The 60,605-nt window shown below is 48.2% G+C and overlaps 11 protein-coding genes across 11 annotated transcripts; 5 read left to right on the top strand and 6 right to left on the bottom strand.

Annotated features, from left to right (window-relative positions):
* Positions 1-4,494: 4,494 nt before the first annotated feature.
* DFJ58DRAFT_610958 (uncharacterized protein) lies at positions 4,495-4,677 on the bottom strand (the record flags this gene model as incomplete). The annotated part of the gene is made up of 1 exon (XM_041380882.1): positions 4,495-4,677. A coding segment is annotated over one exon (183 nt), but the record flags the coding sequence as incomplete, so codon positions are not given.
* A 261-nt stretch (positions 4,678-4,938) lies between these two features.
* Positions 4,939-5,145, bottom strand: DFJ58DRAFT_660131 (uncharacterized protein; the record flags this gene model as incomplete). Its single annotated transcript, XM_041382130.1, has 1 exon — positions 4,939-5,145. The coding sequence occupies one exon, from the start codon at positions 5,143-5,145 to the stop codon at positions 4,939-4,941; it is 207 nt and encodes a 68-aa protein (XP_041244133.1).
* An 875-nt stretch (positions 5,146-6,020) lies between these two features.
* On the top strand, positions 6,021-6,727 carry DFJ58DRAFT_371957 (uncharacterized protein). Its single transcript, XM_041380088.1, has 3 exons — positions 6,021-6,256; positions 6,306-6,488; positions 6,538-6,727. The coding sequence occupies exons 1-3, from the start codon at positions 6,179-6,181 to the stop codon at positions 6,643-6,645; spliced, it is 369 nt and encodes a 122-aa protein (XP_041244132.1). The 5' UTR covers positions 6,021-6,178; the 3' UTR covers positions 6,646-6,727.
* An 11,527-nt stretch (positions 6,728-18,254) lies between these two features.
* Positions 18,255-19,167, bottom strand: DFJ58DRAFT_371881 (uncharacterized protein). The gene has a single exon (XM_041380087.1). It carries the CDS (start codon positions 19,109-19,111, stop codon positions 18,629-18,631), a length of 483 nt encoding a protein of 160 aa, XP_041244131.1. The 5' UTR covers positions 19,112-19,167; the 3' UTR covers positions 18,255-18,628.
* A 100-nt stretch (positions 19,168-19,267) lies between these two features.
* Positions 19,268-19,758, bottom strand: DFJ58DRAFT_841242 (uncharacterized protein; the record flags this gene model as incomplete). The annotated part of the gene is made up of 2 exons (XM_041392690.1): positions 19,268-19,433; positions 19,484-19,758. The coding sequence occupies 2 exons, from the start codon at positions 19,756-19,758 to the stop codon at positions 19,268-19,270; spliced, it is 441 nt and encodes a 146-aa protein (XP_041244130.1).
* Positions 19,759-28,129: 8,371 nt separating this feature from the next.
* Positions 28,130-29,306, top strand: DFJ58DRAFT_786851 (uncharacterized protein). The gene is made up of 5 exons (XM_041390094.1): positions 28,130-28,327; positions 28,376-28,455; positions 28,510-28,635; positions 28,694-28,777; positions 28,827-29,306. Exons 2-5 carry the CDS (start codon positions 28,436-28,438, stop codon positions 29,107-29,109), a joined length of 513 nt encoding a protein of 170 aa, XP_041244129.1. The 5' UTR covers positions 28,130-28,327; positions 28,376-28,435; the 3' UTR covers positions 29,110-29,306.
* Positions 29,307-33,052: 3,746 nt separating this feature from the next.
* On the top strand, positions 33,053-33,551 carry DFJ58DRAFT_618190 (uncharacterized protein; the record flags this gene model as incomplete). Its single annotated transcript, XM_041380994.1, has 2 exons — positions 33,053-33,355; positions 33,408-33,551. Coding segments are annotated over 2 exons (447 nt in total), but the record flags the coding sequence as incomplete, so codon positions are not given.
* Positions 33,552-33,681: 130 nt separating this feature from the next.
* On the top strand, positions 33,682-34,591 carry DFJ58DRAFT_660105 (uncharacterized protein; the record flags this gene model as incomplete). Its single annotated transcript, XM_041382127.1, has 2 exons — positions 33,682-34,031; positions 34,090-34,591. Coding segments are annotated over 2 exons (852 nt in total), but the record flags the coding sequence as incomplete, so codon positions are not given.
* Positions 34,592-36,411: 1,820 nt separating this feature from the next.
* On the bottom strand, positions 36,412-37,321 carry DFJ58DRAFT_660132 (uncharacterized protein; the record flags this gene model as incomplete). Its single annotated transcript, XM_041382131.1, has 2 exons — positions 36,412-36,913; positions 36,972-37,321. Coding segments are annotated over 2 exons (852 nt in total), but the record flags the coding sequence as incomplete, so codon positions are not given.
* A 130-nt stretch (positions 37,322-37,451) lies between these two features.
* On the bottom strand, positions 37,452-37,950 carry DFJ58DRAFT_619179 (uncharacterized protein; the record flags this gene model as incomplete). The annotated part of the gene is made up of 2 exons (XM_041381014.1): positions 37,452-37,595; positions 37,648-37,950. Coding segments are annotated over 2 exons (447 nt in total), but the record flags the coding sequence as incomplete, so codon positions are not given.
* A 7,210-nt stretch (positions 37,951-45,160) lies between these two features.
* DFJ58DRAFT_882072 (uncharacterized protein) lies at positions 45,161-51,964 on the top strand (the record flags this gene model as incomplete). The annotated part of the gene is made up of 23 exons (XM_041394566.1): positions 45,161-45,299; positions 45,365-45,430; positions 45,485-45,610; positions 45,669-45,785; positions 45,946-46,175; positions 46,307-46,915; positions 46,965-47,276; positions 47,351-47,461; positions 47,515-47,699; positions 47,745-48,828; positions 49,012-49,059; positions 49,109-49,475; positions 49,591-49,780; positions 49,859-49,928; positions 49,963-50,040; positions 50,204-50,257; positions 50,289-50,321; positions 50,380-50,545; positions 50,593-50,722; positions 50,862-51,147; positions 51,282-51,639; positions 51,817-51,846; positions 51,933-51,964. 23 exons carry the CDS (start codon positions 45,161-45,163, stop codon positions 51,962-51,964), a joined length of 4,821 nt encoding a protein of 1,606 aa, XP_041244124.1.
* Positions 51,965-60,605: the final 8,641 nt, after the last annotated feature.

Below are 60,605 nucleotides of genomic sequence, written 5' to 3'. Positions count from 1 at the left end.
GAAGATAATGGAGGGGCATCGCAACGCAGTATACAGAGTTGCAGTATCAAGAGACGCGCAATTCATAGCAAGCGGTGATAAGGGCGGAGAGCTCATCGCCTGGAACAGAGACGGCGAATCTCTCACCCAGCCCATCAAAGTCCACTCCAACTATATCTACTCGCTCGATTTTTCCCCAGACAGCACAGTGTTGGCGAGCGGCTCATTTGACACCACAACGGTTCTCTGGAATACAAAAACACGGCGGGTGCACGGAGATCCAATCAATTGTGGGCCTGGCGCGGAAATCAAATGCATTCGGTATTCACCGTCTGGTGAACATCTTGCCATCGCAACAAAGACAAATATCCAAATATGGAATCCAGGCAGGAGGGAATGCATCGCAAAGTTCCAGGGTCACTCTGCGTTCAATGGAGCATGGAATTTTACACTCGCGTGGACGCCCGATGGTAAACAGCTTATCTCGACTGGCACCAAGAGTGATCCCACCATACGGATCTGGGATTCATCGACCTGGATGCAGCACGGTGAACCCTGCCAGTGGAAGGGCCATACTGACTCGGACACTCCCTTCATCATGATGATCGCCTTGAACCCTACTGGCACCCTTCTCACGTTCGCATCATGCCACCAGGTTGCCCTTTTGCGGCTTTCAGATCGACGAACCATCGCCATATTCAAGCACCCCAGTGAGGTGTATTGTGCCACCTTCTCCACGGATGGCAAGCACATCCTGAGTGGAGGTAGGGATAAAATGATTTCAAAGTGGGCAGTGCCTTTGTCGGAGGACATTCGCGAGGAAAAGGCATCAGATGCAAGCTTCTGTTCATTTTCCTTCCCTGATTCATCTCATTTTCTTCAAGGATGTGTTACGGGAGGATACCCCAAAGGAACAAGTGGCAGATGACGTAAGTTCCCATTATTTGCCCGTCATCTTGCAAATTGATCCTCAATCTTAATGGCAAGGTTCAACAGTCTGATTGCGAGGCATGTTTATAGCCTTCACTTCTACCATGTAATCTGACCATGCATGATGCAGATCCTTACCATCAACACGACAGCCCGCGATGCATGCATAAGCGGGGACTTGCTCAGTGCTGACAGGTCGTTATCACAAGATATCGGCGCAGATGGCAACGACTACAACTCTTATGCGAATCGCTCGTTTGTCAAGTCAAGAAATTCAGATTGGGACTGCGCACTTGATGACGCGCTCAAAGTGAGATGCACCGTTCCGTCGTGACCGTTTTAACACAGACAAACTTATATGGTGCTCTAGAGCATCAGTATTCAGCCATCCTTGATGGGTTGTATCTCCATGGGCATCGCCCACTGTGGAAAACGACAGTTTCAAGACGCGATGAAAGCATTTGACCTCGCGTTCATGCACGTGGACGCAGACTTGAATAAAACTCGTCTTCTACTCTTGATTAAGGTACGTCAATAGTGTCTCATGTACTCACTACTTACACGACAGCTGTCAGGCCATCGCCCTTTTCAATGCAGATCAACATGACGAGGCAATTCTGCGCGTGCAAGAGCTTGCTACCACTCGTCCCAATCCGAATTCTCTTGCATGTGGTATTGTAGAAGTGAGTGCCCCTGACACAGTAAACTCCATATTCATGCGTCGATCCTGATTTTGCGAACCTTGCACTTCAGGCTTATCTACACGTCCAAGTGGGAATGAATGCATTAGACGACGGACGTCACAACGAAGCTGTCGACCACCTCGCTTCCGCTGTCAACACTATCGGTTTCCCGTCTATGTCTGCCATCCATTCTAAATATGATGTCTTCGTCGTGGTAGGTTGATTACAATGCAACTAGAAATCATTTTTTCACGCCCGATTGTGCTTTTTCTAGTTATTCGGGTGGGACCTCAAGTCGTTGTGGCGAACTGCACACCGGAATTGGTGCCATGCGCTCCTTCGGGCCGGTAGACTTCCAGAAGCCATCAAAGTATACCAATGCATAATGGATAGGGCTGATGAGGCTACGCAAGCACGCTGCCTTGATTGGTCCGCTGGCAAGTCTTCGTGATGTCAACCGTGTATAATTCTCAACCTCATCTCACTTAGCCTTCAAGCATGATTGCAGCGTGCTCTATGCTGTGGGCGGAGATGACGCCCTCGCTGCAGGTATTTACGACAGAGCCATCGAGCTTTACTCTGCAGCGATCGACCTCGATTTGGCAACCGATACCATCTTTGCGAACCGCAGTAAGGCGAGGTTGGAAAAAATGCTATGGGACGATGCACTCCTTGACGCAGAAAGGGTGCGATGACAGTTACCGTTTGGTATCCGACGCTCATTTTAGTGATACGCAGGTCATCGAACTCAACATCTCGTCTTACTTTGGATATCAGTTGAAGTATGCGGTGCTTCATGGCGCACGCCGATATGATGAAGCCATCGAGGCGTTCAAAATCATGCTCTCGAAGTTGGAAAATGCTCCCGACACGGAAACAACAAGTAAGCCCCAAATAGCACATCCCTCAACATTGTTGACTCTTTGTCCAGACTTGCGACAACAGTATGTTAGTCCATCCGAAGTAGAAGGAGCTATTCAAGAGACCATCAATGCTCAACTAGACGACATCCCGCGTCATCTGATCAACACCTCCACTGGGCGCTTATGCAGTCGCGAGGTACAGACCAATGCCTTCAGAATGAGCGTAGAGTACAAAGAACTTTTGTCATCCACCACGAAACATGCAGACCTTCAAATGGAGCGCATCAAAGACGTGGTGGCGATGTACTTCCGTTATGCCATGCTATCGCATAGGTGGGAAGGGATGGAGCCGTTGCTGCAAGACATCCAGGGCAGGGTGGTATACGACTTGGATCCAGTCGGCGGCATCCCGAAGCTGCGGTCGTTCTGTGAAACCGCTCGTGATAAAGGGTATCGCTGGGCATGGATCGATACTTGTTGCATCGACCAGACTAACAATGTTGAGGTCCAACAATCGGTCAACTCCATGTTTATCTGGTATCTCCACTCAGCGCTTACCATCATCTACCTGTCGGATGTTCCATCTTCATCGCAGCCTGGGGCACTCGCAAGCAGCGCTTGGAACACGCGAGGATGGACCGTACCGGAATTCCTTGCCCCAAAAGCCATCTGCTTCTATCAAAGTGACTGGACCCCGTATCTCGACGATCGCTCTCTCAACCACAAGCAGTCTGTTGCGATCATGCAAGAGCTGGAGGATGCGACGGGGATAGATGCACAAACTCTTGTTGCCTTCCGTCCTGGAATGATCAATGCCCGCGAGAAACTGCAGTGGGCGTCACCACGTGCCACCACAGTGGAGGAAGACATCGCGTACTCATTATTTGGAATCTTTGGTGTTCAGCTCCCTATCATGTATGGTGAGAAAAAGCAAAAGGCGCTTGGGCGGCTCTTGCAGGAGATTGTCGCTGAGTCTGGGGACATTACTGCCCTGGACTGGGTCGGAACATCATCCGAATTCAACAGCTGTCTGCCTGCCGACATCACGTCATATGAAGCCCCACCGTACACGCCGCCGTCTATATCTGAAGACGAGATGCAGAGATCGGTCTCGTCGCTGACAGGCACTGCGGTTGTCGAGTTAGCATTGAAATTGTACAGCTCGCTCGACCGCCTTAGCGCTCCACTTTTTGCTCACCGCCGGCTGCATCTGCCATGCATCGCATTCCCTGTCACAGAAATCAGACGGAGACCCATTGAACACGAGGAGACCTACTTCACGTATGAAGTCAAGGCAGACGGGCTTCATGACCTGATGATCACCACGGAAGACGTGTTGCCTCAGTTCTCACGAGAAAGTCCCACTCGACGGTCATTCTTACTTGTCTGTCCCTGGGATCGTCGCCTCCTTGAGCTGCCTGACTATACAGATGACACAGACAGCGTGGATGGCGATGACTCCGCTCTGCCTGAGTTGCCCGGAGAACAAACCCCGGTTGATTCAGAGTCGAGCGAGCGTGCAATACGATTGATTATTCGCCTCAGACAGCCGTTCAGTGCATTCCTGCTAGTGCAGCAACGCGGCAGAGAATACAAGAGAATCGCATCAGATCATAATATCATTACACAAGTCAAAGACGTTGATTCTGTTCACGCCATGATGGACGTCAGGACGCTAGATATATTGTAGCTATGTGCTAATTTGTTTTGGAAGAAATAGATCTCTTAGCAGTTTTCATTCTCGATACTTCCTTCTTTACATATGTATGTTACCCAATCATTTACTTATGGTGTCTCTTCCCCGACTCATTTTGCATTGCTACATACAAGGTCGGTGATCAAATGTGCCAGTCTCATCATTTCATGGTAGCAGTAGTAGGTACTACCGACTTTACCTTTGGTTAATCACTTGTCAAAAGCTGTTGTCAAGTTCGAATCACTTTCGCCGGTGTCACGCCGACACGTGTAGTTCGATGACTCGAATGGATCCTAGGCTATGTTGTCATGATTGGCGCAGGTATGACAGTATTCGGCTCACGGATCCTGTATGCATCTTCAACCCGGAAATATGAGATGTTGTCCAAACGCGTGACAGGCTTAAACTTTGTGAGGTGTCTGAACACGCCTTTGCGGACGTGGATGTACTTGACGGGTGCAAGAATGAGCGTGCTGTTGTACTCACTTGTAACTGAGTGGGTGATATCTATGGATTTGTAGAGCTCTTGGGAAGCGGCATCGTTAACGAGCGAGCGGACTCGGCAGTAAATGAAATTGCCTCGCACTCCATGCTAAAAGTGCTTTCCTTGACGCGGGAAGCTTTTATTTTCACTTGAACACCCTGTTGTTGGCGCATATATCATATCACAAAGGTGTACGCGTACGCATTTTCCTTTGTCAAACCGCTGATAGCCCACTCGTCGAAGCCGGGAGGTGCATATAAGCCAGGTAAGCGTGCAGAGCGCGTTAGATAACGGAGGTGCGTCTTACCTGAATGGTGCCAGATTCTCTACGCCCTCCTCGCTGATTGTGGACACGAATGCGATGGGGTATAGTACAATGCCTGAAATAAAAAGCTTGTATATATCGCTGTCGATCACGATCAGATTGCGGCTGGACAACAGGTCGAGAGGTACGTACGTCTGGTCTGTTTCTGTTGTTATAGACTTTCCACGCTGCAGATTCGCGTTCATGACTAGCACAAAGACCACCCATTAGAGGAGTATAATCAGAAGATGGTGCACATCAATTGCTGCAATCACGTAGAAGCTAAGCCATTTAAAAGTCTGGCAATAGACCAGTCAAGTCATGATGAGACACTGTGGGACAGACAGTTTCTTCTCGAAAACCTCCGCAAAATAAATAGAGCCTTCGAAATAGGAGGGGAATCCAGCAGGGAATGGCGAGATCGTGAGACTGGTCTGTTCTCGAGTATAGAAACACCAATGTTAGTGAATGTAATGCGCGGCCCCGGTTGCGTGATAGATGTGCGGTTAGGACCATTGCTATGATGGAATGAACTACGATGAGCTAAATGCATGCTACATGAGATAATAATGTAAGTAGGGGTCCAGGCCTTTGATCAGGAAACAACGTATCAACACAAAAAGTTGCTTCACTGATTTGTTGACAAATGCAGGCTTAAATTATGTAAGCGCTGGATCGTGATAGCCAATGAAAATCGTTTGAGCGTTTACCTTCTGGCGCTCGGTTTTCGATTTTTGTTGATAGTCACCCAACCAGGATCCTTTAAGTTCAAGTTCTCTCTCTATGATACACCAGCGTATTTTGGTTTTGTCTCGTTTTGTTTTGTTTTCTACGGCCCTCGAGGCTCGATCACAACACGCTCTTGCAAGTGTCTGTTCCATCTGTCCGGTTCTTTCAAAAAACCTTCAGTTTTCAACCTCTAAAATCCGGACTTAAAGCGTTCCTCCCAGACCATGCAGTCTGGCAGAGCCAGACCCTGCCCACCATTATGAATTCTTCGCTTTCGTTGTCGCTAACCAATCTTTCTACTTCACTCAAATTATTCTCGTTGCCTGTGCTCCACCAATCAATGCGCGAAAAACTGCTCAAATAATCCCATTAAACAAATCTTATCAATCTTTAATCTCAGACGAGTGGAAACGATGTTTGTTCGTTCAATGGTCTGTTACGATGGCCCTGATACTTTAATAGGCTACAAATGCAGCAGGAGTCAGAACCACCGACAAGACGCGTCTCATCATGGACAAAGTCAACGGCATATCTGCTAGCGATAGGGGTGATGTTTGCGCTCTTAACGCCTTGATGAAGATGACAAAGGCATGTTTTGATCTGTCCACTCGACCAAATATCTTACTGTGTTATTCAGATCCCTATCATCTGTATCGCTAATGATAGAGGCGCTCAGAAGCTGAAGCCACTCATCGCAAATACTTTTGGCATGTCATTTCGACAATATGTTGAACTCAATTTCAGGAGTAACACGACCTCACTGGAGCAACAGGCCCGAAGCTCAAGTTGTCCGATGACGCATAATGACGATCGCGTACAAGTAAGTTGTCTTTCAATTATATTGACATCATGCTGATGTCGTCGACTAGGGAGAGAATGAAGATCCCTGCCAACGCCATCGATCAGCTTATCACTGCCTCTCAGTCAGATATTTGACAAGCTTTGAATATGTTATTGATGTGGCAACTATCCAATAGCATCATGAACTTTAACGAGGTAAATAATCTGTACGTGAAAAAAAATTGCTTGTACCTATTCAATGATCTTCGCACGTCCTATGTCCCAAAAAAATGACCCAAAAGTACATAACTTGCATGTGTTATCTAGTGTCCCATTACTTTGCAAATCAAACACAATCACATGAGCGTAGCATGCCTAGCAAGAGTTATACGACTTCGAGCTGCCATGGAACAAATCTATGGTGGTCCACGGGCCCAATGGATATGGAGTACCTCCAGAACGAAGGAATTGAGATACGTGGACATTGGATGTACATTAGATTCTGCAAAGAAGCAAGACGGAATCACTGACTCGTCCGGTTGCAAATAAATATCATACGACTCATCAACGAAATCCCGAATTGTGTCATTGAATGCGCTAGTACAATCTGTACACTGCAATTCAGCTGCATCCACTAGTGACACTGCTGATGCCTTGATAAACATTTTCGTTAGCGCTAAATTGCAAATCATGAAGCTTCTTCGTCGTCCAAGGCACTGCCAGGCGTCTGTACTACTAAAGTCCTTTTGAAATCCTGATAATCTTCGAAACCCAGTGGCAGGAATGTAAACATCCAGTCTGAAAGTTCTATTTGTGCGCTGCCATAAAGTTTCTGGCCAAATAACGAGTGCATGAGCAAGAACTCGGACGTTAGAAATTCGATGCCACAGAACAATATTTTGAGAGTTGACTGTCGTGCAGCAAGACTCCTTCCGAAAATATGACTGTATCGCAGTCATTGACTATTCCCTGCGAGATATGGAAGGAGACCGGGATAGACCCCAGTCTATTCAGAGCAACATAGAGTAATCGATGATTTGAAGCCACGACAATGACGACAAGTTTTGCGGATCTCCTGGTGCGAACTCAAATTCGAGTACGAGAGATCAATAGTTCTAGATTTCAGATGAATAAATAATTACAAAAATGTCCGTCCCAGAAGGAAGAGCGAACGAAAGCCGCCGACCTCAGCTGTGCAGAGATGCGTCTGACCCACCCACATGATGTGCTCAACTTCATTACGAAGCCTCGCAGCCAGCGAGGCTAGACCAACTTCATATTTCATGAATGCAACACGCCCCCACTGCGAAAGCTCAAAGGAGGGCCTTGACTTTGTTGGGTTGGATTTGACACTGTCGAGGTTTCCGAATGTCGTTAGATATGATCGCGCACCAGAATTAGTGAAGAGGGAATCAGGTAGCTTGAAGCGTCAAATTGACTTCAGACACGTGTGAGGCAAGCTGCGACACTGGTAAGTTGGAAGACTAGAAGTATACTTGCTGACTAAGCTATCTCACGGCTATCCCGAGTTTCAAATTGAAACCCTCGCGTCCTCCAGGTTGGGCAGTGGGCTTCTAATGATACATGAAGCAGTTCGAGGCTGTGAAGAAGCACAAAAGCACGCACTTCTGAATTCTGGATCAAGACGCCCACAAGCTCTCCAGCAAGTTGTGCTCAACACCATCCATCTCCAGCAAAATGATTGAAGTAGAACAGCCCGCCATTCGAATCACCACGGCTAGTCGAACATTTAAAGGCCATAAAGATAGTATCTTTGCAGCCGCAGTCTTCCCTGATAGACGCCGTATGGTGACAGCCTCGTATGACAAGACGCTTCGTCTGTGGGACTTAGAAACCGGCGTTGTGTTGAAAAAAATGGAGGGGCATCACTTCGGCGTACGAATACTTGCAGTGTCAAGAGACGGGCGATTCATAGCAAGCGGTGATGATGGTGGAGAGCTCATCGCCTGGAACAGAGACGGCGAATCTCTCACCCAACCCATCAAAGTCCACTCCAAACATATATGGTCGCTCGATTTTTCCCCAGACAGCACATTGCTGGCGAGCGGCTCATGGGACACCACAGCGGAGCTCTGGAACACAAAAACATGGCAGGTACAAGGAGATCCAATCAATTGTGGTGCTGAAATCCGCTGCGTTCGGTATTCGCCGTCTGGCGAACATCTTGCCATCGCAACAGACAAAGATATCCAAATATGGAATGCAGGCAAAAGGGAGTGCACCGCAAAGTTCCAGGGTCACACTGCGTTCAATGGAGCATGGAATACTTCACTTGTGTGGATGCCTGATGGCAAACAGCTTGTCTCGGCTGGTAGTAATTCTGATCCCACCATACGGATATGGGATTCATCGACCTGGATGCAGGTCGGTGAACCCTGGAAGGGCCATACTGTGGCTGTCTGCATGATTGCCTTGAACCCTACTGGCACTCTTCTCGCATCCGCATCTGTAGACCGCCAGGTTCGCCTTTGGCGGCTTTCGGATCGAGTCGATCGACAAACCATCACCATATTCAAGCACATCGATGAGGTGTATTGTGTCACCTTCTCCAAGGATGGCAAGCACATTCTCAGCGGAGGTAGAGATCAAATAATCTCAAAGTGGACAATACCTTTGCTGGAGGACATTCTGAAGAGCCAGGTATCAGATGTAAGATCCTGTTTATTTTCCGTCCTTTCCTCATCTCATTTTCTCCAAGGACGTGTTACGGGAAGACACTTTGAAGGAACATGTGGCAAATAATGTGAGTTCATATTCATTGTCATTAGATTCATCTTCTTGCATATTGATCTGCGATTTTAATTCCTAGGATCAACAATCTGATTGCGAGGCTTGTTTCCAGCCCTCATTCTTACAACACAATCTGACCATGTGTGATGCAGATCTTCGCCATCAACACGACAGCCCGCAATGCATGCATAACCGGGGACTTGCCCACTACTCACAGATTGCTTACTCAATATATTAACGCTGATAGCAACGACTACAACTCTTACGCGAATCGCTCGTTTGTTATGGCAAGACAAGCCGACTGGGACCGCGCACTCGATGACGCACTCAAGGTGAGATGCACTGTCCCATCGCGACCTTTCAACACAGGCTAACTGATATGGCGATGCAGAGCATCAGCATTCAGCCATCCTTGATGGGCTGTATCTCCAAGGGAATCGCCCTCTGCGGTAAAAGGCAATTCGAGGACGCGATGAAAGCATTTGACCTCGCTTTCATGTTCGTAGACGCAAATGTCAATAAAACACATCTCCTGCTGTTGATTAAGGTGCTTTATTTTTTGTCTCGTACAGTCGCTACTTACATGGCGTCTGTCAGGCCATCGCCCTTTTCAACGCAAATCAACACGATGAAGCAATTCTACGCGTCCAAGACCTAGCCACCACTTGCCCCAATGTCGATGCTCTTGCCTGTCAAATCGTGGAAGTGAGTCTCTTGACACAGTCAAGTCCAGATCCACACGTTGGCACTGATTTTTGCGAACCTCGTACTTCAGGCTTATCTACACGTCCAAGTGGGAATGAATGCATCAGACGGCGCACGTCACAACGAAGCTGTTGGTCACTTCACTTCCGCTGTCAACACTATCAGTTTCTCGTCTATGTCGGCCATCCACTCTAAATATGATGTCTTCGTGGTGGTATGTTGATTGCAGTGCAACTCAATCATTTTTTCACTACCCACTTTACATTTTCTAGTTGTTCGGGTGGGACCTCATGTCGTTATGGCAAACTGCACACCAGAATTGGTGTCATGCGTTCCTTCGAGCAGGCAGACTTCCAGAAGCCATCAAAGCATACCAATATATGATGGATACGGCTGATGAGGCCACGAAAGCACGCTGCCTCCATTGGTCCACTGGCAAGTCTTCGTGATGTCAACTGGTTATAATTCTAAACTCAATTTCACTTAGCTTTCAAGCGAGATTGCACCGTACTCTATGCTGCTGCCGGAGAGACTAACCTCGCAGCGAGCGCAGATACTGCCCTCGCTTCAGGTGATTACGACAGAGCTGTCGAGCTTTACTCTGTGGCGATCGACCTCGATTTTGCGACCGATAACACATTTGCGAACCGCAGTAAGGCGAGGTTGGCCAAAATGCTGTGGGAAGATGCACTCCTTGACGCTGAAAAGGTTCGATGACAGTTACCGTTTCCTATTCGACGCTCATTTTGATGATACGCAGGTCATCGAAATCAACCCCTCGTCTTACTTTGGATATAACTTGAAGCATGCGGCACTTCATGGCGCACATCGTTACGATGAAGCTCTCGAGGCGTTCAAAATCATGCTCTCCAAGTTGGAAAATGTTCCAGATACGGAAACAACAGGTAAGCGCAAAATAGCACATCCTTCAGTATTGTTGACTCTTTATTCAGACTTGCGCCAACAGTATGTTAGTCCATCCGAAGTAGCAGGAGCCATTCAAGAGATCATCAAGGCTCAACTCGACGACGTCCCGCATCGTCTAATTAACACCTCCACCGGGCGCTTATGCAATCGCGAGCTACAGATCAATGCCTTCAGAATGAGCGCAGAGTACAAAGAACTTTTGTCATCGATAACGAAGCATGCAGACCTTCAAATGGAGCGCATCAAACACATGGTGGCGATGTACTTTCGTTATGTCATGCTATCCCATAGGTGGGAAGGGACGGAGCCGTCGCTACATGACATCCAGGGCAAGGTGGTGTACGACTTGGATTCAGTCTGCGGCATCGCGAAGTTGCAGTCATTCTGTAAAACTGCTCGCGATATGGGGTATCACTGGACATGGATCGATACCTGTTGCATCGACCAGACTAACAACGTCGAAGTCCAACAATCGGTCAACTCTATGTTTATCTGGTATCGCCACTCAGCGCTGACCATCATCTACCTGTCGGATGTTCCACCTTCGTCGCAGCCTGGCGCACTCGCAAGTAGCGCTTGGAACACGCGAGGATGGACAGTTCAAGAATTCCTCGCCCCAAAATTTGTACTCTTTTATCAGAAGGATTGGTCCCTATATCTCGACGACCGCTCTCCCAACCATAAGGATTCCATTGCAATCATGCAGGAGATGGGAGATGCGACGGGCATAGATGCACAGGCACTCGTCGCCTTCCGTCCGGGGATGAGAGGCGCCCGGGAGAAACTTCAATGGGTGTCGGCGCGTGTCACCACGTGGCCTGAAGATATTGCATACTCATTGTTTGGTATCTTCGGCGTCAATCTGCCTGTCATTTATGGCGAGAAGAAGCAAAGGGCGCTTGGGAGACTCTTGCAGGAGGTCGTAGCTCAGTCGGGTGACATCAGTGCCCTGGACTGGGTGGGGCAATCATCCGAATTCAATAGCTGTCTGCCGGTCGACATCACTTCATACAGAGCTCCGCCATACACCGTGCCATCTCTGTCCCAAGATGACATTCAGACGTCGATCTCCTCGCTCCGACATGTCGTGGCTTTAGATTTGGTCCTGAAACTTTATGCCCTGCTTGACAACCTAAACGCGCCTCGTTTCGCGAACTGCAGACTGCATCTGCCTTGCATCGCATTTCGTGTTACAGCAGTCAAACGGAGTCGCGCTCAAGACCAGGAGTTATATGAAATCAAGGCTGACGGGCTTCATGACCTGCTGATCACTACGGAGGACAAGCTGATTCAATTCTCATCACCACGACCCACCATGCAGACATTCTTGCTTGTTCGTCCGTGGAATCGTTATCTCCTCGAGCTTCCTGACTTCTCGGAGCCGTCTGGTTTGGCAGAGCTATCTGACGTTGCTGACGACACGCAGAGCGATGAAGATTATTGGTCCGCGCCCGGGTCTCCATTACAGTATTCTTCTGGCGGGTTCCCTGAAGCACAGGAGTCGGTTGATTCGGAACTGAGCGATCGAGCGTTGCAATTGGCTGCTCGCCTTGAGCAGCCTTTTTGCGCATTTTTACTAGCACAGCAGCGCGGGGGAGAATACAAGAGAATCGCGCCAGATCATGGTATTATTGCACAAGTCAAAGACCTTTCTTCTATTCCGGACATGGTCAAGACGTTAGAGATATTGTAGTGGCATGCATTTTTGGTATCTATAATCGAAGAATATGAATCTGATGTATGAGACGAGCAATACCCACTGAATGTGATCGAAGCTGATCTACAAGCAATAACACAACTGGCCACTTCCATGCTCTCACAGGTGGCTAACGGTTGCGAATTGGATGGATGAGGAACATGATTTTCATCACCAGTCAAGTCATCGACACCATTGTTGTGCTACAAATGAATGTGTGAGACCTGGACTACAGCGAGAAAAATGAACGGGGCGTAGTACCGGTTGACTCGGGGCAAGATGAACATCCAAAATTGGGGCGGCAATGCACGAGCGATCCATAGGTAATGTAGGCGAACTTTGAAGGTTGTATAGTAGTAGCAGAATCCCGAAGGGGTGTCCTTGTTACCAATATGCTCGAAGTTTGTCACTGAAATACTAAAGGGTAGCAACCTTATACCTTTGGATATAGCTGTATTTTACTATGTCATATTGTACAAATCCTTGCCAGAACAATGCCTGTTGAAATGGTAAACAAGGTCCCTGCCGACGAAGTTCAGTCCCATTTCTACTAGTGGTACAAGGTTGCTGCCGGCGAAGCTCGGCCTTTATCTAGTGAAGTTGGTGTGCCGTTGTAAGGTCCGACTATGTCACAGTGTGAGCTATCCCAAAACACCCCACGTGACTATCTGCGTCTGATTGTAACACTCACTGGCAGGACAGTCAAGCAAGGAGCTTGCAGCATTGGATACCATGGACCATACCAACCAGTTCCAATTCCAGCCGCTGCCTCCATGTTACAATAATCTGTCACCTTCCCCCCTACGGAGGCCTTTGCCTCACCTAAGACTTTCCGGCATACATCTCAAGTCCTCTGGTAACCGTCATGTATAAGACATTTTGGTTTTGGGCACTGCAAATATGCTCTAATCCCCGTCTAACTACAGGCGCACACCCAGTCCACAGGTATCTCTAATTATAGGGCCTGACAGTGTGGGACAGTCACAGGTGGACATGATAAAAACGGTTCCTGATTGCAATTGTTTTACGAAATTTGTGACAGAAGGTTTCGTACATTCTCAAAGATGTTTGGCTAATTTTCACAGCCATTCAAACGATACACAAAGCAGGTTGAGGCTGTGAAGAAGCATAAAATGGCCCGGTACACGCGCCTCTGAAACTTGGATCAAGACACCCACAAGCTCTCCAGCAAGCTGTGCTCAACACGATCCACCTCCGCAGAATGATGGAAGCAGAAAAGCCCACCATTCAAATTACCACGCCCAGTCAAACATTTACAGGTCATGAACGTCTTGTTAGGGGAGTCGCAGTCTTCCCCGATAGACGCCGTGTGGTGACGGCCTCATACGACAAGACGCTTCGTCTATGGGACTTGGAGGACGGCATCGAGGTGAAGAAAATGGAGGGGCATCACTTCGATGTACAAAGAGTTGAAGTATCAAGAGACGGGCAATTCATAGTAAGCGGTGATGAAGGTGGAGAGCTCATCGCCTGGAACAGAGACGGCGAATCTCTCACCCAACCTATCAAAGTCCACTCCACACATATATGGTCGCTGGATTTTTCCTCAGACAGCACATTGCTGACGAGTGGCTCATATGACTCCACAATGGTGTTCTGGAACACAAAAACATGGCAGGTGCAAGGAGGTCCAATCGATTGTCGCGCTGAAGTCCGCTGTGTTCGGTATTCGCCGTCTGATGAACATCTTGCCATCGCAACACACCGTGATATCCAGATATGGAATCCAGGCAGGAGGGAATGCATCGCAACATTCCAAGGTCACTCTGCATTCCATGGAGCATGGAATCTTGCACTCGTGTGGACGCACGATGGCAAACAGCTTGTCTCGGCTGGTCATGTACAGGATCCCACCATACGGATCTGGGATTCATCGACCTGGAAGCAGGTCGGTGAACCCTTGAAGGGCCATGCTGGCCATGTCGAGATGATTGCCTTGAACCCTGCTGGCACCTTTCTCGCGTCCGCATCTGCGGACCACCAGGTTCGACTTTGGCGGCTTTCAGATCGACAAACCATCGCCACATTCCAGCATCCCAGTCGGGTGTTTTGTGTCACTTTCTCCACAGATGGCAAGGCCATCCTGAGCGGAGGAGATGATAGAATGATGTCAAAGTGGGCAGTACCTTTGCTGGAGGACATTCTCGAGGACCAGGCATGCAAGGCTTGTTTCCAGCCTTCTCTCTCACTACATAATCTGACCATGCGTGATGCAGATCCTCACCATCAACACGACAGCCCACGATGCATGCATAAGAGGGGACTTGCCCACTGCTGACAGGCTGTTAACACAAGAGATAAATGCTGATAGCGACGCCTACAACTCGTATGCGAATCGCTCGTTTGTCAAGGCAAGAAATTCAGACTGGGACTGTGCACTTGATGACGCGCTCAAAGTGAGATGCACCGTTTCTTCGCGATCTTTTTAATAGAGACCGGCGATATAGAGCATCAGCATTCAGCCATCCTTGATGGGCTGTATCTCCAAGGGCATCGCCCACTGTGGAAAACGACAGTTCCAGGATGCGACGAAAGCATTTGACCTCGCCTTCATGTACGTAGATGCAGACTTGAATAAAACTCGTCTTCTACTATTGATCAAGGTACGTCGACTGTGTCTCGTGTAGTCGCTATTTATACGACAGCTGTCAGGCAATCGCCCTTTTCAATGCAAATCAACATAATGAGGCAATTCTGCGCGTCCAAGAGCTAGCTACTACTCGTCCCAATCCGCATTCTCTTGCCTGTGGTACCGTAGAAGTGAGTGCTCCTGACACAGTCAACTCCACATTCATGCATCGATACTGATTTTGCGAACCTCGCACTGCAGGCTTATCTACATGTCCAAGTAGGAATGAATGCATTAGACGACGCACGCCACAACGAAGCTGCCAACCACTTCACTTCCGCTGTCAACACTATCGGTTTCTCATCTATGTCGGGCATCCATTCTAAATATGATATCTTCGTTGTGGTAGGTTGATTGCAGTTCAACTGATTATTTTTTTTACGCCCCACTGCTTTTTTAGTTATTCGGGTGGGACCTCAAGTCCTTGTGGCAAACTGCACACCAGAATTGGTGCCAAACACTCCTTCGGACAGGCAGACTTCCAGAAGCCATCAAAGCATACCGATATATAATGGATACGGCTGACGAGGCTACCAAAGCACGCTGCCTCAATTGGTCCATTGGCAAGTCTTCGTGATGTCAACCGGGTATAATTCTCAACCCCATCTCACTTAGCTTTCAAGCAAGAGTGCAGCGTGCTTTATGCTACCACCGGAGTGACCGACCTCGCTGCGAGCGGAGATACTGCCCTCATTGCGGGTAATTACGACAGGGCTATCGAGTTATACTCTGCAGCGATCGGCCTTGGTTTTGCGACCGATACCATCTTTGCGAACCGCAGTAAGGCGAGGTCAGGAATAATGCTATGGGACGACGCACTCCTTGACGCGGAAAAGGTGCGATGACAGCTACCGTTTTGTATTCGACGCTCATTTTGGTGATACGCAGGTCATCGAACTCAACCCCTCATCTTACTTTGGATATCATTTAAAGCATGCGGCACTTCATGGCGCACAGCGATATGATGAAGCCATCAAGGCCTTCAAAATCATGCTCTCCAAGTTGGAAAATGCTCCCGACACGGAAACAACAGGTATGCTCCAAATAGGACATCCTTCAACATTGTTGACTCTTTGTCCAGACTTGCGCCAACAGTATGTTGGTCCCTACGAAGCAGCAGAAGGAGCCATTCAAGAGACTATCAAGGCTCAACTCGACGACGCCCCACATCGTCTGCTTAATACCTTTACTGGGCGCTTGTGCGATCGAGAGGCACAGATCGATGCGTTCAAAACGAGCACAGAGTACAGGGAACTTTTGTCATCAGCATTGGCGCAGGTAGATCTCCGAAAGGAGGACATCAAAGATGTCGTGGCGACGTACTTCCGCTATGTCATGCTATCGCATAGGTGGGAAGGGAAGGAGCCGTTGCTGCATGACATCCAGGGCAAGGTGGTGTACGACTTGGATCGAGTGAGCGGCATCCCGAAGTTGCAGTCATTCTGTGCAACTGTTCGTGATATGGGGTATCGCTGGGCATGGGTCGACACCTGTTGCATCGACCAGACTAACAATGTCGAAGTCCAAAAATCGGTCAACTCCATGTTTATCTGGTATCGCCACTCCGCACTTACTATCATCTACCTATCGGATGTTCCATCTTCGTCGCAGCCTGGCGCACTCGCAAGTAGCGCTTGGAACACGCGAGGATGGACAGTTCAAGAATTCCTCGCCCCAAAATTTGTACTCTTTTATCAGCAAGATTGGTCCCTATATCTCAGCGATCGTTCTCCCAACCACAAAGATTCCCTTGCAATCATGCAGGAGATGGGTGATGCGACGGGCATAGATGCACAGGCCCTTGTCGCCTTCCGTCCGGGGATGAGAGACGCCCGAGAGAAACTTCAATGGGTGTCGGCGCGTATCACTACGTGGCAGGAAGATATTGCATACTCATTATTTGGTATCTTCGGCGTCAACCTGTCTGTCATTTATGGCGAGAAGAAGCAAAAGGCGCTTGGGAGACTCTTGCAGGAGGTCGTAGCTCAGTCGGGTGACATCAGTGCCCTCGATTGGGTGGGGCAATCATCCGAATTTAATAGCTGTCTGCCGGCCGACATTACTTTATACAAAGCTCCGCCTTCCGCCCTGCCATCTCTGTCCGAAGATGACATTCAGACACCAATCTCCTCGTTCCGACATGCCATGGCCATGAAGCTTTACGCTCTTCTTGACAACTTGAGCGCGCCTCGTTTCGCGAACTGCAGACTTCATCTGCCTTGCATCGCATTTCGTGTCACAGCAGTCAAACGGAGTCGCGCTCAAGACCAGGAGATATATGAAGTCAAGGCCGATGGGCTTCATGACCTGCTGATCACCACGGACGACAGGCTAACTCAGTTCTCATCACCGCGATCCACCATGCATACATTCTTGCTCGTTCGTCCGTGGAATCGTTATCTCCTCGATCTTCCTGACTTCGTGGAGCTACCTGACGTTGCTGATGACATGGAGAGTGAGGAAGGTTATTGGTCTGCTCCCACGTCTCCATATTCGCCTGGCGAGTTCCCTGAAGCACAAGAGTCACTGAGTGGTCGAGCGTTGCGATTGGCTGCTCACCTTGAACAGCCTTTTGGCGCATTTTTGCTAGCGCATCAGCGCGGTGGAGAATACAAGAGAATCGCGTCAGATCATAATATTATTGCACAAGTCAAAGACCTTTCTTCTATTCCGGACATGGTCAAGACGCTAGAGATATTGTAGCCGCATGCATTCTTAGTGTTATTTATATCTATAATCGAAGAATATGAATCTGATGTATGAGACGAGCAATACCCACAGAATATCCTCGAAGCTGATCTACAAGCAATAACACAACTGGCCACTTCCATGCTCTCCGGTCATGAGCTTCCCTGTGACAAACGGTTGCTAATTGGATGTATGAGGAACATAATCTTCATCACGAATCGTCAACGCCAGCATCGTTGTACTGCAAATGGATGCGTGAGACCTGGACTACAGCGAGAAAAATGAACCGGGGATACCAGTTGACCCGGGGCAAGACGAACATTGAAAATTGAGGGTAATAGTACACGAGCGGTCCATAGTTGGTGTAGGCGACGGGCTTTGAAGGTTGTAGGAGCAGTAGTAAATGATGAGTTGGTGGGTAGTCGAGGCTGAAAAAGATGTAAATTAGAAATATGATGGCGGCTGTTCACGTTCACGTTCTCGCATGTATCTGTACGAACGTCCGTGAGTGGTTGCCTGCGGCAAGGGACTCAGAGAGCAGGTAGGAGGTAGGGGAAGTGTAGCAGGAAACTGCAAGGAGAACGTCGAGTCAAGTGAGAAGGAAATAAGAGAAGAAATCCAAGGGATCGCAAACGTTACCATTCCGGAGAGGAGCTGTACGCTGTGAGCGTATTTTAAATGATTATATTTGCATCTGAGGCCTGAGGGGCGAAAGACCTGACAGGCGAGATCACTGGCTTACGGCACGGCAGGAGGTGTTGCATCAGACTGTAATAATGATATGCGACGAAGTGGTGTAGAAGGCAAGTTCTAGCTGTGCTTGTCTGCGAAAGAACGTTGGTGGATAACGGACAGATCTGCGTGCGTGGAATGCATATACTGGGTTCTCCATGTTGTACAAGCAAAATGATGTCGCATGGGGTGTCGCATATATGGACCTTGGTCGAGGCCACCTTGTAAACCAATTTGCGTGAGCCAGGCAAGAAGATAATGCAGCGAGGATGTTGGAGATAAAATGAGGCGAGGAGCTGGTAGTACTCGAAGGTCTAAAGCTTAATGGTGTTGTCGTAGGACGTGCTAGTGAGGGTCGCGCAAGGCAGGGACGCGTTCTGCGGTGGAGGGACCTGGGTTGACGTCGCCTGTGCAGATTTGCCTGTCTGAGGATGACCTGTTTACGCGTGACGTTGAGACCACGAATTCTGCTCGTTATTGGTATCCGGGATCTGGACGAGTCACCGATGGACATGATGAGGCCAGGTTCCTCTATTACGTACCATGGGATACCGGCCCGAAGATCCTCAATGAAAACTTAATTTGACATCCATCATAACCTGCATCCAAGTTGAATATTTATTGTCCGTTGGGGCGAAGCCCCATGATATACAAAACATACAGGTATATACTATGAAGTTCTATGTGATTCTATGGATCGTTCAGCAAAACCGATGCCCTCCAGCAAAACGTCACTGATCTTCCGGATGTTGCTACCATCGACGACTATGCGCGTGTGCTCATTACTATGTTTGGAGCTGCTATGCTCCGCGGCATGGGTTGGGTGGACGGCGGGGCTGTTACAGGCTCAGAAGGAGCGAAAAAGAATGTGCTGGTGGAGCCTTACCTACCGAAATCACGCCCTGCACTCTTGGTAATCGGAGAAGGTGGAATATGAGATGTTTTCCAAACGGGCAACAGCATTGTGAAATCGGTGACACCTTTGTCTTTGAGCACGTCTTTGAGCACGTGGATGTACTTGACGTGCGCGAGGATGAGCATGCCGTTGTGCTCGCCTGTGACCGGATGGGTGATATCTATGGATTTGTAAAGCTGTTGGGAGGAGGCGTGGTTAGCGAAGCGAGTGGGCTCGGCATGAAATGAAAGTACCTCGCACTCCATGCTAAAGGCGCTGTCCTTGGCGAGGGAGGCTTTTATTTGCACCTGAATACTTGGTCGTCAGCGCATATATCGTGTCATGAAGGTACACATACACATTTTTCCTTTGTCAGATTGCTGATAGTTCACTCGTCGAAGCCGGGAGCGTCCATTGCAATTGGATCTGCATTCTCAACAAATGGCTCGTTGGTGACGTTTAGTTCTTCAAGTTCGCAGTTGTGTCTTTAAGGCGGCCCGGAGCAGTATGGTTGCATGTAAATGAGATGATAGGTGGGTAGTTCGTGACCTATGGGAAAAGGTATGTTAAACCAGCTGGTGGATGCAAGCGTGTAGGGCGGCGCGTTACATGACGGAGGTCCGTCTTATCTGAATGGTTCCAGGTTCTCTATGCCCTCCTCACTGATCGTGGACACGAATGCGATGGACCGTGGTACAATGCCTAAAATAAAGAGCTGGTAGATATCGCTGTCGATCGCAGTCACGATTGCGGCCGAACAGCAGGTCGAGGAGTACGTACACCTTGTCTGTTTCTGCTGCGTCATAAACTTTCCACCCTGCAGATTCGCCTGCACAACCCAGTATTTTACGGCAAGAGCGTTGTCGGCTCTCTGACAGTACGTCCATGATGGAGTAGGCGGTGGAATCGAATGGAGGGACGGCAAAGGGACGGACAAGGTAGATTAGCTAGATGAAGAGAGCGAAGCTTGGTTGCAGATTACATAATATGATATAGGTGTAGCCTCGTGTCCTGGGCAGGCTGGGCACGAAGCATTTGAGGCTGTGAAGAGGCACCAAAAAGCCCGGTGCACGCACCTCTGAAACTTAGATTAAGACAACCACAAGCTATCCAGCAAGTTGTGCTCAATACCACCCATTCGAGGAGAATGACAGGAGCAGAACAGCCCGCCATTCAAATCGCCACGGCTAGTCGAACATTTAAAGGTCATGGAGATGAAGTTTTAGCAGCCGCAGTCTTCCCTGATGGACGCTGTATGGTGACGGCCTCGCACGACAAGACGCTTCGTCTGTGGAATTTAGAAGACGGTGTTGTATTGAAGATAATGGAGGGGCATCGCTTCGGTATAGGAAGAGTTGCAATATCAAAAGACGGGCAATTCATAGCAAGCGGTGATGACGGCGGAGAGCTCATCGCCTGGAACAAAGACGGCGAATCTCTCATACAGCCCATCAAAGTCCACTCCAGACCGATATGGTCGCTCGATTTTTCCCCAGACAGCACATTGCTGGCGAGTGGCTCACATGATGCCACAACAGTGCTCTGGAATACAAAAACACGGCAGGTGCAAGGAGATCCAATCAATTGTGGGCCTGGTGCTGAAGTGCGCTGTGTTCGGTATTCACCGGCTGGTGAACATCTTGCCATCGCAACAATAAAGGATATACAAATATGGAATCCCGGAGGCAAGAGAGAATGCATCGCAACATTCCAAGGTCACTCTGCATTCAATGGAGCATGGAATCTTGCACTCCTGTGGACGCAAGATGGAAAACAGCTTGTCTCGGCTGGTTATGTACACGATCCCACCATACGGATCTGGGATTCATCGACCTGGAAGCAGGTCGGTGAACCCTGGAAGGGCCATACTGACCATGTTGAGATGATTGCCTTGAACCCTACTGGCACCCTTCTCGCTTCCGCATCTGCGGACCACCAGGTTCGACTTTGGCGGCTTTCGGATCGACGAACCATCGCCACATTCAAGCACACCAGTAAGGTGAATTGTGTCACCTTCTCCACGGATGGCAAGGACATCCTAAGCGGAGGTTGCGATAACATGATATCAAAGTGGGCAGTACCTTTGCTGGAGAACATTCTCGAGGACCAGGCATGCAAGGCTTGTTTCCAGCCTTGTCTTTTACCACGTAATCTGACCATGCGTGATGCAGATCCTCACCATCAACACGACAGTCCACGATGCATGCATAAGCGGGGACTTGCCCACTGCTGACAGGCTGTTAACGCAAGAGATCAACGCTAATAGAAACGCCTACAACTCTTATGCGAATCGCTCGTTTGTCAAAGCAAGAAATTCGGACTGGGACTGCGCACTTGATGACGCGCTCAAAGTGAGATGCACCGTTCCGTCATGACGTTTTTAACACAGACTTACTTATATGGTGATGTAGAGCATCAGCATTCAGCCATCCTTGATGGGCTGTATCTCAAAGGGCATCGCCCACTGTGGAAAACGACAGTTCGAAGACGCGATGAAAGCATTTGACCTCGCGTTCATGTACGTGGACGCAGATTTGAATAAAACTCGTCTTCTACTCTTGATCAAGGTACGTTAATTGTGTCTCATGCACTCGCTATTTACACGACAGCTGTCAGGCCATCGCCCTTTTCAATGCAGATCGACATGACGAGGCAATTCTGCGCGCAAAAGAGCTAGCTACTACTCATCCCAATGCAATGTCTCTTGCCTGTGGTACCGTAGAAGTGAGTGCTCCTGACACAGTCAAGTCCAGAGTCATGCGTCAATGCTGATTTTGCGAACCTCATACTTCAGGCTTATCTACGTGTCCAAGTGGGAATAAATGCATTAGACGACGCACGTCACAACGAAGCCGCTGGCCACTTCACTGCCGCTGTCAAGGCTATCGGTTTCTCGTCTATGTCGGCCATCCATTCTAAATATGATGTCTTTGTGGTGGTAGGTTAATTGCAATGCAACCGGAAATCAAATTTTCACGCCCGATTGTGCTTTTTCTAGTTATTCGGGTGGGACCTCGAGTCCTTGTGGCGAACTGCACACCAGAATCTGTGCCATTCGCTCCTTCGGGCAGGTAGACTTCCGGAAGCCATCAAAGCATACCGACATATTTTGGATACAGCTGATGAGGCTACGAAAGCAGGCTGCCTTGATTGGTCCACTGGCAAGTCTTCGTGATGTCAACCGGGTATAATTCTCAATCCCATCTCACTTAGCTTTCAAGCAAGAGTGCAGCGTGCTTTATGCTGCCGCCGGAGTGACTGACCTCGCTGCGGGCGGAGATGCTGCCCTCGTTGCTGGTGATGACGACAGGGCTATCGAGCTTTATTCTGCCTCGATCGACCTCGATTTGGCGACTGATACCATCCTTGCAAACCGCAGTAAGGCGAGGTTGGGAAAAATGCTATGGGACGACGCGTTCCTCGATGCGGAAAAGGTGCGATGACAGCTACCATTTCTTATTCGACGCTCATTTTGGTGATATGCAGGTCATCGAACTCAACCCCTCATCCTACTCTGGATATCAGTTGAAGTATGAGGCACTGTATGGCGCACAGCGATATGATGAAGCCATCCAGGCCTTCAAAATTATGTTCTCCAAGTTGGAAAATGCTCCCGACACGGAAACAACAAGTATGCCCCAAATAGGACATCCTTCAACATTGTTGACACTTTGTCCAGGCTTGCGCCAACAGTATGTTAATCTATCCGACGCAGAAGCAACCATTCAAGAGACCATTAAGGCTCAACTCGACGACGCCCCGCATCGTCTGCTTAATACCTTTACTGGGCGCTTATGCGATCGAGAGGCACAGATCGATGCGTTCAAAGCGAGCACAGAGTACAAGAAGCTATTGGCATCGACATTGGTGCACGTAGGTCTCCGAAAGGAGGACATCATAGATGTCGTGGCGCCGTACTTCCATTATGTCATGCTATCGCATAGGTGGGAAGGGAAGGAACCGTTGCTGCATGACATCCAGGGCAAGGTGGTGTACGACTTGGATCCTGTTGGCGGCATCGCGAAGTTGCAGTCATTTTGTAAAACTGCTCGTGATAAAGGGTATCGCTGGGCATGGATCGACACCTGTTGCATCGACCAGACTAACAATGTTGAGGTCCAACAATCGGTCAACTCTATGTTTATCTGGTATCGCCACTCCACACTTACTATTATCTACCTATCGGATGTTTCACCTTCGTCGCAGCCTGGCGCACTCGCAGGTAGCGTTTGGAACACGCGAGGATGGACAGTTCAAGAATTCCTCGCGCCAGAATTTGTCCTATTTTATCAGAAAGACTGGTCCCTATATCTCGACGATCGCTCTCCCAACCACAAGGATTCCATTGCAATCATGCAGGAGATGGGATTTGCGACGGGCATAGATGCACAGGCCCTCGTCGCCTTCCGTCCGGGGATGAGAAACGCGCGGGAGAAACTCCAATGGGTGTCGGCGCGTGTCACCACGTGGCAGGAAGATATTGCATACTCATTGTTTGGTATGTTCGGCGTCAACCTGCCTGTCATTTACGGCGAGAAGAAGCAGAAGGCGCTTGGGAGGCTCTTGCAGGAGGTTGTTGCTCAGTCGGGCGACATCAGTGCTCTGGATTGGGTGGGGCAATCATCAGAATTCAATAGCTGTCTGCCGGCCGACATTGCTTCATACAAAGCTCCGCCATACATCGTGTCATCCTTGTCCGAACATGACATTCAGATACCAATCTCCTCGCTCCGACATGTCATGGCTATAGATTCGGTTCTGAAACTTCACACTCTACTGGACAACTTGAACGCGCCTCGTTTCGCGAACTGTAGGCTGCATCTGCCATGCATCGCATTTCGTGTCACGGCAGTCAAACGGAAGTCGCGCTCAAGACCAGGAGGTATATGATGTTAAGGCCGACGGGCTTCATGACCTGCTGATCACCACGCATGATAAGCTGACTCAGTTCTCATCACCACGGCCCACCATGCAGACATTCTTGCTCGTTCGTCCGTGGAATCGTCATTTCCTCGAGCCTTCTGACTTCGCGGAGCCGTCGGGCTTGGCGCAGCCGCCTGACGCTGCTGACGATACGGAGAGTGAGGAAGATTATTGGTCTGCTCCCGGGTCTCCATCACAGGAGTCGGTTGATTCGGAACTGAGCGGTCGAGCGTTGCGATTGGCTGCTCACCTTGAGCAGCCTTTTGGCGCATTTTTGCTAGCGCATCAGCGCGGCGGAGAATACAAGAGAGTCGCGTCAGATCATCATATTATTGCACAAGTCAAAGACCTTTCTTCTATTCCGGACATGGTCAGGACGCTAGAGATATTGTAGTGGTATGCACTTTTGGTGTTGTTTATATCCATAGGAGTGTGAAGATGACGTATAAGACGAGCAATAACCATAGAATATCCTCGATCCTGATCTAAAAGCAATAATACAACCGGCCACTTACATGCACTCCAGCCATGAACTGTCTTGTGGCTACCAGTTGCGAATTGGATGGATGAGGCGACGGGCTTTGAAGGTTGTAGGAGTAGTAGCAGTAGTCGAGACTGAAAGGATGTAAGTTAGAAATATGATGGTGGCTGTTCACGTTCACGTTCTCGCGTGGATTTGTATGCGAACATCCGTGAGTGGTTGCTTGCGGTAAGGGACTCAGAGAGTAATTAGGAGGTAGGGAAAATGTAGCAAAGGATCGCAAATGTCAACATTCCGGAGATGAGTTATCCGCTGTGAGAATATTGCAGGTTATTGTATTGACGTCTGAGGGGCGAAAAATCTGACAGGCGAGATCACTGGCTTACTGCGCGGCCCGGCAGAAGGTGTTGCATCGGACTGCAATAATGATATGTGACGAAGTGGCGTACAAGGCGAGTTTTAGCTGTACTTGTCTGCGAAAGAATGTTAGTGCATAACAGATAGATCTGCGTGCGTGAAATGCATACACTGGGCTCTTCATGTTGTACAAGCAAAATGCTACCAAGGATATCGGATGGGGTGTCGCATATGTGGATCTTGGTTGAGGCCGCCGTGTAAACCAATTGGCGTGAGTCAGACGAGAAGATCATGCAGCGTGGATGTTGGACATCAAACGAGGCGAGGAGCTGGCGGAACTCGAAGGCCCAGGGGTTAACAGTGTAGTTATGAGCAAGGCTGGCGAGGAGAGCACAATCGAATGACAGTCCTAGATGTATGAAAAGGTTGGTGTGCCCTTCAAAGGGCGTTCCGACTTTCATCAGCGTCGTGGCGTCAAACTCATAAATTGCACTGAGGTCATGATCGGACGTGTGAGTGCCAACGTTGAAGCTATACTTAGTAGCAGATCCGTTGCTCGCCATGAATATTCAGAAGATCGAGAGTGAAAGGTTTATGACCTCTCAAGGTCGTGACCGGTGTCATCCTGTATGGGAGTTCCACAATACAGTCTTCCCGTAGGTCAACAAGCGCCAGTTTGGCCCCAAAATGCATGTGAAGACCTTGGACTGATCCAGAACTAAGTCACGAGATTCGGCATCAGATATCTGTCCTGGAGATACAACAACATAGCATGTAATGGCGGGCTATACTTGCATCTGACAAAAGAGGCGAGTTTCATAGTTAGTTTACATGTCTGTCAACTATGGGACAGGTTAATGTGATATAACACATTCGACGACCGATAATGATCAAAAGTAAAATGTTCACGAGGTCGATTTAGAAGCAGCCACACAACCGGCCGCTTCCATGCTGTCCAGCGGTAATCTTCACTTCTGTGGAAGCTCGTTGCGAATTTGGATGAGGTGAAAGAGGAACAGAAGGAACATAGTCATCGTCAGAGGGAGCACCCGCTGCAAACAGATTCATGAGACCTGAGAGAACTGAATCGAACCTACTGTTTGGCCTGAGCAAGAGGAACGTCGACAATAGGCAGTAATGCATGGCCTGCACGAGCGGGCCACCAGGTTGATAGGTGGTGTAATCGTGCTTTGAATGTGGCGGGAGCGGTGAGAGAAGGTTCAGTTGTGTGGGTGTTGATATGGGTCGAGCCTGAAAGAATGTAGGTCGGGAACGAGATCATGGCAGCCGACACTCACGTTCTTGTGGGGATTTATATCCAAATGCGCCCGAGTCGTGGCTTGCGCAGAGAGAGAGAGAGAGAGAGAGAGAGAGAGAGAGAGATGTGAGGTAGAGATAGAGTAGCAGGGGACTGTCAACTTGAAGTCGACTAAATGCATCAGGAAGAGAAGTATACATCCTGAGGATCACGAGGCTAATCACCCCAAACAGGATTCATGCAAGAAGGAAGCATTTTACGGAGGTAACGAAGGAAAGTACGTTCCCGTGTATCGTAGGGGGACCTCTTTGTGGGTGGGGGATAATAGGTAGTTGTGTTGTGTTACGGCGCACAACACGACGTGTTGTGTTGAACTATAAGGGATCTATGGAGTGTAGACGAATGGGAGTCGTAGGTTTGTAGCTGCACTTTTCTGTAACCTAGTTCGAATATGAGCGCACAAATGGATAGATATGTATGCGTGGATGCGTACATTAAACTGCGCTTCTGGTGTAGACTGGATAGTGGCAAAGATGTGGGGTGGAATGTCGCATATATAAATCTTGCTTTCAGCCCAGGAGGTATATGCCAGTTGGTGTGACTTGGATGAGAGGATAACAATTAGCTATAGGGGAATATTATCAACATCATTTGAGGCTAGGAGATGGCAGGATTCGAAAGCCCAAAGCTTGATGGTGTTGTCGTAGAAAGTGCTAGTGAGGGTCGCGAAAGGAAGGGACCTGGGTTGATAATATTGCCTGCACGGGTTTGTCTGTCCGAGGATGACCTGTTCATGCGTAACGTTGAGACTACAAATTCTGCGCGTTATTGGTATCCGTAGTGAGTGAGAGACGAGTTCACCGTTGGACATGATGAGGGCAGGTTCCTCTATTACGTACCCTGGATACCGGCCCGATGAAAACTTAGATGAACCAGAATCTCACTTGATGCTTGCAAGGATCATTGATGCATCCTTGGAGAGCACTATCAAATGAAAGTGTCATTATGAGGTGACGGCAAGCATCTTTTCCCACTCTGACAACCGATTTCTGCGATCCAACACCTCACACCGTAGTGCTCACTCAGTCTGTCACCAAGTATTTCAAATACGACTCGGAGTTTACCAGTGTCCAAGCTTCCAAGTCCCATATCGAACATCCTACCCCGCTCGCCAGCAGGGTGCTGTCCACGGAAATATCAATATAGTTGATATACCCTAAGTAGCCTTCAAACGCTCTCGTGGTCTCAGGTCGATGCTTCCACGACGCGTTAGGTGACGGAGGTGCGTCTTACCTGAATGATTTCAGTTTCTCTATGCCCTCCTCACTGATCGTGGACACGAATGCGATGGGGCGTGCTGCGATGCCTGAAATCAAGAGCTTGTAGATATCGCTGTCGATCACGGTCACGATTGCGGCTGGACAACAGGTCAAGGACGTACACCTTGTTTGTTTCTGCTGTGTTGTAAACTTTCTACCCTGCAGGAGTGGTGTCGACTCTCTAACCGTACGTCCATGATAGAGTGGGCGGTAAAATCGAATGGAGGGACGGACATGGTGGACTCAGGTGGAGCGGTCAGGAGAGCGAAGCTCAGCGGCCCTGGATTGGTTACAGATTACGTACAGATTTAGGGTTGCTCAATTCTTTGGCTCAGTTCGCGGGCTCGGCCCAGCTGAGTTCACCTGTCAAAAAATGACATCGCTTAATGTTCGGCAAACTCATCCGTCAATGTTTCAACACTCACAACTAATGCGCACTCCGTTCTGTTGATTATCGAAATCATTCGGTGCAGGAGAAGCTGTCGCAAGCGGCCCAGGTAAGTTTTGTTTGAATAGCAGGAACGTGAGCTGAAATATATATTCAGCTTATACCCGTAATAGCTGCTTTCTGATCATCCGGCTTGGGATTCGGGAATCTGACGAGTATGCACAGACTCTCCTTGCTGCAAGTGTAGCTTGTTTGTGATGATCAGACTAATTTACACTTTAATATTATTAGCTTGAACGTTCGCAGCCGTCCAACTCGCCAACTCCAAGTAGTACTCCCAGTGCCTTTCGTGCTCCCAACGCTTCGTTCGTGCCACCATCCCATATCGATAGCGAGCAGCATGTGTGAAGCAGCGGAGTAAGCGGCCACGGTCTGCAATTGATGTCTACTCGAAAATTGAATGACGAATGCCAAGGCTGCTGGCCACGATGTTGGGGGACTTTGTACCTAAGCGATCAATCAATGGTATACCCGAGGATGGTTCGAACTTTTCTGTCTGGTCAGATCCTTATCAATGACTTTTTTCATTCTATTGACTATGTTCTTAGGTATGGGAAGAGTCCGAAGGTTGATCGTGCAGTTGCACGTCACTCAGCTGCCCCAGTTTCTGATGGCAGTGGTTTTGAGAACGAGTGTGTGGGTCCATTGATGCCGTCACAAGGAAAGGCCTCTCATATGGTATCGGAGCCGAAGTTCAAGCCTGCGGCAAAATCCAGGTCACAGACAGCTGTGTCAATGGCAACAATAGACGAGTTTCTGAAGCAGAAGGGTGAGTTGGACCAACAACGTTTTGAAGCTCAGCAAGAATGGTTTGCTCGGGAGGTCAATTGAGCAGAGCGCATGTCAAAGATTGAGATTGCTCGTGCTGTGCTATCAGCTCCCTCTACTGAAGTTGATCCTGATGTGAAGGTTGCAGCAAATGGGTTCCTTTACCGCTTCTTTGATACTTAACATTCACACTACTATTAGTTACCACTAGTTCGTGCATCCCCACATCTCGTGCATCGTTTAAAACAACGCTTTTCTACTACAAATATTCAAACTAATACATGCATATGCAATCATAAATCATAAAAACACCCTACGAGCTTTAACGGATGCGATCCAACAAGAAACAAAAGAATTAATTTTTTGGTGGTGACAACGGTTTGTGTCACTCTCAATGTCACCTGCCGGTACTGCCGCAGCGGAGTTTGGAACTCAGACACGCTTGTGGCAACGCGTCGCGACACATCTGAACGCGTACATGGGTGGGTAGTATGGCGCGCACTCGAGTTGGTGGGACGCGGGAAGGTCCCAGAGATCTTACCAAAGAGGCTCGCATTCAAGCTGCAATCCACGATACCTTGACTGGTGTTTATAGCAGTTTCCGAAGTGCTGCTATAGCTCACAAGGTAAGCACTCCCTCAGTAATTCGGATGCTAACTCAATTTTCCTTTAGGTGCCCCCACAGACTGTACGAGATCGTGCTTCAGGCAATCGTGGCACTCGGAAATCATTGCTCAATGAATCCCAAGAAAAGGTGCTGGTGGACTGGTGCCACCATAACTCAGATTCAGCCACCCCTCTCCATCCCCGCAAACTCCGTGCTCAAATATTCGAGATGGTGAAAGCTTACCCAGGCAAGAATTGGGTCCGCTGCTTCCTTTCCCGTCACGCGGATATCCTTGTTGCGAAACCCCGAGGCCTGGATCCAAAACGCGCACAAAATTTCAACAAGGCAACAATCACGGAGTATTTTGATATGCGCAAGGCCTTGGACGATGAGTTGGAAGGAATTCCACCAGAACACAACTGGAATGTTGATGAGAAGGGGTGTCAGATGGGAGGTGGCCGAAAGGGAGACAATTCAAAATTTATCTTCTCGAAAAACAATCGAGAACGCTATCGTATTCACAGTGATAATTTAGAGCTGGTCACAATAATTGAATGTGTTTCAGCAGCTGGCGATTCCATTCCTCCATCATTTGTTTTGGCTGATGGCCCCACTGATCTTTCTGCACGGATCGCAGCTCACTTGCAGGATCCTGGCACTCGTCAAGCCCTCGCAGATAATCCTCGATTTTCAGCGCTATGGTTTGAAACGACGTGGGAACCGTGGGCACATCACTGCGTCTACCTCAACTTCAACCGAAAGCTCAACTCGGACACCTTCAGCAAGTATTTCTCTCCCCCCAGCAGCCACCAATGTACCCCCTCCGCACATGCCATTTTTCTCGCAAATACCAGGATCCATTCCATATTCAAACCATTGGCCAGGGCAACATCACATTGGTGCTGGATTTTCACCAACTGCTCCGAGTCCTGTTGCATCCACGTCATCACAACCATTGCCGTCTGGGCATCTTAATAATGATGACAGTCTATATTACTCTGGTAAGCCGCAATACATATTTTAGATTACTACATAGCAGTACACTTCGTATATACAGTATATCTTCCTTAATGTAGTGTTGCCGTCGAGGCGAGTTAAACTCGATGCGAAATCGATTCGGTTCGAAAATGACCAAAATCGTTTCAACTCGAAACTCCGATCTGAATCGAGTTGCAACTCGTTGGGTTCGAGATTTACAATCGATTTGGTGTACTTCATATCCATACATCGTAATCCCCTGTGAATGGCCCCAGGCGAATATTGTTACAATGAGCTGCAGTGGACTCGACATAGCTCTGTAAGTCTTCAAAAACCTTGTTCAAGCTGGCACTGACTCGGGTACATGTAATGCGAAGCTCGCTGAGAAAAAACGCGAATGCTCAGTACTATGGCGACCTCTGCTTCATTTCACGGCATTGTTGGTCACCAAAACGGAAGCAGATATCAGATCGATAAAAAGAATTTCTGGCGCTATGACGGATTCATCGCCACTCCAGAAATCGCAGATATTCGTGTACATTTGGCGCTAACACTGCTTCTGCGGAAGACGGAATCTATCTATTGGATGCGTGGACAACTATCGGTCCCATCATAGAAGCCGATCACGCGCCATTGAGTGCACCAGAACACATACCTGACTACCTTGCAATATTGACCCATCCCGGAGTATCTCCTCATCGCCTGGATCTCTAACAGAACTGCATTTGTGCCATTCAACGAAACCTCTCGGTGGAAAAAGGCTTGGTCAGAAACGCGCGCATGCGGATAGTTGCTCTGCATCGTCGATTTATTGAAGTCCAACTCATCAATACTTTCGAACGCCACTGCATTCTCCGCATTAACTTTGCGTTTCATCCAAACTGTTCGTCGTGGACTGTGAATCGAAGACAGTTTCCTTTGCGACTCGTGTATGCAACTACATTTAATGGTTGTCAAGGCTTGACACTGGCACGAACCGTGCTCGACCTTCGAACGGATCCCTTTGCTCACGGTCAGTTGTACACGGCACTATCAAGGGTAAGAACGTGAAGAGACACGATGTGTCTATTCGCAGAGGCGAACGAAGGACAAGACTGCTAATATTGTATTTCCTGAGTTGCTACTGTAAAGCAGTGTTCTGCCGGTCAGCGACCGCAGTGTTCGTTCACTGAACGCAAAAAGTGGGAAAGTCGATGACCGTTGGCAACGTTCACTCGATCATGAACGTGTCGGGTGCCATGAGTCCTTGTATATTCTTTATATAGATACAATTCAATTCATATTCATATCTAAATGGTATAGATAATGCATCGAGCGCGCGACTACTCACGTCTAGATGCATGTCTAGCTACATATGAGCATTGTCTCACATGTCCTCGCCTTCTTCGCTGCATCTGGTAGTGTTATCAATCAAGGTGAGTTTTGCACCTAAGCTATGATATATTAATGCAAACTCAACTGCGCAATAGTAATCAATGCTCGTAATAATCCATGCAGAATCCTCGTGCCCCCACCTATATGGCTTGTTGTGGCCCACGGTGCGAAACACAGCGCCTGCTCTTTTTTCTTGCTCTCGTCCATCACCATTCCACAACCGTCGTCCTATGGCCAGCGGCAAGAAGAAGACTCGGAGTACTAATCGTGGCTGGTGGTGGACGGAATTTACAGAACACCCCGGCTACGAGAGTTCAGAACCGATATCAATGGTGCAGCAGAAGGCTAAAGTAATCTGCACCAGACAACTCGAGCATTACGTCGCGGCAGAACGGGCTCGTGATGAACTTGAGGTACAGTTTGGATCGCGGGATCATGTACGAGATGAGCAGGCGATTAAGGGAGCAGGTAAGCTTAAATTGTACCATCTATTTATTTCTAACACTTTCTATTGTAGTGTGGGCTACTGGCCAGCATGATCCGCAACGGATTTGGCATGTCAGTCGTCCAAAAACACTCATGACACATATTCGGGACTGTGAGCTACATACTGAGAGCGTTTGGTCACGTGTGCGAGGTGACCTTGTTGCGCATGGCTCACCCAACAAATCTGCTCGCTTCAATCAAGTGATGCAACCCATGGCGGTACACGCCACGCTGTCCATGCCTCAGTTGCACGACAATTCTTCTCAGATTGCGGGACCGTCCTCAGCTTCGCATTCACCAGCTCTCGGTCTCTTTATTCCAGGTCTTTCGGCACCGTCTCCGATTGCTGGTGGCTCTTCGGGCTTGTTATCTTTACTGAGCCCACTGGCATTTGATTCTTGTGCACCCAGTCCCGCAATTTCTGATATCACGCTCCTTTCGCTTCCCTCGAAGCGCCAGTGCCTGACCAATTCAGGTACATATCGCTCTGTTTCGCAGCCTGTCACTGCTGGATCTGTCTTGTCGCCACTTGTCGGAGCTCACTGGTCAACCAGCCAAACTTGGACCGATGCTGATCAAGCAGATTGGGAAGCAGGGTTAGCACGGGTAACTGCGAGTGCAGGATTGCCACTGCGATGGGTTGAAAATCCAGAGTGGTTGAGACTTTGTGATAGGTTTATTCCTCGAGCGAAAGCACCGTCGGCGAAGGTTCTTATGAAACGTGTCATGCCTCAAGTTCTTCGTGGTATCAAAGCCACTGCGAAAGAAGAATGTCGTGGCGCAGTCGGAACACTGCAATGTGATGGCTGGACTGGCGAGAATAGCCATCATTTGCTTGGTTTCATGATGACCATAAAACAAAAGGTAAGCTGTGGATGTTTTTATGACCTTTAAACTAACTGCTTTGTCTTACAAGCTGCGTGCTGTCCGTGTTCATGATGCATCTGGTGACTCGCGCAATGCCGAAGAACTCCTGAAGCAAATTATTGAATCAATCAATCAAGTTGAGAGCGAGTGGGGAGTGATTATTATTGCATGTACTACTGATGCATCTGGAGAGTCTCGTAAGGCTCAGCGACCCCTTCGCACCAAATTTCCGCACTTGGTAACACCTGACTGCCTAGCTCATCAGGTAGGTCATTGATGCGAGAATAGTATGCGAGTTAGCTTCATCTATTTTACAGTTCAACCTTATTGTGGGGGATCTCTTCAAAGCCAAGGATGACTACGGGCAATATGGTGACCTCGCACAGGAGTTGATTACATGGCTTCGTAGCAAAACCCACATTCTCGCACTCCTTCGTGAATTGCAAATGTCAACCGTGGGAAAGACGTTGGCCATCATTCGTGCTGTTCTCACTCGATGGTTGTCGCATTATTTAGCATACCGGCGACTTTTAGATGTTCGACCATCACTAGAGCTATTGATAGCAAAGCATGAAGCAGAGATACGGTCTACAGGTGATGCTCGTTCACGAGCAAAGACCTCAGCCGCCATCGCAACAATCAAAAATCCAACATTCTGGCATGCGATGGCTCAGTGGGGATATTTCATTGGGACATGATGCGATTTTGACTGACGTTGCACTACCATTTAGATGGAAGAACCTTTTGGAGCCAATTGCCCTGATGACGAATGTTCACCAAGCTGCCCACTCGAAACCTGAGCATATTCCAATCTCATTTGGGTTTCTCTACTACCATTACTCAAGAGTTGGCGATGAATCTGACCTTGTGGCTCGAAACGCGGTCCTGGAGAGTGCCGAGCGTCGCTGGGCTCAAGTTGATCAAGAAGTTTTCATTGCCGCTGTTATCGTCAACCCACTCTACAAAGACAAACCATTCAAAAATATTCCTCTGACAACACGTGCTGGGCTAATGTCCCTCTTCAGTCGCCTCTGGACACGTTTTTACGGTGGAGTGCCACCACTCGAGCTTTTTACAGATCTCGATAACTATCTAAAAAGTTCGCCTGAATTCCAGCCACTTGACATATATACGCAAATATTAGTATCTCGTGCAAAGGACCAGGTAATCTATCCACTACAGCTGTGTTCCTCCATGTCTGACCTATTTCTGCCTACAGGGCACATCAGTTGATCCTCTCGATATTTGGGATGGATTTTCGCACAGCAGCTCTGAAATCAAGCCCCTCCAGAAAATTGCTCAGCGAATTCTCTCCATCTGTCCAAATTCTGCTTTGTGCGAGCGTCTTTTCAGCATCTTCGGTGCAATCCTCACAAAATGGCGAAATCGACTTTCTACCCAGAATCTTATGCTACTTGCAGAGTTGAAGATGTACCTCCACGAGGAACATGTTCGTGAAGGATCTGTCAAGAAGCGGCTCAAACAGTGCTACTGCCAGAATACCACGGAGGTCAACCCTGCGGAGGATGATACAAATCCCTTCGGCAGTCCCCAGCAGACAGGTAGCAAAGTTGATGAGCACAGAGGGCTACGGCAAATTGCCGCACACTTGATTCAAGCTGTCGAGGATGAGGAGTCATTCACGACCTCCAAGATTATGGAGGTAGTTGCTAATCCTTCAGACTTCCAGCAAATTCCTATCAAAGATCTCTTCAATTTCTCTCGTGCTCAAGATTGGCTAGGATCCTTCTACCAAACAGCCATTCGAGGCTTAGATGCTGAGATTGAGTTATACGAGCTGTTGGATTTGGATGCCGACGGTATTGACGACGCAGAATTTCCTCAGGCGGATGACATTTTGGATGAGTAAGATTTGGCGAGTTCTCGGTTAGGCAGGCCTTAGCCAATCAGATATGATTATATAATGTTTTCCCTTGGACTCCTGGTACCATAGCTATTCACGTTCACCCGTAGATACAGAGACGTTCACCGGTGAACGTTCACTGACTCTTGTGAACGTTCAGTGACCGGCCGAACACTGATACAGACCGGTAGTCCAGCCAATGAGAAGCTAGGGATTCTGCATGCCCACAACAACGATTATTTGCCAGTTACTAGTACATGACCAGCAAATATACTAATTACGATCAACAAGGACTCCCCTTCGGTCGGCTCCATGACAATACATTGTGTTTACAGTAGCAAGACTCTCCTTCGGTCGGTTGTATACAACAATACTTTACAGCAGTGTTCGGCCGGTCACTGAACGTTCACAAGAGTCAGTGAACGTTCACCGGTGAACGTCTCTGTATCTACGGGTGAACGTGAATAGCTATGGTACCAGGAGTCCAAGGGAAAACATTATATAATCATATCTGATTGGCTAAGGCCTGCCTAACCGAGAACTCGCCAAATCTTACTCATCCAAAATGTCATCCGCCTGAGGAAATTCTGCGTCGTCAATACCGTCGGCATCCAAATCCAACAGCTCGTATAACTCAATCTCAGCATCTAAGCCTCGAATGGCTGTTTGGTAGAAGGATCCTAGCCAATCTTGAGCACGAGAGAAATTGAAGAGATCTTTGATAGGAATTTGCTGGAAGTCTGAAGGATTAGCAACTACCTCCATAATCTTGGAGGTCGTGAATGACTCCTCATCCTCGACAGCTTGAATCAAGTGTGCGGCAATTTGCCGTAGCCCTCTGTGCTCATCAACTTTGCTACCTGTCTGCTGGGGACTGCCGAAGGGATTTGTATCATCCTCCGCAGGGTTGACCTCCGTGGTATTCTGGCAGTAGCACTGTTTGAGCCGCTTCTTGACAGATCCTTCACGAACATGTTCCTCGTGGAGGTACATCTTCAACTCTGCAAGTAGCATAAGATTCTGGGTAGAAAGTCGATTTCGCCATTTTGTGAGGATTGCACCGAAGATGCTGAAAAGACGCTCGCACAAAGCAGAATTTGGACAGATGGAGAGAATTCGCTGAGCAATTTTCTGGAGGGGCTTGATTTCAGAGCTGCTGTGCGAAAATCCATCCCAAATATCGAGAGGATCAACTGATGTGCCCTGTAGGCAGAAATAGGTCAGACATGGAGGAACACAGCTGTAGTGGATAGATTACCTGGTCCTTTGCACGAGATACTAATATTTGCGTATATATGTCAAGTGGCTGGAATTCAGGCGAACTTTTTAGATAGTTATCGAGATCTGTAAAAAGCTCGAGTGGTGGCACTCCACCGTAAAAACGTGTCCAGAGGCGACTGAAGAGGGACATTAGCCCAGCACGTGTTGTCAGAGGAATATTTTTGAATGGTTTGTCTTTGTAGAGTGGGTTGACGATAACAGCGGCAATGAAAACTTCTTGATCAACTTGAGCCCAGCGACGCTCGGCACTCTCCAGGACCGCGTTTCGAGCCACAAGGTCAGATTCATCGCCAACTCTTGAGTAATGGTAGTAGAGAAACCCAAATGAGATTGGAATATGCTCAGGTTTCGAGTGGGCAGCTTGGTGAACATTCGTCATCAGGGCAATTGGCTCCAAAAGGTTCTTCCATCTAAATGGTAGTGCAACGTCAGTCAAAATCGCATCATGTCCCAATGAAATATCCCCACTGAGCCATCGCATGCCAGAATGTTGGATTTTTGATTGTTGCGATGGCGGCTGAGGTCTTTGCTCGTGAACGAGCATCACCTGTAGACCGTATCTCTGCTTCATGCTTTGCTATCAATAGCTCTAGTGATGGTCGAACATCTAAAAGTCGCCGGTATGCTAAATAATGCGACAACCATCGAGTGAGAACAGCACGAATGATGGCCAACGTCTTTCCCACGGTTGACATTTGCAATTCACGAAGGAGTGCGAGAATGTGGGTTTTGCTACGAAGCCATGTAATCAACTCCTGTGCGAGGTCACCATATTGCCCGTAGTCATCCTTGGCTTTGAAGAGATCCCCCACAATAAGGTTGAACTGTAAAATAGATGAAGCTAACTCGCATACTATTCTCGCATCAATGACCTACCTGATGAGCTAGGCAGTCAGGTGTTACCAAGTGCGGAAATTTGGTGCGAAGGGGTCGCTGAGCCTTACGAGACTCTCCAGATGCATCAGTAGTACATGCAATAATAATCACTCCCCACTCGCTCTCAACTTGATTGATTGATTCAATAATTTGCTTCAGGAGTTCTTCGGCATTGCGCGAGTCACCAGATGCATCATGAACACGGACAGCACGCAGCTTGTAAGACAAAGCAGTTAGTTTAAAGGTCATAAAAACATCCACAGCTTACCTTTTGTTTTATGGTCATCATGAAACCAAGCAAATGATGGCTATTCTCGCCAGTCCAGCCATCACATTGCAGTGTTCCGACTGCGCCACGACATTCTTCTTTCGCAGTGGCTTTGATACCACGAAGAACTTGAGGCATGACACGTTTCATAAGAACCTTCGCCGACGGTGCTTTCGCTCGAGGAATAAACCTATCACAAAGTCTCAACCACTCTGGATTTTCAACCCATCGCAGTGGCAATCCTGCACTCGCAGTTACCCGTGCTAACCCTGCTTCCCAATCTGCTTGATCAGCATCGGTCCAAGTTTGGCTGGTTGACCAGTGAGCTCCGACAAGTGGCGACAAGACAGATCCAGCAGTGACAGGCTGCGAAACAGAGCGATATGTACCTGAATTGGTCAGGCACTGGCGCTTCGAGGGAAGCGAAAGGAGCGTGATATCAGAAATTGCGGGACTGGGTGCACAAGAATCAAATGCCAGTGGGCTCAGTAAAGATAACAAGCCCGAAGAGCCACCAGCAATCGGAGACGGTGCCGAAAGACCTGGAATAAAGAGACCGAGAGCTGGTGAATGCGAAGCTGAGGACGGTCCCGCAATCTGAGAAGAATTGTCGTGCAACTGAGGCATGGACAGCGTGGCGTGTACCGCCATGGGTTGCATCACTTGATTGAAGCGAGCAGATTTGTTGGGTGAGCCATGCGCAACAAGGTCACCTCGCACACGTGACCAAACGCTCTCAGTATGTAGCTCACAGTCCCGAATATGTGTCATGAGTGTTTTTGGACGACTGACATGCCAAATCCGTTGCGGATCATGCTGGCCAGTAGCCCACACTACAATAGAAAGTGTTAGAAATAAATAGATGGTACAATTTAAGCTTACCTGCTCCCTTAATCGCCTGCTCATCTCGTACATGATCCCGCGATCCAAACTGTACCTCAAGTTCATCACGAGCCCGTTCTGCCGCGACGTAATGCTCGAGTTGTCTGGTGCAGATTACTTTAGCCTTCTGCTGCACCATTGATATCGGTTCTGAACTCTCGTAGCCGGGGTGTTCTGTAAATTCCGTCCACCACCAGCCACGATTAGTACTCCGAGTCTTCTTCTTGCCGCTGGCCATAGGACGACGGTTGTGGAATGGTGATGGACGAGAGCAAGAAAAAAGAGCAGGCGCTGTGTTTCGCACCGTGGGCCACAACAAGCCATATAGGTGGGGGCACGAGGATTCTGCATGGATTATTACGAGCATTGATTACTATTGCGCAGTTGAGTTTGCATTAATATATCATAGCTTAGGTGCAAAACTCACCTTGATTGATAACACTACCAGATGCAGCGAAGAAGGCGAGGACATGTGAGACAATGCTCATATGTAGCTAGACATGCATCTAGACGTGAGTAGTCGCGCGCTCGATGCATTATCTATACCATTTAGATATGAATATGAATTGAATTGTATCTATATAAAGAATATACAAGGACTCATGGCACCCGACACGTTCATGATCGAGTGAACGTTGCCAACGGTCATCGACTTTCCCACTTTTTGCGTTCAGTGAACGAACACTGCGGTCGCTGACCGGCAGAACACTGGTCCGTATCACTCCGAACTCGTTTCCAAATCGCGAGGTGGACGAGGTGCAAATCGTTTCAACTCGTTAGTCCGATCCATGTCGATTTACCTGAATTTCCCACCTCGATTCGATTCGATTCGCCTCGGCGGCAACACTACCTGAATGTCTAGCGCTGAACGGACTTTGAAACTGGCCAGTGTGACGATACCGTGACTTTCCGTTACATTTGTGTGACTGCACGAGATGTGGTGTGCACGAACTGGTGGTAACTAATAGTACTGTTTATATTCTTTTACACCGAGATATTTACGTCGTCTTTAATCATTTACGTCATGAGGAGTTGGGCTTACCCTGCGAGATGTGCTTGAAGCTCAGCCTGCATCAGTGAACGGGTGAGTTCTTGCTGGCGATTATCCTGATTCCTGATTGCGGTGCATTTACATGGTTATACTATATTGCTTTCTATTCCTATGTGAAGAAATCCTTTCTTATATATTACGATATATATATGACAACATCTTCTTCTCACCGGTTCTCTGATAGCTGGTTGCACCATGCTTGAATTCACGCATTGCAGGTCGTGGGCTCTCGGCAGACTTACGTATTTTTTGGAAATGTTGAAGTTTGACAGGTGAACTCAGCTGAGCTGAGCCCGCGAACTGAGCCCAAGAATTGAGCTGTGAAGAAGCACAAAAAGGCCCAGTGCATGCATGTCTGAAACTTAAATCAAGACACCCACAAGCTCTCCAGCAAGTTGTGCAGCAGTGCTCAACACCATCCACCTCAAGTAGAATGACTGAAGTAGAACAGCCCGCCATTCGAATCACCACGGCTAGTAGTCGAACATTTGAAGGCCATAGAGATAGTGTCTTTGCAGCCGCAGTCTTCCCTGATAGACGCCGTATGGTGACGGCCTCGGCAGACAAGACACTTCGTCTGTGGGACTTGGAAGACGCCATTGTGTTGAAGAAAATGGAGGGGCATAGCCATTGGGTCCGAACAATTGCAGTATCAAGAGACGGGCAATTCATAGCAAGCGGTGATGATGGTGGAGAGCTCATCGCGTGGAACAGAGACGGCGAATCTCTCGCCAAACCCATCACAGTTCACTCCAGAGACATCTACTCGCTCGATTTATCCCCAGACAACGAATCGTTGGCGAGTGGCTCATTTGACGGCACAGTGTTGTTCTGGAACACAAAAACATGGCGCCGGGTGCAAGGAAATCCGACAATCGATTGTGGCGATCAAGTCTACTGCGTTCGCTATTCACCGTCTGGTGAATATCTTGCAATCGGGACAAAGACAAATATCCAAATATGGAATCCTGGCAAGAGGGAATGCATCAAACGGTTCCAGGGCCACATTCACACTGCGTGGAATTACTCACTCGCGTGGATACTCGATGGCAAACAGCTTGTCTCGGCTGGTACTCACGGTGATTCTACCATACGGATCTGGGATTCATCAACCTGGAAGCCGGTTGGCGAACCCTGGAAGGGCCATACTGGGGCTGTCTGGATGATTGCCTTGAACCCTACTGGCACCCTTCTTGCGTCCGCATCCGATGACCACCAGGTTCGCATTTGGCGGCTTTCGGATCGACGAACCATCGCCATATTGAAGCACACTAGTTACGTGTATTGTGTCACCTTCTCCATAGATGGCAAACACATCCTGAGTGGAGGGGGGGGATGGCGTGATTTCAAAGTGGGCAGCGCCTCTGGAGGACTCTCTCGAGGACGAGACATCGAATGTAAGATTCTGTTCATTTTCCGTCTCCTTGCATATTGATCCTCGAGCTTCATTCAAGGCTCAATGCGAGGCATGTTTCTGGCCTTCACTCCTACTACGTAACCTGACCATGCGTGATGCAGATCCTCACCATCGACACGGAAGCCCGCGATGCATGCATAAGCGGGGAATTGCTCACTGCTGACAGGCTGTTAACCCAAGATATCGGCGCCGATGACAGTGACTACAACTCTTATGCAAATCGGTCGTTTGTCAAGGCGAGAAATTCAGACTGGGACTGCGCACTTGATGATGCGCTCAAAGTGAGATGCACCTGTTCGTCGTGATATTTTTAACAGACTAACTTATATGGTGATATAGAGTAACAGCATTCAGCCATCCTTGATAGGTTGTATCTGCAAGGGCATCGCCCACTGTGGCAAACGACAGTTCGAAGACGCGATGAAAGCATTTGACCTCGCATTCATGTACGTGGACGCAGACTTGAATAAAACTCGTCTTCTACTCTTGATCAAGGTACGTCAATTGTGTCTCATATACTCGCTACTCACACAACGGCTGTCAGGCTATCGCCCTTTTCAATGCAGATCGACATGACGAGGCAATTCTGCGCGTCCAAGAGCTAGCTACTACTCGTCCAAATCCAAATTCTCTTGCCTGTAGCATCGTGGAAGTGAGTGCTCCTGACACAGTGAACTCCAGATTCATGCTTCGATACTGATTTTGCGAACCTCGCATTTCAGACTTATCTACACGTGCAAGTGGGAATGATTGCATTAGAAGACGCACGTCACAACGAAGCTGCTGTCCACTTCGCTTCTGCTGTCGACACTATTAGTTTCGCGTCTATGTTGGCGATCCATTCTAAATATGATGTCTTCGTGGTGGTAGGTTGATTGCAATGCAACTGAAAATCAAAATTTTCACGCCCGACTGCTTTTCTAGTTATTCGGGTGGGACCTCAAGTCCTTGTGGCGAACTGCACACCAGAATCGGTGCCATGCACTCCTTCTGGCAGGCAGACTTCCAGAAGCCATGCAAGCATACCGATATATGATGGATATGGCTGATGAGGCGACGAAAGCACGCTGCCTTGATTGGTCCACTGGCAAGTCTTCGTGACGTCAACTGGGTATAATTCTCAACCCCATTTTACTTAGCTTTCAAGCAAGGTTGCAGCGTGCTCTACACTGCCACCGGAGTGACTGATCTCGCTGCGAGTGGAGATGCTGCCCTCGCTGCGAGTAATTACGACAGGGCTATTGAGCTTTACTCTGCGGCAATCGACCTCGATTTGGCAACCGATAGCATCTATGCCAACCGGAGTAAGGCGAAGTTGGGAAAAATGCTATGGGACGATGCACTGCTCGACGCTGAAAAGGTGCGCTGACAGTTACCGTTTCGTATTCGACGCTCATTTTGGTGATACGCAGGTAATCGAAATCAACCCCTCATCTTACTTTGGATATCAGTTGAAGCATGCGGTGCTTCATGACGCACACCGATATGATGAAGCCATCGAGGCGTTCAAAATCATGCTTTCTAAGTTGGAAAATACTCCCGACACGGATGCAAAAAGTACGCCCCAAAATAGCACGTCTTTAACCACTGTTGACTCTTTGTATAGACTTGTACCAACAGTATGTTAATCCATACGAAGCAGAAGGAGCTATTGAAGAGACCATCAAGGCTCAACTCGACGACGTCCCGCATCGTCTAATCAACACCTCCACTGGGCGCTTATGTAATCATGAGGCACAAATCAATGCCTTCAAAATGAGCGCAGAGTACAAAGAACTTTTGTCATCCACGATGAAGCATGCAGATCTTCAAATGAAGCGCATCAAACACGTGGTGGCGATGTACTTCCGTTATGTCATGCTATCCCATAGGTGGGAAGGGACGGAGCCGTCGCTGCATGACATCCAGGGCAAGGTGGTGCACGACTTGGATCCAGTCAGTGGCATCCTGAAGTTGCAGTCATTTTGTAAAACTGCTCGTGATATTGGGTATCGTTGGGCATGGATCGATACCTGTTGCATCGACCAGACCAACAACGTCGAGGTCCAGCAATCGGTCAACTCCATGTTTGTCTGGTATCGCCACTCAGCACTTACCATCATCTATTTGTCGGATGTTCCACCTTCGTCGCAGCCTGGCGCACTCGCAAGCAGCGCTTGGAACACGCGAGGATGGACAGTTCAAGAATTTCTCGCCCCCAAAATTGTCCTATTTTATCAGAAGGATTGGTCCCTGTATCTCGACGATCGCTCTCCCAACCACAAGGATTCCATTGCAATCATGCAAGAGATGGGAGATGCGACGGGCATAGATCCACAGGCCCTCGTCGCCTTCCGTCCTGGGATGAGAGACGCGCGGGAGAAACTCCAATGGGTGTCGGCGCGTGTCACCACGTGGCAGGAAGATATTGCATACTCATTGTTTGGTATGTTCGGCGTCAACCTGCCTGTCATTTATGGCGAGAAGAAGCAAAAGGCGCTTGGGAGGCTCTTGCAGGAGGTCGTAGCTCAATCGGGTGACATCAGTGCCCTGGACTGGGTGGGGCAATCATCCGAATTTAACAGCTGTCTTCCGGCCGACATTACTTCATACAAAGCTCCACCATGTATCCTGTCATCCATTTCCGAAGATGATATTCAGACGTCGATCTCCTCGCTCCAACATGTCGTTGATGTGGACTTCGTTCTGAAACTTTACGCCCTGCTTGACAACCTGAACGCGCCTCGTTTCGCGAACTGCAGGCTGCATCTGCCTTGCATTGTATTCCCTGTCACAGAAGTCAAAGTCATACGGAGACCTATTGAACACATGGAGTCCTACTTCGTATATGAAGTAAAGGCAGACGGCCTTTGCGACCTGGAGATCATTACGGACAACAAGTTGCCTCAGTTCTCACGAGGAAGACCCGCTCGGCGGTCGTTCTTACTTGTCTGTCCCTGGGATCGTCGTCTCTTCGAGCTGCCTGACTATGGAGACGATACAGAGAGCGAGGATGACGATGACTTCGCTTTGCCTGAGTCGCCTGGAGAACAGGCCCCGATTGATTCAGAGTCGAGTGAGTGTGCAATGCGATTGGTCGTTCGCCTTCGACAGTGGTTTAGCGCATTCCTGCTAGCGCAGCAACGCGGTGGAGAATACAAGAGAATTGCATCAGATCGTATGATCATTACAGAAGTCAAAGACGTTGATTCTGTTCACGGTATGATGGACGTCAGGACACTCGAAATATTGTAGTTATGTTTACTCATTTATTTTGGAAGAAATAGATTGCTCAGTAGTTTTCATTCTGGACATTTCCTGTTGTACACACGTACCCAGGCATTTGCACCATTTACAGTATCTCATTACCATAAGACAAAGCCGAAATGGTTGGCCCCCCGCCAAGGTCGGTCAGGCTATTTGGACAGGCAGAACTGATTTGAAATGTTGAGCAGAACGCAGGACACTAGGCTATAAGTCTCGTGAAGAAGCCATCTAACTGACTGGTCATGAGATTATAATACGTCAGTGAAATTATGTCAAGGAAGATGTACCAGAAGCAGAATTCTATATGTGATGAGCCAACCAAGATCATGCATACCGAGGGCATTTGGACATCGAGGGGTAAGACGAACATCGAGAATTGGCGGCAATGTACAAGCAGTCCATAGGTGGTGTAGGCAGGCTTTGAAGGTTGTAGAAAAAATAGCAGATGATTGGTTGGTGGGTAGTTGAGACTGAAGAAGATGTACGTTGGAAATCTGAAGGCGGCCGTTGACGCTCGCGTCCTCACGTGGATCTCTGTGTAAACATCCGTGAGTAGTGGCCTGTGATGAGGAAGAGCAATTAGGAGGTAGGGGCAATGCACCACATCCTGTCATTCTGATGTATCAACCATGACACTGTCACAGAAATACTGATACATAAATATGAGAGTCTGTCATAGTGGTGCCACTACTGCAATGATACATCAGTCCCTGTGGTGATACATTATACAGGATCTATATATATATTACCCCATGTTCGCATTTTCAGCGGCGGTTGAACTATAGTTGTAGCGCAATTAGATGTTAACTGAGTTTGAAAATATAATCCTAGAGAAACACACTAACTCAACCAAACAATCTGCTTTTGGCAGGCACCTTGACCTCTGACGCTATAGCGGTCAACCTGAGCTTATCACCATGAATCCCACTCAACTGCCGCCGACAGAGAAGCGTAAACGCGGCCGTCCGAAAGGGTCAAAGAATGGACCCAATGCGGGCACTGTGGGCCGTCCAGTTGGACGCCCCAGGAAGGATGGAATTTCGCGAAACACACCAGGTGAGCTTCGAAATGTGACCTTCATGTGCAACTTGCTGCTAACATATATCCTGTGTAATCTGTAGCATCTTTACATTCTACCTCTCAGGCTGCAGAGGCAGGGAGTCATCATAGTGACACCAGGCAGCCAGGTAAGTCATTTTCACACCAATGCCATCTGTAGTGCTGATATGCTCTGTCTTTAGTGGAACCACGCACTCGTGACTCGGAATTGAGCACGAGCACCAGCCCCGCACTGTCTGGACGTGAGTCATCCCACGCGGACTCGGATCAATCATTACGTGCACCAACGAGCACAAGTGTCATTCATAGTGAGTTTCAACATCGAAGTCATGAATTTGCGCACTGATTTTGATATTGATATGCTAGATATCCTCGATGGAGAGTCGGACATTGAGCCAGCGCGAGTTGTTCCGCAGCCAAGCACTGCTCCTGCATCAAGTGGTGCGTGCAATCTTCAGACTCGTAGTGTGATTGACGACTCAGGTATGTACAACTGATCAATACTATATTTGAGAAGTATTTACTAACAGTAACTCTCGTGCTTAGATCAGGCTGCAAGCTGCAATAATTCACCGAAGCAATCCGACAACCAGCTGCTCTGTGACTACGATGACGACGACTTCTTTTTTTGGGGCGGATGCAGAACTTGAGTGCATGATTGATGAATTTTCTGCCATCGGTGACAACAACAACAACATTATTCAAGATGTTCCGACCATGGCAGCACCTGATTTGCCATTGCCAGAACATGCTTCCTCGGCCAATGGTACCAAGACCAAGGTACCGCGTGCAACCATGCCAACATGGCTTGCAGACGAGTACGCATATGCCCGCACTCGTCTCGATTCTGAAATTGCAAAGACCGGGAGACCAGTGTGTTACGAGAGTGGGCAGTTCACCATGACTGCACCTCCGCTGGTATTTTCCCATGTCGTCCCTTTTGAGATTGAGCCCCAAGACTTCTACCGGCCGCGTTTTTTGTATGGCTGCCCCACCTCTTCCAGCGCATCCCTTGTCCAAACTGCAAGGATGCAAACCGGCGGTCCAAGAGGGGGCAGCCAGTCATGCTTCGTGTTCTCAGCTGGCCGCAGCAGCCACGGCGCGTTGTTGATCTTGAGCACTTGGTGTTCATTATTGGACACCGATATTATTGTGGGCACGAGGAGTGCAAGAAGACATTTCAGAGCTGGTCGCCAGCAATCTTGCAAGCCATACCACCACCGCTAGCAGCCCTCTTTCCATTCCACCTAATGTATCGAAGTGGCCTGACGGACCACTTGGTTGGTGTCTTGCGAGCCTCATTTCAGAGGGGTATTGGGCCATCACCTTTCGCTAAGAACATACGAATGATGCACATTCGCTATTACGAGCAGTTGCACATTCAATACCTAGAGACCGTCCGTCAGCGCATGCAAGCAAGTGCATCTGGGCTCTTGCCACCGCATCAACCCTTTCCTCGCTGGAATGACCCCAGTGGATATGCCGGATATGTTCCTACGCACCGATTTTTTCGATGTTTTTATAACTCGCTCATTGAACAACATGCCGCAGAGATGGACCAACATATGGCCATGCAGTCTGCTGAAACACTCAGTCATGACCATAGCTTTAAGGTCCGTCTACATGATTTATTCAAAGACTTATTGACTCAGAACAGAACAGGTGACAGGCATTCTCGGTAAAGTCAATGGTGTGGCAACATTTGGTGCCCTCCATACTGCCTGCAATGACTATGGTGAGTGTCGCAAGATGACACTCACGCCAACGAAGGGACATGACGACTGTATGCCTGCCCTTGCTGAGATTCCTGTGACACTTGCGAAATATGGGCATGCACCTGTCAAGATTCTATTCACGGACAATGTCTGCGGCGATAAGTCAGCCCTCAAGAGAGCATTTCCTAGTCTTCTATACAGTGTAAATCCTGTTCCGAGTTCGGGATTGGAGGATTTAGTAGTACCTGATGGTTGGCATGTATGTCGTCTTGGGACAACCTATCAGATCAATAACCGAATGAATTGCCTCATGGATGAGCTATTGCGGAAAAGGAGCTGCATGTTGCATTTGACCTGGAGTGGCCAGTAGACCGAGAGACAGGAATATACGGCAGAGTTTCCCTTGTATCATTGGCATATGATAAGGCCATCTACCTTATTCCGGTATGCTTCATGGTCTGCAAAACTATGCTATCATTTCTCACTGAAAATCACAGATCAGTCAATATGTGCAAGATAACGGATTTCTGAAGCTGCCATCATCCCTTTTGGTAGTCTTGCACTCGAAACGAGTCCACAAAATTGGTGTCCAAGTCAAAGCAGACTTAACTCACCTATACAAGGACTGTGGCTTTGCTGATTCCACGAATGAACAGCCATTCATTGGTGCTCTCGAACTCGGGTCAATGGCCAAGGATTGAAATGTGACAGATCACATGCGCATCAGCCTTGCAGACTTAACAGCACTTGTGCTTCACCGAAATCTGCCAAAGGACGCATCTATTCGAGTCAGCACAAAGTGGGATGATCCTGTGCTGTCACCAGAGCAAGAGAAATATGCCACATTGGACATCTATGCAGCTTCAGCTATTTTCGAGTCTTTCTCGGCTATCCCTTCCTGTGGTCCAGTGACATTGTCCACGCCAGTCAGCACCCAGGTTCAGCTCATGTCACGAAACGGAGGACTTGCAGTGGCATATGGCCACATAGCTCGTCACCAGCCAAAACAGCTGGATGGGGTAAATGTATCAAAAACTCGTATTGTTATCACTGTGACGTCCATCCTTGTCCCTGCCTATCTTGTTCGAGCAGATCTGCGACCTAACCATCAAGAAACCCCGATTTCGAATCTTGCCACTAAATCACCCTTCCCACTGCTATGCTATCAACGGGATTTTCGAACATGCACCAGAACCAGTGAGACAACACCACAGAATAGCACCACAATACTCCCATCATCACCATACAAGCCTCATGATTCACCTTATCTTCAAGTTGATGAAATCAAGGACTCGGAGCCTACAACAGACTCGGATGTTGGCGAGTGGTTATCACACGACAGAGATTCTGGTGTCCCTAAACAGTTGGCCAGTGATGCAGAAAAGGACCTGCATGGGCTCTCTCAGATTGAATCACTTGCGGAACTTGTTTCCCGTAATGTCACCATTGAGAGCAATGAAGTACGCTCTCGAGTTCTTGGGGATATCTGGCACCTCATGGACCAGTTTAAAATTTCCATTCACCATGGTCTCCGCCGTCCTTTCAGCCGTGCCCTTCGAGATGCCATATTCTTACTGGACCCTGTAGATCTTGCTGTTGTCGAAGAAGTGCTGAAAAAGAAGAATACATGTTTTCGCCAGATGGTCCTTACCAACTCAGACTGGGTGTGGCAGCGCATCAAGCGGCTGGTTCCACCTCCAGAGATATTGGCACCTCGTGTCACTGAAGTACTGCAGACCTACAGCCCACTGAAGGATGCTGTGACTGGCCAGCCTCTTTTCAATGATGCATCATGGGAGAAAGCTCGTCTAGTCATTGAGAACATTAAATTAGGTTACTACTCAGATCCCCCAGGTCACCATTTCTACACTTTGCAGAGAACGGACAAGCTTGGTCTCAACATCTATTGATGCTCACGTGGAACCAATAATGTCGAGGGCGGGATTCATCAGAACATCATCTGACGATTTGGTTCATTCAATGCATCACCCCAGTTGACCGTGAATTTACTTCGCAACTACACATTAACACATAATCTCGAGGTGTGCTTAACATTATCAACTACTAGAACATTGTACTCAATTGCTACAGGTTGGCACTGTGAATCGAACAGGAAAAATCTATCTTGGCTCTTATGACATCTGGACTCACAACCGGATTGCACTTCTTGTGGATATTACTGCCAGTGTGGTGCGGCCGTCATACCAGGAGTGTGGTCAGGCGACTTGGCTCAATGGAAATGATTTCGAGCCTGCGAACGAGTCATTCGGCATCCTACCTGTTGCTGCAGCCACTCGCACAAAACTAGGAATGAGTCAGTATCGAGATGACTATGCAAAAGGTTGTAAGATAAAGCATGAATACCTGGCGAGGCACCAGCAGACTCTTGTTGCTATTCTGCCGATCCATACTGTGGAGGAGAAGGCTTTGTACCGCCTACTCATCAAGAGTGTCACAGGTCAGTTTGCAGGGCGGAAGCAGCCAAACTGGGTAGCTCTTGCACAGGAGTGGCAGCATCATGCAAACGGCACTCACATATTTTATAAGGTGCGTATAGCACCATCCGTCGCCAGTCATCCACCCGCTCATTTCTTTCGCAAAGCTTCCTGAACAGCTCAAGTCATATTATAAGACCTGGAATGAGCACCAAAATGAGCATAACTCAGTCGAGCAGAACAATGGCGCTTACCTGGAGTTGCAAAAGCTTCTCGCAGCACCAGTTGGAATGCCTGAAATTGCACCGGTGTGGGTAACACAACAAAGGTGAACGCAAGTCAGATGACAAGCAAACACTCTCTATGTTGGGTCTTGATATGCCGTGCGATATGTTCGACCCTTAAGGGAAGCAAAGAAAGCAAGGATCCACGAAATGATGCTGATCAACCCTGATCAAAGGCGACAAAAGGGCGATGTAAGCGCGAGAAACGCGCTCAAGGCGCGCGCAGGAAAGTGAAACGCGAAAAATGCGCGAAGCGCAGGAAGGCGAAAGTGCGAAAGGCGAAAATGCGCAGAGAACTGGGATGGTAGTGCAAGCAGTGCACAAGTGTAGAGAGACGATAATATGGTGAAAAGCGCGGATATAGATGGATACTGATACTGCCACTAGCTTTAGACTGATGCTAGGGCCTTAAGATGACGACGGACGCATGCATTGCATGGAACTAACTGCCAAGTACATGGTGGTAGAAAGATGTGGTAGTAAGCTGTGGTAGGAAGCTGTGGTGTAAAACGAACATGAAAGTATGTAAGTTCTACCTAAGCGCTCTCCCAGGGCTCGGAGCCGAATAGGGAGCGCTCTAAGTATGTAAGTGAGGTAAAGTGATGTAAAGTAAGGGTGCATAACGAAATACAAAGTGTAATAGGCTAAATATGGTCTGATAACGAAAAGGGACACACCTAGGAACTGGTTGGATGATGGATGGATGCTCCTGGATGATGCGCGATGGAGTGCGCTTGAGCGCGAGAAACGCGCTAAGCGCGCGTGCGGGAACGCGAAACGCGAAAGCATGAGAAAGTGTTGCGCCTATGGTGCGCTTTGCAGGAGAGCTGTGCATTGTATGCGCAAATGACTGGAGACATAGCAGAAGTTGCGTATGGAGTAGGGCGACGAGTGCGAGAGAAACGCGCTGAGCGCGCGCGGGAATGCTGCGCGTTGTGTGGAAAAGTAGCGCGCCTATGGCGCGTTTCGCGGGAAAGCTGCGCGTTGTGTGTGGAATGACCAGAAACAAGATAGAAGTTGCATACGGATGATGGTGCGAGTCGTGCAGTAAAGGCCAGTTGCCAGAATTCGTAAAATGAGCCCATATGAGCCCACAGAAACACGAGTCTCTACACCGGCTCCAAGTCAGATGGTAGCCAAACAAGTTGATGGCCGTCAGGCATCAGCAAGCGAGGAGCCAACTGACTGGCAGATTAGCATGATGCTGGGTTGGAATAGTTCCCGCCAGACCCTACTGCAGTTGCAGTACAGCGACCCTGCACTCCCAGGACCTCATGGACAAAAGCGGCCTGCAGAAGAAGAGGCAGTTGCACCTGTTAGAGTGAAACAGCGCGCACAAAGGACATACAAAAAGTGTCACAAATCTGATTGTCCAGGAGCGTTCAAGAGCCGGCCCTGCAAATACAAACAAGTAAGCATTTTATGCTCAAGTGCTATCAAAGAAATGACGAGGAAAATTTTTAGTTGAACGTCAACAGCCAGCAGAGACTTGACGCACCGCAATGAAACATTGGAAGTCACGCTACACCACACACGAATGCACAGCCGGCGTCGGAGCCCCGATCAGGAAGCACATTTGCCCAGTCGCCACTCGAAACAAGCACCTGGGTAAATACGTCAGTGTCGAGCGGGCAGCTACAAACACAGAATGTACCACACACCGTAAACATGCCGCCCTACTACACTGGCATGTATTTGCACCCTCCGAGACTGGCGCCGGTGCTATATCCTGGCTCGAGCTCTGAGTCAGCAGTCTTCCGCACGGCAAACTCGCGCGCGCTGCCAGTGCACTGCATGTCTGACGGCTCCGTCAGAACAAGCGCAGATGCTCAGTCATCCTCGAGCATGGGTACTAGGCAGGTCAACTTGAACTTACCTGTGCCTTCTGACAGTGGTACTGAAGGTAGAGAATGATGGGTTGAACGAGGTGGTTGAGTTGAAGAGAGTGGGAAGGTAGTAGCTAGTATTGGGGTAGTTACCCAGATTTGATGGATTCCGGGGAACCTCAGCTCTCAGTGTTTATGACATTCGCATCATAATTGAGAGCCTAATCAGACCTGATGTCATTCTTTGTAATCAGCGTTCTTGAAATATCGAAGCATGTTCAGGTGTAAGTACATCTTAAACCATCCTTCCCCCCTTCCTCCCTCCTCCCGATTTATTTTATTTAATTTTTGGAACTCACAACATATATAGTTCAAGTGCCTTTTCAGCCATATAGCGTGTGAACTTCTCCACAACACCCAAAACATAGCCCATTTTGGGTATCTCCACAATATGAAACCTTCCCACACCCTCCCCAGTCCATCCCTGGCTCACCACCACACCACAGTCAGGTACAGCATGTAGGTAAGTAGTATTATAGGTTATATGCATATAATAGAACATAATAGACCGCTTTTTCTTCTATTTTTGTACCAATGCCTGCTACAGGGCCTCTGCAAGTGTGATCTAATAAAAAACATATCAAAAACAATTTCGCAATTTTGACCCTTTGGTATTAGATTGTTCTAGAGTGTTTGGAATATGTTTACAAACATATTAAGTCGTCTGAAACTGATTCAAGTCAAGGACACTCTCCTTGCCTTGTCTTACGAACTCTTGTATACGCAAGAGTCTTGACTCGACCTTAGCCAAATACTCTTATTGAGTAGCTACTGTCGGAACTATCCTAGTTCGTAACAAAAGATTAAAGTACCCTTCGAACCTCTCCACCACGAGAGGCCCAGATTGCTGATTAGCAAAGACGACCACTTGGGTCAGAAAGTATTGGTGGGAACGTGATCCTAACGAACCCGATTCCCCAGAAGAGTATCACGAGGCCGCCGGTCCGGATACAGAAGATAACAGAGAGAGACGCACACCATCCCCTGTAGAAGAACCAGACAACAGAGAGAGACGCACACCGTCCCCTGTAACCACAGAACCAGATAACCAATCCTCGACTTCATCTGACAAATTCCCAGTAGAACAACCACCCCGAAACCTAACAGCCAACCCTAGCTTCAGGATGTCGACCGCTACCTCTTCTGAACTGAAAGCAGGTGCACCTATGCACTACAACAGAAGCCCTGACCAGGCTCTCAGATGGTTATATTCGGTGAAAGCGTACTTCACCGTTAACGCTTCAATCTACAACTCCGATGAAAAGAAAGTTGTAACCGCACTCGCTTATATGACTGAAGGCAGCGCAGGAGGATGGGCTACAACATTTTATGCGGAAGCCAATACCAATCCTACCCTGAAGTACAGAACCTTCACCAACTTCGAGAAGAACTTCAAAGAAGCATTTGCTCCAGCCAATGCTAAGGTAGTCGCCATAAACAAGTTAAGAACCCTGAAACAAGGGAACAACTTGACGACCTATATCGCTGAATTCAAAACACTAGCATTGCTAGCCAGTATCAAGGAATCCCAAGTCTTGATCGCGTTCTTCAATGACGGATTAAAAGGAGGACTCGTAAATTCCATATGCCAGATGGAAACCATCCCTGATTCTTTCAACAAATATGTAACCGCAGCTATCCGGCTAGACAGTAACTGGCAATGAGGCGCAGCCATACGCAACAACCACCGTAACATCACTAAACCATCTGGACAGCGCTACGTACCGAAACCATCCTTCAATCAGAATCATGATCCAAATGCTATGGAAGTAGACCACCTTAATGAAGAAGAACGTAAAAAATACTTCAGGAAAGGGAAGTGCTTCACTTGTGGACAGGTCGGGCATATCGCCCGCAAGTGCCCCGAGAAGTAGAAAGGAATGACCCCAATACATTGTAAAGAAGTACAAAATACTACCTTCAACAGCGCAGCAACTGCTACATAGAAAGCGATGATGAAGAAGAAGAAGAAGAAGCAGAAGTCCATCGTCTTAACGAGGATTTTTGATATGGAAGACTGGATCAATGTCAGTATCTTCCGATGTACCTATAAGACTTGTACGAAAGGTTGGAGAACATAAGGAACTTCGTGTTCCAATTTCCCTCATCTCGAAAACTCGTCTGAAAACCGTTGAAACCACCGCAGTCATAGACTCCGGAGCAGCCAGAACTTTTATCTCCGAAGACTTCGTCAAACAACACCGTATTCGAACCCACCTTCTTAGTAAACCTTTCAAGGTTACTACCACCGATGGAAGCTATTCCAAAAGTGGAGTGATACGCAGATATTGCGTTCTCACTGTCAAGATAGACGGACGATCCATGATCGGAAAATTTAACATCATGCGCCTTGGAAGAAGAGATCAAATCCTTCTTGGAATCCCCTGGTTACACGCTATGAATCCCATCATCGATTGGGCAGCAGAAACACTTGTTCTTTCACGCACTGAGAAAAGCAATCAAGTAGAAGAAGAAGTCGACAAAGAGAGAAAGAGGAATGACCTTTCGCCTCTATTTCGACAAGAACCTATCGATCGAACCTGGAAACAATCCAAGCTTAGGAAAGCTGAACCAGCTATCGAAATTCCCGTCGCTTATCCAAAAGCGACTATCGAAGAAATTATCGACGAAGAAGCATCACCTGCTTTCTCCATCCCCGATCTACTCCCCATCCCTGACAACAACAACGAAACCTTTGATACTAAGGAAGATGTCTGGACACAAGAGAACTTTGCCGCACCAGTGCGAGAAGTCTCTATGTACAATCTAGATGACGACGAATTCTTGGTAGAATATTCCTCTGACACATCGGAACTCCGGGTAATTTCGAATACCGTTATGGACGTACCATTGACCCTCGATGGGACCAGTCACTGTTAAGACCATAGCTCAAGGGTAGACGGATCCGAAGGGCTTGGCCTCAGCTCGTGCGCTGTGCCCCTTACCCGAGTACGTGCCCTTAATTTCAGAATGAAGTCCAGATGGAATCCGACGAAGTCCGAAGGACTTCCGGAGGCTGGCTACTCTGGTTGAGTGCTGGAGGACTTCCGGATGAGCGCGGAAAACTTTCGGATGAGTATAGGAAACTCTGGAAGAGTTTCACCCCGCTGCATTAGATCCGAAGGTAAGCTCCCTAGATGGAAACACATAGAAGATAGGCTGCAAGGGACAGAGTCCAAAGCAGGATAGGGTAGGAGGAGTGGTCCGAAGGACAGGACGTCCGGAGGTCCGAAGGTTAAGACGTCCGAAGGTTGCGTCGTCCGAAGGTTACGACGTCCGGAGGAGTGGACAGGATTCTAGGACAAGAGAAGAAGGGCTACAACGGACAAGGTCCGGAGTAGAAACAGACGGAGGTAGACTACACTATGGTAGAGTCGGATAGACGGGGTTTAGACAGAAGTCTCGGAAAGACAGGAAGTGCCGGAAAGGCAAAGCTTCGGCTTAGGGAGTCAATCCCTAAGCATGGATATAGACGGAAGGATAAATCTGGAGGACCGGAAGGTTGGCCTAGGGAATCCTTCCCTAGGCCTAAGGAAAGGCAATACTAAGACGGACCGAAGTCCAAGATCAGAATGAGTGAAGTCTAGGATGCGAGAGAGCAAGTCTATGTTGAGCAGAATCTAAGATGATATTCGAACTAAGGAAACTTTACAGGAGTTGTATAGAGGTTTATATACTGGACAGTATCCGAGAGGATCAGTAAGCTGAAGACAAATGCTATGTACGAGCATGTGGAAACATATTGGTAAGTATGAACGGAACATAAACAAATGAACTCGGAGATGAACAAAGTACAAGGATCAATAAGCAAGACGGAAACACAGATAACCGAAGTCCGGAGTCAAGAGGATTACCATAAGGAGATAGACACTGATTTAAGGTTTGAGCTTTGGATATGAGTATAGGTCGGATCCGGAGGTCTAGAGATATCGTATGAGGCGTCTGGATATTGGATGAGCGGATCCGGAGATCTAGGTGAAGACGAGACTAGGATATAGATCATGGATATCATCCGGTAGTCTAGGGAAGGTAAACTCTCAGGTAGGATGAGCTCGGATCCGATGGGATCAAGGGTGGATGAAGCAGGCTTAGCTGCGGAGGTCCGAAGGTATGGATATATGGATGTACGAAGGTGTATGGATCCGAACCGATAGTGGACTGGAGGACTGCAGGCATGGATAAGGGTATGGAGTCATGGATAAGGGTATGGAGGTTCGGATGTGCATCCGGAAGGCGTGGGAACATCATCGGACGTAGGTCCAGAATACGGGATATGACAGTCACTCAAAAGAAAAACCCATGGTTAAACCCCTGCCACAGCCTACGGAATACACGAAAGTCAGTAACAAAGCCCAGCAGTTCGCTCTAGCTGCGGGCTTGGAACAAAAGAAGAAAACTTTCGAAGAACTCGTACCCTCTTATCTACACGACTTCACCGACATCTTCACTAAAGATGGTCTTAACCAGCTACCCCCTGAACGACCTGGTATTGACCACTGCATCAAAACGAAACCCGGATTTATTCCCAAAACGTCGAAAATCTATCCCCTCTCCATTGCTGAACGAACCGCTGTCAAAGCGTTCATTGATGAAAACGTAAAGAAAGGTTTTATCTCGGAATCTAAGTCGCCACAAGCCAGCAGTTTCTTCTTTGTAGGAAAGAAGAGTGGAGATCTACGACCCTGCCAAGACCACCGATACATCAATGATTGGACGATCAAGAATGCTTATCCACTACCGCTTCCTTTATCCCTTGTCGCGCGGTTACACGGAGCAAAGTATTTCACCAAGATGGATGTTCGCTCTGGTTACAACAATATCCGTATTCACCCCGATGACCGATGGAAAGCTGCATTCACCACGGAATTTGGACTCTATGAACCAAATGCCATGTTCTTTGGACTTTGCAATTCTCCAGCTACGTTCCAGGCCTACATGAATCACACATTTCAACAAGAAATCAATGAAGGATGGTTAGTAATCTATATGGACGATATCCTCATCTTCTCGAATGACCTTGATGAACACCATGATCGTACCTGTCGTATATTGATCAGAATCCGCGAAGAAAAACTCTTCTTAAAACCAGAGAAATGTACCTTTGATGCACAAGAAGTCGAATATCTCGGTATGATCATTCACCCAGGATGCGTTGCTATGGATGTTGCTAAAACCGATGGAATCCGCGATTGGCCAATCCCATCTACCATTAAAGAAACCAGATCGTTCCTTGGCTTCTGTAACTTCTATCGAAACTTTATTCCCCATTATTCTGATATTGCACGACCCCTTATTGATCTTACAAAGAAGGATAACGTGTTCCTTTGGTCCACAACCTGTCAAGACGCGTTTACGACACTTAAAGAGTGTTTTTTGAAGCAACCAGTCCTCCGTAACCCTGACCCATCACGACAGTTTGCAATCGCCACTGATGCTTCCCTTGTTGCAAACCGGCACCATTCTACTACAAACTGATGAAAACAGCGTATATCATCCATGCGGATATCTCTCCCAATCCTTGAACCCTGCAGAACAAAACTACCAGATCTTTGATCGAGAACTCCTTGCTGTCATCCGCGCACTCCAAGAATGGCGCCACTACCTAGAAGGAAATTCACACCCAGTAATTGTATTCACCAATCATAAGAACCTCCTCTATTTTCATACCGTGCAGAAGTTAACCCGTCGTCAAGCTAGATGGCAACTTCTTCTTTCCTACTACGATATTGAACTCCATCATGTACCAGGAACCAAACTCGCCGCACCAGATGCCCTATCTCGACGACCTGATCATGCACCAGACACCGTCGATAATGAAGATATGACACTCCTTCCTGATTCCATGTTCGTCCGACTTCTTGACCAAGAACTCATGACAACTCTTGCGAACCCTGACCCTAATGACACCGACCCTATTTTCCAAGTCGCTTCTGATGCTCTAAATGGCCTTTGTCTTCCTCCCATGAAATCAGCTCTCTCTGACTGGACAATTAAAGATGACGTCTTATTCTATGAAGATCGCGCTTATGTCCAACCAGCTGGACAACATTCTATTTTAGAATGTACTCATGACCATGCTGCGGCAGGACATCCCGGTTGTTTTAAAACTGAAGAACTGGTTAAACGCGACTTTTGGTGGCCCTCGATGGGAACCTATATCCGGAAATACATTGAGGGTTGCACCCTTTGTCAGCAAATGAAATCCGATACCCATCCTACCACCCCTCCGCTTGTTCCCATCCCTTCTTCGGTCTCTACTCCCTTTGCCCAAGTCTCCGTCAACCTCATTACAGACTTGCCGCCATGCAACGGTTTTGATTCCATCATGGTTGTGGTAGACCATGGTCTCACGAAGGGGGTAATTCTCATTCCTTGTACGAAAACCATCACCTCAGAAGGCGTAGCAAAGAAGTTTTTCAAATATGTCTACCGCCGCTTCGGACTCCATGAGAAGGTGATCTCAGATTGAGGACCGCAGTTTGTATCCAAATTCTCTAAAGCCCTTGCTAAGCTGTTGAAATACGACATTGCCGCCTCCACCGCTTATCATCTGCAGACGGACAGCCAGACCGAACGTCTAAATCAAGAACTAGAAACCTACCTCCGAATCTATTGCCATAATAACCCAGAAGAATGGGTTGAACATCTTCCTATGTCTGAATTCGTCCACAACCACTGCAAACACGACTCTCGCAACGCATCCCCATTCTTCCTTATGATGGGATACGAGCCACGGGCTCTCCCTCATGTACTCCCCAACTCCACCGTCCCAGCCGCAGAAGAAAGGCTCCACCTTCTTCAGAAGATACGCAAAGAAGCTATCTCTTGTCATAATCTCGCAATGCAGCAAATGGCCGCACAATCATACAGAAAGAAATACCAACCATGGAAAGTTGGAGATAAGGTTTGGTTATCAGGAAAGAACCTCATTACGCAATTACCTTCATGAAAACTTGCCCCAAAACGATACGGACCTTTTACCGTGAAAGCCGTACTCTCCCCTATCACGTTCACACTCCAACTCCCAGCACAATGGAAAGTTCACCCCACGTTCCATGCTTCCAAACTATCATCCTATCACGAAACTGAAATCCACGGTCCGAATTTCCACGATCCACCACCTGACATCATAGATAACGAAGAAGAATCCGAAGTTGAAGTGATCCTATCGCACAAAGGCACGGGTAAACGAAGACACTATCTCGTATCTTGGAAAGGGTATGCTTCTGCTAGCAACGAATGGATCCCAGAAGAGAACCTAGGCAACGCCTCAACTATCCTCGCCACTTATAAGAAAACCCACCGATTATAAGAACCTCATCGAAATCATGCCTTCTTCAATCAAATGACTTCAACTCCTTCTCTTACGCATCCAAGAACTCTCTGCTGCTATGACCACTGCCTCTCAAAACCTTTCTTCCCCAGTACTTTCCCCGACATTCTCTGCTACCACATTAACCGACGAATCGGTTAACTCCAACTATTTTGATATCCTTGACGATATAGAAACCAATACCCTGTTTGAGTCTGCCCTCACCTCTGAACAATACGCCATCGATATAGACCGCCTTCTCGCTGAACGAGGAGCTCTATCTAGCGCACTTCTCATTAACATTATCCGTGCCACTAATCTCGTCGGTCACACCGCTGGACTTATCAATGACCCCCGTCATCAGACTATCTTCCATCACCTTCACATACGTATTCGCAATACTGCAGTGCGTCTCATGCCTGCTACTACTAAAGAGATTATTTGAGAGGCTATTCATGTCGTCACTGAACGAATTGCACTACACCCAATCGCCAGACCCCCATCCCCCCATATTGCAATTCCCATTCCACCTCCAGTCGAGGCACCAACTCCCGTTGAGCATACAACTAGCATTCTTGTTCCTCCTGCTGTACCTGTCATACCAGCTCCTATTACACCTACCCCAACAACAATCATGTGCCATAGATACCCTACCTGTCGACCTTCCAAGGTCAAGCAAGAACATTCCGTATCTCCTACCAACCGAAACCAAGCTTTCTGCTCCAAAACCCCGTCCCCACCACCACCATCTTCCTCTGTCACCATCGTGAAAACTGAACTCGCCGACAATTTCCTTTGTCGTCATTGTGGTCTTATGGGCCATCGTCACAAGAACTGTCCCACATACTATTGTTGAGTATGTCGCAACTTAGCGCCAGGACACTTATCGGTCTTTTGTAAAGACCTCAAAGGAGAACCGGTGATACCCCTAGTCTGGACAGACGCGGGATTTTACGAGGCCCTCTCTAGGTGGGAAGCTGATAAAGACGCTGAAACAGAGCAGATATCCGTCGAAGAAGATGAGAAGCTCTTCTCCCAATGTGCGGGAGACAACGACAACTATGACGCTTACTATAACTTGGATTGTTGAAATCGGTGACTTCAACAGTAAAAACAGGGTAATGTTACAGTCTAAGTACACCCCTATTCATTTTCTCTTCTTTACATTGTATTACGTCACGATCGCTATCAAGCCATCACTAGACTTATCTCTTATCATCTTATCTCTGACTCGTTGTATTACATCACGATCGCTATCAAGCCGTCGCTAGATGACTCGTCTCTTATCTCTGACTCATTCTGATTCATTGATACCTGCCCTAAAGCAGTTACCGTTCACTATATAAACCCGTTCTGTACATTGTATTTTCTTTACTTTAATCTTACTAGGTTTTACCTGGAACTTCCTTTGCTTAAGATCTCCAATCTTAAGTCGTCTGAAACTGATTCAAGTCAAGGACACTCTCCTTGCCTTGTCTTACGAACTCTTGTATACGCAAGAGTCTTGACTTGACCTTAGCCGAATACTCTTGTTGAGTAGCTACTGTCGGAACTATCCTAGTTCGTAACAAATGGAGCGCTTCGCACTCCTTTTTGGCTTCCTGGCCTTGGCTGCATCCTAGTAAATAATTAATGAAAATGAGAGAACAGGGGAATGGGGTAACGGGCCAA

The sequence above is a fragment of the Suillus subalutaceus genome, assembly GCF_016647625.1.
Source record: "Suillus subalutaceus strain FC151 chromosome Unknown DFJ58scaffold_50, whole genome shotgun sequence".
NCBI lineage: Eukaryota > Fungi > Basidiomycota > Agaricomycetes > Boletales > Suillaceae > Suillus > Suillus subalutaceus.
Note: the sequence above shows the minus strand (reverse complement) of the source record. Positions and strands in the feature narration are given on the sequence as shown.

What these genes read in the sequence shown, in the direction of transcription:
- DFJ58DRAFT_371957 (XM_041380088.1), top strand. Translation starts at nt 6,179, where the DNA reads ATGGACAAAGTCAACGGCATATCTGCTAGCGATAGGGGTGATGTTTGC. An exon ending in CCTTGATGAAGATGACAAAG is followed by an intron (nt 6,257 to 6,305) that starts GCATGTTTTGAT and finishes TGTGTTATTCAG; the next exon opens with ATCCCTATCATCTGTATCGC. An exon ending in ATAATGACGATCGCGTACAA is followed by an intron (nt 6,489 to 6,537) that starts GTAAGTTGTCTT and finishes GTCGTCGACTAG; the next exon opens with GGAGAGAATGAAGATCCCTG.
- DFJ58DRAFT_371881 (XM_041380087.1), bottom strand. Translation starts at nt 19,111, where the DNA reads ATGTCCATCGGTGACTCGTCCAGATCCCGGATACCAATAACGAGCAGA.
- DFJ58DRAFT_786851 (XM_041390094.1), top strand. Translation starts at nt 28,436, where the DNA reads ATGCACAGACTCTCCTTGCT. An exon ending in AGCATGTGTGAAGCAGCGGA is followed by an intron (nt 28,636 to 28,693) that starts GTAAGCGGCCAC and finishes ACGAATGCCAAG; the next exon opens with GCTGCTGGCCACGATGTTGG. An exon ending in GGTTCGAACTTTTCTGTCTG is followed by an intron (nt 28,778 to 28,826) that starts GTCAGATCCTTA and finishes CTATGTTCTTAG; the next exon opens with GTATGGGAAGAGTCCGAAGG.